The sequence below is a fragment of the Neofelis nebulosa genome, chromosome 4 (genome assembly GCF_028018385.1).
Source record: "Neofelis nebulosa isolate mNeoNeb1 chromosome 4, mNeoNeb1.pri, whole genome shotgun sequence".
Classification (NCBI taxonomy): domain Eukaryota; kingdom Metazoa; phylum Chordata; class Mammalia; order Carnivora; family Felidae; genus Neofelis; species Neofelis nebulosa.
The window spans coordinates 167291598-167359282 of record NC_080785.1 but is presented as its reverse complement, the minus strand read 5'-3'; the positions used below and the strand labels follow the sequence as shown (position 1 = coordinate 167359282).

Sequence of the window (67685 nt, the reverse complement as noted above, 5' to 3'; positions counted from 1 at the left end):
CAAGGCCTGGCACCCCCAGCTCAGGGCGGGCGCCGTGGGGCAGGGCTCGGGCCGCAGGTCCCCCGCCCCGCCCCGCCTTCCGCTCTCCCAGGCGAGGGGCTCCCCCGGGGAGAGGCGGCGCCGGTCCGGTCCGGGCGGGAGGGGCCCCGGCCGTCACCGCCGGTAGCGGTAGCGCTTGAAGTGGAACCAGAGCTGGAAGATGCCGTTGGCGAACTGGCAGCGGAAGCCGTGGCGGTGGGAGTACTCCCACTCGCGGTTGACGATCTTGAAGGCGATGTCCTCGTAGGGCGGCCCCGCGTGGAAGCGCAGGGTGGCGAAGTCCTTGTTGTCGGCGCAGGCCTCCAGGAAGTACTCGGGCGTGGAGCGCTTGTCGATGAGGTCGGGGTAGAAGATGTTGAACTTGTAGCCCTGCACGATCTTGGGCGGCGGGTTGTCGAAGTCGTAGTGCGTCTGGTTGTACTTGTTCCACTCGAAGCCCGTGTGCACGCGGTTGAAGAAGCGGGGCTTGCGCGGCCGGTACTTGTCGGCCCACAGGTAGGCCTTGCCGGTCAGCGGCATCTCCACGCTGAACTGCGCCTCGTCCTGGCCCATGCCCTCCTTGGCGCGCCGGAAGAAGATGTCCTCCGCGCTCTCGCTCGCGTCCCCTGCGGGCGGGGCCGCGTGTCAGCCGCCCCTTCCGTGCCCCGACCTGGCGGGTCCCCCTGGCACCGACGGCGTGTGTCCCCACCCCCACCCCAGCCTGAGACCGGAGGCGGGCGGGCGGGGGCCCCCCGGGGGCTCGGGGACACGTCTCCCCGCACGGCCCTCACCTGTGACCTGCAGCTGCTGCCGGGACAGCTGTAGGCGCTGCTGGTCCTCGTCGGGCTCCAGCACGTGCGCGTCCAGCGGCAGCTCGTGGGCCGTGAGCAGCCGGGGGCTGTACTTGCCCGCGTCGTAGTCGTCCAGGCTCTGCTGGATCAGGTCCTCCTCCATGAGCACAGCCTCCCCGTCCGCCTCGCCCTCCGCGGGGGCCGCCCCTTCCGCCTCCGGCTCCCCCGAGGCCCCCTCGGAGGAGGAGGGCCCGGGTGGGGTCGGGGCAGGGTCCTCAGGCTCCAGGCTGCGGAGACGGAGACGGAGACGGAGACGGAGACGGAGACGGACGGCGTCGGGCCGGGAGGTCGCGGGGGGCGGGGCCCGAGGAGGTCCCCGGCCGGCCGCGGGGTGGAGGGGGGGACCTCCGGCGACCTACCTGTGGCCCGGCGACGGGGGCTCCTGCTTGAGGATGGGGAACAGAGGCTCGCTCTCCACACCCTGCTCCTGCTTCAGCTTGTACAGCTTCTGCCGCAGCACGTCCTGGTGCCGCTCGCGGAGCCTGCAACGCCGGCCGGCGGTCACCCCCACGCCCGGGGCCCTGTCCCCCCCCCCCCCCCCCCGCCGATCTCATGACCCCCTTTCACTCAGAGAGAGGACCTGGAGCCTGGGGGAGCAGCAGCACAGCCCCCCCCCCCCCAGGCCAGGGGTGTGGAGGGTGGGGGTGGGGCGGGGCGTCTGGGTCCGGGTTTGGGACTCAAGGCCACAGACCCTGCTGGGAGGACAGAGTCCCTGAACGGGGGGAACGGGGGGTTCGGGGGACTCGTGCGCCTCGCGAGCCACCGAGCCGGGCTGAACGGCACACGGGACGCGGGGGCGGCGAGGAGAATAAACTTAGAGATGTCGCCGCACTCAGCAGCACACAGGGCCGTGTTTACACAGCGCGGCCAAACACGCTGAGAATCTGTACACGGAGGGTGCGCGGTGGGCAGAAGGCGCGCGGCGGGGGGGGTGGCGTGCAGGGAACAGCGGGCCTGGGGCCCGCGTGATGCCAGCTGACCCCCCCCCCCCCCGCGCAGGCCCCGCCCCCAGCGGGCGTGTCCAGCGGGCCGGCTCCCGCCCCCCCCCCCCCCCCCGACGTCAGTGACGGCGGCGTGACGTGACGCTGACCTGGCGCGCGCCATGTGGGCCCGAAGCTGCTGGAGCAGGCTCTCCCAGTAGCCCATGTCCAGGTTGGGGCCCCCGGCCCGGATCTTGCCCTCGATGCCCTGGAAGATGACGTGAAGCTGGCCGTACGTCTTCCCCTTGAAGACCGACTGCACGTCAGAGCTGACCGAGGCGTTGACCCCTTCTCGCCGCTCACCTGCGGGGGGGGGGGGGGGGGGGGGGGGGGCGCTCAGCGGGGGGAGGGGGCGGCGGCAGGGCTCCGACCCTTCCCTTGGCCCACACGGCTCCTCCCCTGACCCTGGCTGGACCCCGCTAACACGGAGCTGGCACCGGGCCGCGGATCCTAGTCGGGAAGACTCTGAGTGGGGCTGGGGTTGCTGGGCGGACATTTCTCAGCCTGGCATCCGGGTCTGCCAACTCCCAGCCACCACTGCGCCCCCACCCGCATTGGAAGAGTGAGGAGGGATGGATCGCCCGCCAGCCAGACTCTCAGGAGTTCAGATTTTGCATCTTGGGTAAATAGTTCACCCTCTCTGGGCCTCAGTTTCCCCTAGTAAGGAGAGCAGCTCCTTTCCCAGGCACTGCGGGAAATCCCGACACCGCCCCAGAAGGCAAGCCCGCCCCTTCTCGGTCCCATCCAGATTTAGCTGGGGACACAGGGACATGCCCCCGGCTTCAGACTGAGAAGCCCCTGAGGGCAGGGCTGGGTGCCACCCGACCCTGCCTGCAGCCTCCTTGTCGCTCCTCAAACACACTGAGCCCTGCCCCAGGGCCTTTGCACATACGTTGCTTTCCAGCAGTGACATGCTCTTCCTCATCCAGCCTGCTTCCCAGACCCCACCAGTCGAGAACCCTGTGGACCGGGAAGCCTTCCCTGGACCACCTGGTTGCTCCCCTCGGGCTGGATGCCTGATTAGTGGCTTCCCCAGGGCAGGGACCTTGCTGGGCTTCTGACTGCTGCCTCCTAGCACTGCGAGAACTCAGCGTGCAGCTTCTGGCACGTGCGGGGTGACACGTGCTCCCGGCTAAGAACCGGCTTCTGACACCACGGCCACTAGACACTGGCTCCAGCAGAGCAGACAGGCTCAAAAAGGACCCAAGTCCCTCTAGGCAACCACCGTGGGACCCCCGAGTCAGCACGTAGACACTCGTCCCCTCTGCCGACACCTGGATGGCCCCAGGCAGCCCTGTCTCAGACCATACAGAAACGGCAGGGCACCGAAGCTGCCTCCCGCCGGCAGGGCCGCACCCCGGGCACACCCGCACAGCTCACGCCCCCCACAAGTCCCGCTCTGCCACACCGCGGTGTAGAGATCGAGTCGCGGGTTCGGATGCCGCCCCAGCATCCCGCGGGGCCTGGCGGGGTCCAGGCGGGGGACGGAGGGCTCTGGGACAGCGGCTTGGGGAGAACCCACAGGGAACTGTAACGGGGCCCCCCCGCCGCAACACCCACACTGCTGCGCGCCCACGTCCAGGTAGACTTTCCCATTAAAGACGAAAGAAAAAGCCCAACTTAATTTACAAGCACAACACACGCTCTGCGCGTCTCCGGAACGATCTTGGAGATCAGGCCGAAAAGAGAAACGGAAACACAAGCGCATCTCTGAGGACACCCGGAGCCAGCTGGGACCCCAGCCAGGACAGGGGAGGAGGGACAGTGGAACGGAAGGGCCTCTGCTGTCACTGAGAGAAGGGAAGCGGCCACAGAAGGGGGTGAATCGGCAGCTGGCAAGAGACGACGGGGGACTCGGCGCAGGGGACCCCCGGCAGGGTGGCCCTCGCTCTTCCACAGCCGGTGGGTCAGGGTCTTCTGTGTCTGGGGAGCGCCCCGCCCCCGTCACCTGGCAGAGCACAGACGTGACCCGTTTCCCGAACTACACGATGTCCAAGAACTTCCCGCCCTCCCCCACAAGTTACTGGCGGATGTGTCCCACACGACGAGGGGACAAAGCACAAGAAAGGGGGACGTGGGGTAGTAAAGAGGGGCTCCAACACGAGAGAGTGAGGAGGCAGTGCGGGGTGACAGACGACGCGCACAGGGACGAGGGGGAAGGAGGCCCGGGGTCGCCGAGGGGACCCTCTGGGGGGTCTGGCTGCCTCGCCAGTTCCGCGGGAGGCCCGGGCCTGGATCTGTGCCCAGAGCCACACCTGTGGCAGTCAGGGCCCTTCCGCCCAGGGGTCTACACCCAGGGCCTCACTGCCCCCAAGGGAAATCGCTCCGCACGTTTCCCAGAGCAAAGGATTTCCTTCTTTCTCCAGAAGTTACTGCAGGATGTGCTGGCCGAGAGGGAAACAAAACAGCACTTAACATGACGAAAGACATTCCTCCTTTTCCTAAGAGGAAGCCGTCCTCCCAACCTGGGCTGAGCAACAAGGGCATTGACATGGGCCTGGGGGAGGGGTGGGGGGCAGGCACTCCAGGCCCCTGGGGGTGGAAGGGGTGGAAGAGAGAGGAGCACGGTCGGTCAGCAGCTTCTAGAACAGGGGTCTCACCCAGGGTGATCCTGTCCCCAGGGGACACCAGGTGATGTCTGGGGACATCTGTGGCTGTCACGACTGGGGGGGGCTCCTGACAATGGGGGGGGGGTGAGGGCCGCTGCTCAGTACGCCTAGGGCCCAGGACGACCCTCCCCCACCCCCCGAGGGTCACCTCCCTGGACACTGCGCGGAACCCTCTGGAGGGAAAGGAAAGCGAATTAGGAAAGAACACCAGACCCAAGAGACCGGGGCTCTAGGGGCTTCCTGGACAAGTGGACAAGCGGGGTGCCGCCCTCCCTCGAACACACCAAGCTTCTGGCAAAAACCTGAAACCGAACAAAACAGGCCCCTGCTGGCGCCACTCCCGGGAAGCCCAGCGCAGACGCCAAGCGATCTTTGAAGGAAGGGAGCCCCCGCCCTGGGCTGAGCCCCCCACCTGAGGGGGAGCCGCGGGGGCCAAGCTCCTGGGGCTCCTGCTGCAGCCCGCCGCTGCCCCCTGGTGGCTCCCGGAGAGGCCTTGAAGATCCCCGATGGGGAAACCGAGGCAGGCGGAGAGCCCGGGGCTGAGACAGCTCCCAGCCCGCCGGCGCCCAGATACGGGCCCCCCAAGAGCACGGGGGGCGCTCTCCGGTCGCGCTGCGCGGGGCTACCTGGGCCCTTGCCCGAGGCCTCCAGCTTGCGGAGCTTGGCGATCTCGTCCTCCGTGATGGTGGTCATGTCCCGCCAGAAGTCCGCGTTCTTGCCCTGCTCCAGCTCCATGTATACCTGGAGGCGGAAGGTACGGAGGGGCGGTGAGGGGCGGTGAGGCGCCGGGGGGGGGGGGGGGGGGGGGAGGGGGGGGGAGCGGGGCGGGCGGCGGGGCCGGGCGGCACCTGGATGTCCTCCAGCAGGTCCTCCATGTCGGCCACGGTGAGGCCGTTGAGGAAGGTGTAGGGCTCGTGCATCTCCACGGCCAGGTCGTCGTCCTCGGCGCTGATGTACTTGGCCAGCAGGTCGATGGGCTTGGCCCTCCCGTCCCGGATGCGGATCTTGGAGCTGCCAGGGAGCAGGGAGGTGGCGTCAGGACCCAGGAGGCCCCCCCTCACCACCCCTGAAGACGCTGCTTCGGGGGTGGGGTGGAGTGGGGGGGGTGGCTCGTGTGGGCAGGGGGTGGCGGACAAGGAGGTCTTCCTGGAAGAGGGGGCATTGGGCGGTCGGAAGACACAGGCCGGGGCCAGAGGGGCAGAGACAACCGCCTCCTTCTAGTGGAAGATCTGCTCCCCCAGGGGCAGGGGAGGGTCTGAAGCATCAGTGCCACACCCAGGGGGACGCGTGTCAGAAACGGACACTTGTCCTACCCCAGGGGAGCCCCGGAACCAGGTAGGTCCGAGCCCCAGGGGCTGGTGCAGCTGGTGGGCAGCAGGACAGAGGGGCTGGGAGCAGGCTCCTGGTGCGCACGCGCCACCGAAGCTCAGACACCTGCCGTGTGGCCTCAGGCGTTCCCCTGCCCCCAGGAACCTCGTGTCCCCCGTCTGTAAACCGGGCTGATGAGCACGTGGCCCCGCGGGCTGCAGCGTGCAGAGGGAGAGCCACGGTCGGTACCGCGAGGGGCCCGGCACCTGGCTCAGCTCGTGTGGCGCCGCGACACGGAGCAAGGATCATTCAGAGGTCTCCTCGGCACGCAACTCAATGCGGGAGACAGGAGGAGATGGGGGGGCGGGGGGGGGGCAGGGACTCCCAGGGGAGGCAGCGGGTGGAAATCCGAAGGGCGGGAGATTGCAAGCGGAGCAAAGGGCCCGTGCAAAGGCCCCGGGGCCGACGGGGCGGGGCGCACCGCAGCTTGGCCTGCTGCAGGTGGAAGTGATCCTCCTGCTCCTCCCACGTCTTGAAGTGCTCGGCCTCCTTCTCCCGCTGCAGCATCTCCAGCTCCTGCTCCCGCATGGCCTTCTCGCGCTCGCGCTCCAGCCGCAGCTGCTTTACCTGCAGGCGCATGGGGAGGGCGGGGTGCTGCAGGCGGGCCTGGCCGGGGGTCCTGTGGGGCCACGGGGGACCCTGGGGTCCGGAGTGGGACTACCGCCCGGGCCTGGCCCCGGCCCTGGACGCGGACCGGCCAGGGAAGCCTGAGGCCTCAGATGGACCCTTGGGCCGAGGAGCCTCTTTCAGCTGGAGGCACGGCAGCCAGGAGCAGCCGAGACCACTCTGGCCCCACCCTGCCCCGAAGGAGGCGTCTGAGAGCAAGGCCCAGAAGTCACGGGGCCCTCGGAGAGGTGGAAGGAGACGGCTTGTTGGAGACGCAGCCCGCACCCCTGAATCCAACCGCGTCTGAAGCCAGCCTCCCCGGGAGTTTCTGTGTCCACCCACCGGGTCGGTCCTTCACTTAAGCCAGGGCAGGCCAGCCTTAGGCCCTCGCGAGGGAAGGCCGGCCCCGTGCAGGCCGGCCAGGGGCAACCCCACCTTCTGCAGCTCCAGGCGATTGTCCTCCTGGATCCTCTTGTTCCGCTCCTTCAGCTCCTTCTCCTCCAGGTGGCCGATCCCCTTTTTTTCCAGGGCCTGGAAGGGCCAAGCACATGCCCGTTGGGCAGAGACGCCTCCGTCCCGCCTTCCCAGGCACCGCCCCGGGGTCCTCTGTGCCACCCTCTCCAAGATCCAGACGCGGATCCGGCAGGCCGAGCGGCGGCTTTGCAGGTAAGGGGATCCGGCCCCGAGGAGTGACGTGCCTGCGGCCACAGCGCCCTGACCTCCTCCGAAGACGCAGCCCCCTCAGCGTTCCCAGAACCAGCGTGACAGGACCGCTTAGAGCAGCCTCCGGCACGGGCAGCCCCTGCAGTAACGTGCAGCGGGGAGGTGGCCGCCCGCCCCGGGGGCTCCCGAGCGTCACTCACGGGAGCACCCCACCCGGGACCTGCCAGGCTGCTGCACGCAGAAGCCCAGCTGGGCCAGCTCGGGGTGCCCACGCCCTCGGCACGTCCAACGCCCGATGCGAGCGAGCAGGGGCGGGACAGCGCCGGAAAGCCCGCGTCGCCAGGAGGGGCACTGCGGTCCCCGTGCTCACAGACCCCTGGGACACCATGCCCCACAACAAACACTCCTTCCCCGTGTCCTCACCTCCTGGAGGGCGCTCGGGGCGCAGGGTCTGCAGACCCCTCGAGGACTCCGACATCACAGCTGCTGCCCTAGCCGGGTGCCAAGCCCGCACTTCCGGATGAGCGCTCCCCCACCGACCCGGCTACAAGGGCCGTTCGAGGACGCCCCTGCCCGCGCCCCCCCGACACACACCTGCGCTGCCTGGTTTGGGGCCACCCCTTGACGCCGGTGCCACCCCCTGGCCTCCCCAGCCTCAGCCTGGGCTGCCGCCTCAGGCGTTAACGGTGACCGGACTTCTCGCCCCTACGGCCACGCAGAACGGCAGCCCAGGGCACGGACGCGAAGCTGGATGGCCCAGTTCCAATCATGCTCCGTCACTCACCGCGGGAGACCTCGGGCGGCCGCAGCAGGGAGAGTCGGCTCAGGGAGAGCGCTGTGAGCAAGGCCGGGCACAGAGCACCTGCCCACTCCGCCAGCCCGTGGCCCCGGGACGGGGGGACAAGCGCTGGTGCTGCCCAAACCGTGGGCCTGCCCGGAGAGGCCTCAGAGGCTGAGCGGGGGGGCCGACCCCCCACGTGCTTATCACAGGAGGGGCCGATGGCCTCCCGTGGGGCCAACTCTCCAGGGCCGCTGCGGCTCCAAGAAACACTAGGGAAAATATCTGAGCACACGCACGTGCAAATCACACCAAGCTCGCTTATTTGACGCTCACTGAGTGCCGACCGTGAGCCAGGCTCTGGGGACAGAGCTTGCCCTGTGGAGCTCACGGCCTGGCAGGAATCACACGTTATCGATCAGACCCCGTGTTTATTTTTTTATTTTTTTTTTTTTAAATTTTTTTTCAACGTTTTTTATTTATTTTTGGGACAGAGAGAGACAGAGCATGAACGGGGGAGGGGCAGAGAGAGAGGGAGACACAGAATCGGAAACAGGCTCCGGGCTCCGAGCCATCAGCCCAGAGCCCGATGCGGGGCTCGAACTCACGGACCGCGAGATCGTGACCTGGCTGAAGTCGGACGCTTAACCAACTGAGCCACCCAGGCGCCCCTAGACCCCGTGTTTAGATGTCAGCTTTGCAACGAGACCTCTCTGGACCCGCTTATCTTATTTTTGGATGAGTGAGCGCAAATGGGGGAGGGGGCTGGGGAGGGGGAGGGAGGGAGGCAGAGAGAGAATCTCAAGCGAGCTCCACGCTCAGGGCAGAGGCCTACCTGGGGCTCGATCTCATGACTGTGAAATCATGACCTGGGTTGAAATCAGGAGTCGGGCGCTCAACCAGCTGAGGTACCCAGGTGCCTCATGGCTTGGCTTATCCCACTTTTAATGTTTATTTATTTTATGTTTGAGAGGTAGAGAGAGAGGAAGAGAGAGGAAGGGAATGCACACTCACGAGTCGGGAGAGGCAGAGGGAGAGGAAGACACAGGACAGCAGAGAGTCCGACGTGGGGCTTGAACTCACGAACTCACAAGCCGTGAGATCGTGACCTGAGCCGAAGTTAGACGCTCAACCGCCTGAGCCCCCCACGCGCCCCGGGCTGGCTGATTTCAAACTACAGCCAGGGCATCCCGACACCTGCCTGCCTTCTCTCCTCTGTGCGCTCTGCTAATCTGCTTCTCGACAGGCTCTCCCCCACGAGATGGCTGGCTCCGCGGGATCTCTCTCCTGCTCCTGACGCCCGCCAGGGCCCACACGGCCTCCAGCACCAGCGGGCGCACGGCACACGTTTGCTAGTAAAGCGCTAGGGAGGGTGAGGCCACGCCGAGAGGAAGAGCACCCATGGGGCCGAGGGGGCCGGGCAGGCCCTCAGAGGCGGGAACGGGTGAGCTGAGATCCTCAGGAAGGAGAAAGAACCAGCCAGAGAAGAGGTGGGGAGGGTCCCGGGTCGGGGAATGGCGAGCACAGACGCCCCGAGGTGGGCTGTGTGTTCAAGACAAAGGCTAGAGACGGTGCCTGGAGCGCATGCGGTGAGCGGCGGACCCCTGGCATCTGACCGTGGCCGCCTGCTCTCGCCCCCCCCAGGCCCTCCCTGCCCGCCCTCACCCCCCACGACGAATGGGTGCTGGGTTAGCGTGAAGCTGTGTCCAAAAAGATCCGTCCACTCACCAGCCTGGGAACCCGTGGAGACCTTTAAAACAGGGTCTCTGTGGGTGTAATCAGTTAAGACGAGGTCACATGGGACCTCAATCAAGGGTCTCCCAGCTGATGACTGGTGTCCTCGGAGGGAGGCAGAAAGCGGGACACAGAGGCACAGGGCGCAGAGGCGCAGCCTCCAGGGCTCGGAGGGAGGGAACGTCGTGCTCTCAGTCACAAGCGCGAGGTGGGACTGGCGGGTAAGGGACCGTGTGTAACTTTCGTCGAGAACGAGGTGTTGGCGACGGGGACCACGGAGCATCTGTAACCGGAATCCCGCCTCGGGCGAGCGACGCAAAGGCCCCAGAGGCCGGGGCTCGTGAGCGCGCGTGCGGACGGAAGACACCCCTGAGGGCAGTGCCCCACCCGGGCCGCGCGCCGGGCCCCGGACTCACCTTGTTCCAGATGAAGGTGCCCAGGAGGTTGTTGTCGCCGAAAGGGTTGTCGGTGTTGGTGTAGCCCATGTACTCCTCCCCCCAGCCCATCTTCTCCCGCTTCTTCCTCTCCTTGGCCTCCTTCTTGGCCAGCCGCCGGGCCCGCTTCTCCTCGGGGGTCTCGAAGGCCTTCATCAACTCCTCCTGCTGCTTCCGCTCCTCCCGCAGCCGCAGCCGCTCCTGCAGGCTGTGCTGGTGGCTCAGGGCCGCCGCCGCCTCCCGGGGGCTCTGGGAGCGGTCCGGGGAGGCCGAGCCGGACGCCGAGGAGCCCGGGGACCAAGAGCGCGTCCGCCGCCGGCGGGCCCACCGGCCCCGCTGCTGCTCCTGGCGCTCGTCATCGGAGTCAGACTGGGAGGACCGGCCCCGCGACCGCCAGCGTGGGGGCGGCGGACTCTGGCTCTGCCGCCTTTGCCGCCGCCACCGGTGTTCGTCCGAACCCGACCTGGGGAGGGAACCCGCAAAGGTGCGCTCGCTGCCAGTCTTTTGTTTGACAGATGTTCACCGAGCACCTGCTATGCCAGGCGCTGTTCTAGGTTCTGGGGACACAGCGGTGACCAGCAGTGCCACCACGGTCCCCGCCTTTGGGAGGCTCACGTCAACAGATAAACACGCAGCGTGACCCTAGACAGTGCTACGAGTCACAAAGAAGAGTGACTTAGCGTTAGTGGATGCAGATCTGAGGAGGCAACTGGACGATGTGGGGGAGGGGGCTACAGGGAGAAAGTGATCTGGGCAGCAGTCACAGCAAGAGCGAAGGCCCTGGGGCAGGAATTTACTCAGCGTGTTCAAGAAGCAGTGTGGAGGCCCATGTGGCTGGAGAAGAGCGTGAACACGGGGGAGTGAGGAAGGAAGTGAGGGCAGCGAGGCAGGCTGGGGCCAGATGGCACAGAAGCTCTAAGTGTAGGAACCAGAGGACCTGATGTGTCCAAGGCGACGAGAGAGAGCTTACAGGAGAAGGTGGTGTTTACACTGGTCCCGCAAGCTGGGCAAGAGGGAAGTGGAATGAAGAGCCAGGAAAAACACTGGGCAGGGGATGGAATGTGCGAGCCCTAGAGATAGATTCTTTAATGCTCGGGGCCCTTTGAATGTGTACAGCAACAACCAAATTTCTTTATTTTGTTAAATGCTCCACCTACGAAGCTCGGTGAAAAAGCCTACACCCTGGAAACCAATTTCTCGGGAGTCCCTACGTGCAGACTACGCATTCGATCCAATTTTCATAAACCACATCGACTCGAATTACAGACCTAGGATGACTGATTCTTGTAACTCAAACACCAGAAAACAGCAAACGAAAAACATGCAGGCACGACAAGGCTTCCCGCTGTACGTGAACCAGTGGGGAAAACACCAACACCAGGGACCCCAACCAGGGTCAGCAAGCTTTCTCTGTAAAGAGCCAGACGGTCTAGGACACCACTGTGCTGTCCCTACTGCGAAAGCAGCCCCGGACAGACAGGAACAAAGGGACACGGCTGGGTCCCGATACACTTTCGCTTGTGCACGCCAAAACCTGAATATATTCGGAGATCTCATGCAATTTCCACATGTCGTGAGATACTCCTTTTGACTGCTTCCTCACCATTTCAATACGTAAAAACTGGGGCGCCTGGGTGGCTCAGTCGGTTAAGCATCCGACTTCGGCTCAGGTCATGATCTCACAGTGCGTGAGTTCGAGCCCCGCATCGGGCTCTGTGCTGACAGCTCGGAGCCTGAAGCCTGCTTCCGATTCTGTGTCTCCCTCTCTTCCTGCCCCTCCCCTGCTCGCCCTTTGTCTCTCTCTCTCTCTCTCTCTCAACAATAAACATTAAAGGAAAAAAATACAATAAAAATGTAAAAACTATTCTTGGTTCACAGGCTATGGAGTCTTGGAGTCACAGGCTTGTAACTTTTTGGAATTCCTGGGTTGCAATGATCTTAGGAGACTCAAAAAAGGAAAAACCACCTTCTCAAATGTAGAGGGAAGTCAACCATGTCTGACTACAGCCACTCCGGCCATGGGGTGAACAGGCCCAAGGGACGGGAGACTGGGCATGCTGGGAAAGCCCCCATGGAGATCTTGAGGAAACTTGGGCCACAGACGGGCAGGGACTGGCCTGAACGTCACGGGTCACATCCCGGGACCTAGGTCTGGAAGTTGGTCCCTGGCACCGTTCTCGTCCCTCTATGCCGGAGGAGACTCCAGCCAAATCTGGCCAGGTGTCCCATTTCCAAAAGAAAGGGGCTGCTGGCCGCGTGGAAGCCGAGACCCAGGTCCTAGGAGTCAACCCAGTCCTGCCACCTGTCATCAGCAGCTCTTTCGTCTGACACCCACTTCCGAGAGCAAGTGCTGCCGCCCCGACTCATGAAATCCCTCTCAGACCTACCCACTTCCCCACCGAGCCTCCCACTGCCTCCTCTCTGACAGCCACCGCCGTTTGTTGCCTCAGTCCCTTTTCCACGCGAAAACCGGAGGAAGTTCCACAAAGTAAGTCAGACCCCATCGCTCTGCTCAAAAACCTCCCCATGGCTCCCTGCCTGCCTCCGAGCAACGGCCAACCCCGTCACCACGGCACACAAAACTGCACGATCCGGTCTCCTCTTACCGCTCCGACCTCGTCTCCTACTCCCCTTCCCGTCCCGCCTCGCTCGCTGCGCTCCTTCCGTTCCCTCCAACCACCAGGTGCCCTGCCTGGAACGCCGCTCGCCCCCCTTTCGCTGCCTGGTGAACTGCGACTCGTACTCGGACGTCCCCTTCTCCAGGAAGCCCTCTCTGACTAATCCGTGGGTCTCTGGCTCCCCGAGGGCGGGAGCCGGATCCCCAGCGCTGTTCACGCAGAGACCCTCACCTGCGCTCCCGGCTCTGCCGCCTCCGCCTGCGCCGTACTTCGTCGTCCCGGCGCCGGCGGTCTCGCCGCTCATGGCTCCCGCTCCGACTTCGGCTCCGACTCCCGCTCCGTTGCCTGCGGCCCCTGCGACCAGCCGACCGCGAGCGCGAGCGTGTGTCCCGACCCATCAGCTGAGACGGTGGCGGCAGAGCTGACACAAATATCCGGGGCCTGCGCCGGGGGCCTTCTTCCCCTGCGGCGCGCGCCTGGCTGCCCCGTCCGCGCCTGAGCCGGGAGATGGAAACCTATCTCGCCGCCCCATCCCGCGGGGACTCCGACTCCCCGTAACTTCCCCACTGCCCTCAAACGTGGCCCGCGTGACGGACTTCTGCCGGACTTTCGTCTCCGGGGTTGGGGGCTCGCCCTTTAGGCAGTGCTAGGGGTAGCCCCACGTGGGTCCTCGCGCCTTGGTGGGGGGCGGGGCTAGGAGCCGTGGGCGGAGCCAGAGCGAACCAGGAACTGCGAGCGGGGCGGAGCCTGGGGAGGTGGGACCAAGAACAATGGGCTCCGAGGGAAAGCGGAGCCGACGTGGGCGGGGCCCCCAGGGAGGGATCAAGAGGAGGCGTGGTCTGGGGGCGGGGCCAGGGGAGGCGAGCCACGCTAGCGAGGTGCCAAGCCGGTGCGGGCGTGAAGCTGCGAGGTCGTCGGTTGAGTCCAGACTGCTCCGGAAGGCGACGGGAGGCGACGAACTGAAACCAGGTCGGAGAATGAAGAGCCTTGAGGCTGGGCCGACACTTGAGAGCGACCATCATATTCCATCGCTCGGCTCGAAATGAATACCTATGTGTTTCAAGGGTTAAGTTAAAAAAAAAACAAACAAACTTGGATAACTCCACGAATTAACCGTCAACCCATTTTACGGACAGTAAAAACTGGGGCTCAGAGATGGAAAGTCACTTTAATAAACAGTGCCCCCACAGCCCCAACGAGGCAACATGGAGCTGGGATCCGAACTAGGTTGGGGCAGCTTTGTTCTGTGGGTGCTGGGGTGTCACAGGAGGGCTCTGAGCAGGGACAGATGGGCTGGGGGCGGGGGGCACGCTGGTGGAGTCCCTGCTGGACTCGTGAGGAGGATGGACCACAGCAGGCAGGCCTGGAAGACCCTGAAGTCCTGTTCCAAGCTCCCCCAGCCCACCCCAGAGGATGGTACTTGATATCCTAGTTGGAAGCTCTTCAAATGTTTGTCTTGGAATACTTCATGACATCATCCTAAATGCTAGCTTTGCATGCTCTGCTTGGAGCCAAGGCGCAGAGTGGGGCTGCTGGTGGGGAGGACGTTCAGAAGACCACCTCTTGATAACAAACCTGCTTTTCATGGGATGTGGACGGGGGGGCGGGGGGGGGTCTGGCCTTGTAACTTTCTTTTAATTTTTTTTTAACATTTATTTATTATTGAGAGACAGAGCATGAGCAGGGGAGGGGCAGAGAGAGAAGGAGACACAGAATCCGAAGCAGGTTCCAGGCTCCGAGCTGTCGGCACAGAGCCCGACGCGGGGCTCGAACTCACAAACCAAGAGATCGTGACCTGGGCGGAAGTCAGATGCTCAACCGACTGAGCCACCCAGGCGCCCCTGGCCGTGTAACTTTCAAAATGCACATGTATCTTTGACAGTATCTGAATACTAATCTTTGAACTGACGTGATGGTGAGCACGTTCCAGATCATCTCATCTGCACGTCTAGTTTATAAACGAGCTGTGCCGTTCTGCATCCTGATTTTAAAACTGGACTTCCAAGGTCCTGCTTACAAATGGGACCTTTCAAAGCAGTGCTTCTTGGGTTGGAAATCCTGGACAAATACTTTTGCTATAAAAGGGGTCCATGCATTACTCAACTTGAGCAAGTTTGGCAGCATGAATACAAACTCTGGGGAGTGTTTGTTCTTTTACGCTGGGCTGCACTGATGTCAGAAAATTATACAAGTTTTCTGAGTTGAACTGGAACCCCAAGCAGGCCACGGCTACGAAGGCATCTAGGTCCTGTTGTTATTTAAAACAATTTTTAAAAAATGTTTATTTATTTTTGAGGCACAGAGTGCTACGAGGGGAGGGGCACAGATGGAGACACAGAATCTGAAGGAGGCTCCTGGCTCCAAGCTATCAGCACAGAGCCGGACACGGGGCTCGAACCCACGGACTGTGAGATCATGACCTGAGCCGAAGTGGGACGCTCAACTGACCGAGCCAACCAGGCGCCCCATTCCTGTTATTTTAAATCTTACCAAGGTTTCCTTCTGCTCTCGTTCAAAGTCAGTCCTCACGTTCTCAAGCAGACCACCGGCACGCACAGAGGCAAAGAGAACGAGGGCTGATGCTTATTACCCGATTTATTAGAGAGATCTCTCCAACGTAAAAAGAAGGAGGGGTGGCGGGGATGGGGAGCGGGGGCCCAGGGCTGCATATGTTATTTGGGGCCAGCAGCGGCTGCACAGTTACAGAGGTGCCCACGGCTCTGGGTTTGAGCGAGACGGCATTCTGTGCCCGATGAGGCCGCGCTCCAGATTGTCACACACCAGACCATAGGGGCTGAGCACACGGAACCCCCTGAGAGAATTAAGACACACGAGGTTTGCAGTTTCGTTGTTTTGAAATCAGTTCGACCATAAAAACGAGATGGGGGCGGGGCAGGCGATGCAACGGAGCCACCAGAGAAAAGGCGGTGGAGGGCGTTGACCCGCAGTGCGGACCCAGGGGCTGCAGCGACAGGACCGTGGCAAGGGACCCCAACCGGAAGGGGAGTATTGCACTGAGCCAAGTGGTGGAGGGAGGGGGCGAGGCTGGACAGAGGCCAGCGAGGGCTCTCAGGAAGTTGCACCTAGACAGTCTCAGGAAATGCCTTTCTTTTGCACAGACTGCCAGCCAGCGCTCAGGCTCTCAGCTCTCAGGGACCGCAGCCATCAGAGATGAGCCAGGAGGGGAGACAGGGTGTCGCCACGAAGGAATTTAGATTCCTGTGCTGGGGGTGGGGGGGGGGTGTGACAGCTGGCTGGGTCCAGAGCCTTCCTCTGGGTGGGGGTGGGAGCTGGGAGAGGCCATGAATTTGCTACACATTATAAATAAAGTCTTGCCTTCCGGCCCCCTGCCCGGAAAATAAGCAAACCCCTCCCATCGGCACAGTCTGCAGGCCACGCTAGCATCCACGTGACAGTTCTCTGAAAAGGGACAAAGGATGCAACCAGCACAAAACAGGTCTCCAAGGGGGTCTTAGTGACCTGCACAAAAATAGAAATGTTATGATATCCAGGAGGCTTGCAAAGTTCTCTTGTATCAGCATCCCAGCAATGCCTTTGTCCTGTGATTCAGGAAAGCCCAAGGGGGCCAGCAGGGCTCCCCCGCTCCCTCCTGAAGCTCCAGGTGGCTGACGAGCCCTGGACACAGGGCGCGCTGCTCCGGGACTGTGCCTGCTGCTCTGGTCATCCCTGCAGAACTCACATCCGTGCCCAGGCACGGGCTCGGACACCGGCTTCCGGGTGACACAGTGGTCCTCGTTAGTCATCAAGGTCTGAGATGCACCTTCGGACCTCTGTCTGCCCCGCTGTCATCCCCTTGATGGGAAGGGGTAGGGATGGACCGGCGACTTGTGGCATGCAGCCAGGGCACCCGCAGACAGATGCTGGTCTGAAATCCAGGTGAGGACGCTGCCCAGGGTCTGGACAAAGGCTCCTCGGGCAAGAGGGAGAGGACATAGTTTTGCTTCTAATCTGGGACACCCACGGGCTTGTTCTGACGGGTCGTCTGAGGGCTGTCTTCCCTGGGCTGCATGCTGGCACGTCCCGGGAGCCCCTGTGCCAGCAGCTAGGGGACGGCCCCCAGCATGCAACCTGGTTCTCCAGGGAGGAGTGGACAGCAGCCAGGCCAGCAGGCTCCCTCCAGGTGCACGAAGCGAGCCGGGTGAGGGGACACGAGGGCAGACGAGGGATCCACACAGGGAACAGCAAACTATGCAGCTCCCAAGGGACTCGGAAAATCAAACTCCTGGATCAGCAGGTTCTCCACCAGGGAGGCCAGGGCTGGGAGAAATGCTTCCAGGTGAGGCTTCTGCTCCAAGCCAGCTCCCAGCTCTCCCAAGCGAGCGAGCCAGCCAGTGGGGGGCAGAGTGGGCAGGGGGAAGCCACCCCCACTGTGTCACCTTTCAAGAGGTGGGAGTGCATTTGCGTGGGGGCAGGACAGACCCTGCGATGCTGTCGGCTCCCACCGTCCCCTCTGGACATGATGGGGTCTCTGAGCCCGGAAGGGGCTGCCCCTGCTGAAGATGACAAACTAGAAAATTTTTGCTTTTCACGAAGAATTTCTTCTCTTATCATTTAACTCACAGATGCATCGCTGTCTTAAAACAAACAAACAAACAAACAAACAAACACCCATCCCAGTCCTGGGGGGCCTGGAACTGGACAGCTAGGCAGCCTGACCATGGGGGGGACCCCTGTGCCAGGACGTGATCTCCGGAAGTCCCACGGCCTGGGGCCCAACGTCGCCCTTCGCTTGGGCCCCTCTTCTGGACAGTGAGTAGGCCGTGTGGGGACCACAGGGAAGTCCACTGTCCTGAGCTCTGGAGAGAGGGGCGGCCGCCGGCCATTCCTACTCACAGGTCAGCTGGCAGGCAGGTGGTGGGAAACAGATGCAGAGATTACAGGCATCAGCGGGGTGGAGAGCCCCCGCCCCCCGGACCACCGGTCGGCCACCCCCAAGGACGGATGTCACGTGCCTGGCCACAACGCCTAGCCAGGGGGGCCTGTGGTCCCAGGCACCGGCGGGGACTCCGTGGTCCTTCCCTCCTCGGCGCCCCGTCCAAGCGGAGAGGCGGAGCCTCAGAGTGTGGGTTTCAGCCTGGGTGACCGGCCCCCCCCCAGAGGGCGCCAGGTCCCCGAAGCCAACTGGCCTCGTTCCCTCGGCGACACACATTCAAGCACAGCAAAGAACCACAAGGTGCAGTGGGGTGGTTTCTCTTCTTTTCCCATCACATCCTTTTTTTTTTTTTTTTTTTCCTTTTTTATCTTTTTCTAAAAAAGCACACGTGTGCTGCCGTCTTTGTGCAAAGAGTAAGGACCCAAAATAAATACATGATCGGACACTCAGGGAGGTTCACAGTCTCACAGGCGTAGGTAGTAGACGGGAGCTGGGGGCCGCGGCCGTCGTGGAGCGAGGTCCGGCGGGCGGGCGGGCGGCGCCTCCGGGAAGCAGCCAGGGCGGCAGCGAGCGCTCGGCTCTGGGTCGGTGACTGCATAGAAATTACTGCGAAAGGCAAGGGCGCGGGTGAGGACCCACCCCCCACCCCCGCCCTGCCGCGAGGGCCCGAGACACCGGCCCCCTCCCGCCCCGGGCCTCGGTTTCCCCGTCTGTCCCGGGGCCCGAGAGGCCCCGGGCGTGGCGGGCCGGGGCGCACTTACTGTGTCGCTCTCGCCGTCGGAGGCTGGGTGGACCTGCGCGCTATAGTGCAGCGGGGAGTACACCCAGCTCCTCTCGTCGGCGGGCTGCAGGGCGGGCGGGCGCACGTGCAGGAAGGGCGCGCAGAAGAGCAGGGTGCGAGGAGGCGCGAGAGAGGCAGGCGGGAGGAAGGAAGAAACAGAAATAAAGGAGGCGGACCCCAACGCGGACGACGGGTAGGCGGCTCAGCCCCCGCTGTCCTCTCCCCGACAGGCCCCAGCCCCACCTGGACGGCCCCCTCGGGCCGGCGGGGCCGAGCGGCGGCAGTGCGGGGAGGGCGGCAGGGCGCGGCGCGGTGCACGGGTGGGCGGGTGCAGGCAGGGCCCCGAGCAGCGGAGGGGAAGGGAGGGGCGTGGGGCGTGGCCTGTTTGTTGTCCCCTCCCCTCCTGCTCGGCCCTCCCCCCGCCCCCTCCCGCCCCCTCGTCTCCGTCCTAGCCCCGGGGGCAGCGCTCCGGCCTCAGGCCTGCCTGCTGTGCGGCCCCTGGGGCCGCCAGCTGGGGCAGGGCCCTGGGGACCCTCCGCTGGGGGTCCCGGGTGATGTGGGCAGTCGGGGGCACAGGGTGGAGGCTGTTTCCTCATGCCCCAAACGCACAGATAGCCGGGAGACACCCAGGCACGGGCCACCCAGACAGCAAGCAACACAGGCCCAGCCAGGGGGTGGGCTCTTCCGGCTGTGACGGGGAAGGGGGTCGCCATTCTGGGTCGGACTGGCGGGGAGGGCACGTGTGCCTTCAGCACCCACCCACACGTGTCCCTCCTGGGTCTGCTCCCACCACAAGAATCCTCCCCACCCCCAGCTCCCTTCTCCTTTTTCTTTCTCTTCTCTCCTGCGCCCCCCCCCCCCCCCCCATTCTTCAGTGCCTGTAGACCTACCCCCTTGCCCAGCCTCTGCTGGGAGCAGTGGGCCTGAGCACGCACCTGCCCTGGTCACGCCCCCCTGGGCGTCCACGGCCCCCTGGGCGTCCACGGCCCCCAAACCCACAGGGCCACAACCCAAAACGCCCCCAGACCTGCCCCTCCTGCGTCCGACCCCGACCACCAGCCTCGCCTCTACAAGGGGTGTCTTCTTCATGGCCTCGTGAAGGACAAGCACCAGCGTGCGGCCTCTATGCTCTCTGGGTGAGCCCGCCCCACCTTGGGGCCCCCACCTCTGCCCACCCCACTCTGCCCCTCCTCCAAGCTCTTGCCGCGGGACCTGCCCCCACAGGCCAGACCCCCCCGGTACCCGCGCGAGGCACGGCCCGCCTCGGGGCGCCTCGGCCAGCTCATTCTTGTCCCTGGCCCAGGGACACGCCCCCTGAGGGCTGGCGGATGGACTCGTGCAGGGGCACACAGGCCCTGCGGCTGCTTACTGGTCACAGCACAACAAAAGCCGCTGCCTGCCTGGAAGTCCCCGCGCGGGTTGGTGGGGGGGGGGGGGGAGCCGCCACAGATATACGACGTCAGGGTAGCTGCCCCTGTAGGGCAAGAACGTGGGACAAGAGGGTCTGTGCCTGCACTCTGCAAAGAGCCTGCCCAGGGAAGCGATGGTGGGCAGCAGGACGCAGAACGCCATGGTGACCCCACTAAACTGGGGCCAAGGACACACGGTCCCCGGTTCTGCAGGCCCTCGGGCCTGACCCACCCATCTAGCCCTCACGCTCTTCCCTCTCCTCCCAGGTGCCCCCCACTGGCTTCCGCTGTGCCCCCCACGGAGCCCGGCCTTCCCTCTCCCACCTCCCCACACCCCGGTGATTCTAGGTCAGGGTCAACCCCTCTCCAGGCAGCCTTTGCAAAGCACTCCCCTGGGGGCCCTCGGGGCCTGCTCTTAGATCATCCTAGGGGTGTTGCATCCCTGACTCACGAGGACACAGCACGGCAGGAAGGCCTGGGGAAGCGTTTTCCACCTCTCGGGTTAGCTCAGTGCCAGCGACCAGGGATGCTCACAGGCATTTGGGGCTGGGGGGTGTGAGCCTCTGAGGGGCCTCGTCTTGAGAACAGAAACTTACTTCAGATACTCAACCTGTTCTGCCTGCTTGGAGCGCTGTGTGGCTCCGGGCAGGTTACCTGGCCTCTCTGGGCCCTCATTTATTGCTCATGATGCCAATTATCAGGCCACTGCTACATGAGGTGCACATAGCGTCCCAAGCCCATTACGTAGAGGAGTGTCTCCCAGACACAGGGGCTGCCTGGGAGCCTGGACCCAGGTTTCATGTAAACCGTGGGCCCTCGTGGGCTTCCTGGGGAGCCGAGACCTTGGTCCCTCCACTGTGAAATGAGTATGGAAAGACCACCTCCTCTCTCCTGCGGCTAAGAGCCTGGCTTTGCGGTCCCTTTGCTGACCCATGTGACCACCTGCTTCCACAGGGCAGACGCCCCTTGGGGAGCCATCGGCAGCGAGGTCTGACTATGGGACAATGTCCTCTGACCTGTCCCTGACTTGGGCGGGCTGGGGAGAGGGGCAGAGGCCGCCAGGGGCTGGGGTCAGATGCAGACCCCGCCGCCACGGCCAAGTCCCCTTATCCCCGGCCGTGTGTGCCTACAGGCCCAGTGGTGACATCACCAGGGGACACGTGGCTGGTCTCGGTCAAGGTGCTTACTTCCCCAAGTCCCTTCTCAGAGGCCATGGGACAGCCGGGACCTGTGGCTCTCTGCTGCCCAGGGTGGTGGGTCGGGGGCTGGGCTCCCTGGAGGCCTGCTGTGGTCACTTACAGTCCCTGAGGAGCTCAGCGTCACGGCCCGCAGTCGGCGATGCCGGGGAGAGTAAATCCAGTACCTCCCATCGGTGAACTGGGCGGGCCGGGCGAGCGGGGGGAAGAAGCAAACAGAGGACAGGATGAGGCAACGGAATCCGGCGGGGAGGTTAGGTGGGGAGGGCGCAGGGCAGGGGCAGGGGCAGGTAAGCAGATGGCCAAGCGGGAGGTGAGTCTGGGGGTGGCAGGGTCCCGCTCTGGCCCGCTACCTTCTCCACTGCCTGCAGGGCCTGGCCGCCCACTCAGGTGACAGGACCCAGACGCGCACATCGAACACGGCCCCGGGGCCGCCTCGCACACTGATCCGCAGAATGGGACACAAACCAAGCCCCCTGGGACGGGGAGATGACGGCGGGTGTGGGGACGCACACACAGTGCACCTGTTACGACTCCAGGCCAGACAGAGGCCCCAAGACAGACAGCAGTGTGGTGTTAGCTAGGAGACAGCGGTGCGGCAGGACCCGGGGGCAGAGACGAGATCATAGGTCCGGGAGGGAGACAGGCAGGCCCCTCCACTGCACGAGGCCACCTGGCCACCCGGCACCCATCTCACCCAGGCTCCCGGCCCAGCTAACCTGTCTACCTGTGGGAGATGCAGGGCGGGAGGCGACCCCCAGCTCTGGAAGAGAGGTCCCGGGTCCCCGGGTCCCCGGGGCAAGGCCCCTTCCTGCTGCGACAGACCCCACCTCCTCCAGGAGCAGCCGAGAGTCCTCGGCCACGAGGTTGGCAGCATGAAGCACACCTGTCCCACCTGCCCCTCGCCACAGTCCCCTTACCTCCCCGAGAACAGAACCCACCTGGCCGTACCCCCCACCCCCGTCCCAGCAGGAGAAGGGCCACGCAGCCTGCAGCCCTTAGCAGCCAGCCCCGGGGCTGCCCGGGACCTACGGGGCCCTGTGGGGCTCGGAGCTCGAGGACAGGGCAGTTCCCCTGACTTGGGGTGGCCTGGCCTGGAGGGCGCGGGGCAGGGCGTTCCCACAGCACGTGAGCGTGTGGGTGTAAATGTGTGCGAAGGCACACTGGGTGTGCGAGAGTGTGCGGAGGGGAGCGCTGACCCGTGAGTGCGCGTCTGTGTCCACAGGAGTGCCTTGTGAGCGTGTGAGTGCGTCTGGTCGAGGGCCTGGCGACGTCGGGAGCTGCAGGGGACTTACAAAGTAGATGTCAGTGGCAGGCGTGTCCTCCTCATCCGAGGCCTGGCTGGCGGGCTCCGAGGCCTGGCTGGCCGTTTCTGCTTCGGCAGCAGCAGAGGCGCAGGCTGGGGAAGCCTCCACCCTGGGGACACAGGGACACGGGAGTCCTGGGGGCAGGGCTCTGGACGGCAGCCACCTGCCCCAGCCCCCGCCGCAGGGTCCTGCCTGCCTCCTCCCCTCTCATCAGCGGGGCAGCACAGACGCGAAAGACTCAGGAGGCCAAATAAAACAAAACCTCCCCATCACTGCTGAGGCCCAGGAGATAATCGGCCCTCCCGCGAACGGGTGAGCACACACCAGTGGGCGGGCAGGTCCCGGCGTCACCATCACTCCCCGTGCGACCCTGAGGGTCCTTTCCCGTCCGAGCCTCAGTTTCCCCATCTGTGGAGGAGGGACGCCGGGCACCCACCATGGTGGGTCAGAACCTCTTTCTCCTCTTCACCGAGCACTTCCTCTGGGCCAGGCCCTTTCAGGAACCTTGCCTGAATTCACCCAGCGACCCTCCACTGGGGAGGGGACTGCCACCCTCCTGAGTTACAGACAGGAAACTGAGTTTCCAGATGGAAAGTGAGGCATGTCCTAAGCCGAGTGACCGGGGATGGATTCCATCTCCTGAGCAGAATGACAGGCTCTGAGATGGGGGAGCACCTCTACCCTTGGAGGGATGGGCTGTTTTGGGGGCAAAGACCGAAAGACGCGTTATGCTGTTAAGGGCAAAAAAACCACGGGCAGCAGAAACCGCTGTGTGTGCACACACGGGTCTGTGCGTGTGAAATAAATTCTAATTTTTTTTTACTGTTTATTTATTTTTTAAGGTTTATTTATTTTGAGAGAGAGAGAAAGAGAGCGAGAGAGCGCGACATCAAATGTGAGAAGGGGGAGGGGCAGAGAATCCCAGGCAGGCTCCGAGCCATCCGAGCAGAGCCCGATGTGGGGCTTGATCTCACGAACCAAGAGATCACGGCTTGAGCTGAGATCAAGATACAGCTGCTCAACCGACTGAGCCACCCGGGCGCCCCTCAAAATAAACCCTGGATGGCAAAGTGCAGCCTGGGAATGTGTGTCTGTGAGAGTGAAGTGAGGTCTCTCGAAACGCAATGGAAATTTTAAAAAGCACATAAAGCAGAAATCGTGGCAAAAGCAAGAAAAATTTGATCAAGATGCCAATTATAGGACCAAGCACACCAAAGAGGAGAAACCAGGATGTGACGCAACTGAATGCCATCGATCGATACATCAGACAGAGCGGCCTCAGAACTTTCCATCCCTTCACAGAGAACACACGTTGTTCACACACGTCCACTGACCTTGAACAATGAATCCTGTGGGGCACCTGGCTGGCTCAGTGGGTTGAGCCTCCGACTTCGGCTCAGGTCATGATCTCACAGTTCGTGAGTTCCAACCCCACATCGGAGCCTCTGCTCTCAGCGCAGAGCCCATCTCGGATCCTCTGTCCCCCTCTCTCTCTGCCCTTCCCCCGCTTGCATTGTCTCTCCCTCTCCCTCAAAATAAACAAACATTTAAAAATCGAAATCTGTATTGGAGCAGACAGGCTAAATGTGTTTAAAATATACGTGGATTTTCTAGTCTGCTTCCTTCAACTTAAAGCTAAGATTAAGTACTGAAAATGTAAACAAAACAGTCTTCAAATACTCCAAAGTTGGGAGACACTCCTAAATAAACCTTGCAGCAGGGTCTCCATGGACGTGGGGGCAGATGGTTCTCTGGGGGCGTGCGGGGCAGGGCACGATTCTGGCCACAGGTGTCCCCAGACACCAGCCCCATGTCCTCTGGGGGCCAAGAGCCACTGCCTCGGGTCAGAGAGGGCGTGAGAAGCGAAATGACACGCTTCGGCGGGCCAGTATAGAAGAGCCGCTTCTCGCTGAGCCCACGGACGGCGGCATCAGCGCCGGGTGGCCCACGCGCGGCCGGGAGCGCCTCCTTGTCAGAGACACACGGGAGCCTGAACCCCCGTCCGCGCCGGAGGAGCAGGAACGCGCACGGAAACAAACCAGGAGTCCGTGAATCGGGCACACGACACGATGGGGGAAGCGGGCTGAGCCCAGAAGGCTCCCTGGGGAGCCGGGGCCCCACTCCTGCCAGCTCGGGGCTCCAGGCTGGGGACCCCAGGGGCTGAGAAAGAATCCCAGGACTGGCGCACAGCCGGCGGCTCTGCCGGAGACCCGAGGCCCCGGAGGAGCCCCTGCGCGGATCGCCCACTTCCCGCTGCCCGCGCCGCCCCTTCCAGGGCCCCATTCCGGGCCCCAGAACGCGGACTCCATTACCCAGCCTGCCTCGGGGGGCCAGCTGGCCACGTGGCCACGCTCAACCAATGGGATCAGAGCAGAAGCCGAGAACAGAGTCGGGCAACGGGACGGAGGCCGGCCCGCTGGCTGGTGACTCACCCCGCGTCTTCCTCCTTGGGGACCACGATCTCCACGCTGCACGCGGACTCCACCTGCACCGTGACCTGCTGCAGGTCCTCCTCCACGTGTGTCTCCTCTTGGGACCTGGAGGCAGTGGGAAGCTGCACCTCACGCTCTCTCACCGGAACTCTGCCCCCCGGGGGTGGGGGGTGGGGGTGGGGGTGTGGGTGGGGATGGGGGTGCACCAGGCAAGCTCCAGGCCGGTGGATCTCCAGTCCTGGTGGGAAGCTGGGAGCCTCCGTGGGGTGCTCCCTCTGGGTGCCACCTGACCAGCGCCCTGAGCTGGCCCAGCTCACCCCTGAGGTCTGCAAGGGGGCAGGGACTGACCGTGAGTGACCCCAGTACCAGCAGGGGAATAATGTGTGAATGGTGGCCTGGATCCTGCCCACCCTCCCGGGGGTAGCTGGGCCCTGGCCTGGAGGTGGGGTGGTGCCGGGGGGGGGGGGGGGTGTTCAACGATCCAGGCCCTTGATGTAGACGCGTCAGAACATTCCGGCAGCCAGGAATGGGACAATGTCTCCGCAGAACAACACCAGAGAGCAAAAAGGTTGTGGAGGCTGGAGGGGCAGCTGGACAGAGGGAAACGCTTTCCACCGAAAGTGCTTTATGCCATAACTTTCTTTCCAACTGGCAGGAATATTTAACCCCCAAACTAAGGAAGGCAAGCCCTACAGGTCACGTTTTAAGATTCAGCAAGAGAAACCACCCAAGTGCCCCCGGGGGGGGGGGGGGGGTAGGGCAGGCGAAGCCCTGTGAGGTGGAAGAGAAGCAACGGGGGGCTTCGCGTGCTCACAGCCGGCCTTGACCTGTAAGTGTGCACAGCAAGGGGCCTGCGGTGGCACAGGCCTCTGCTTGTGTCAAGACAAAGGCAGAAACAGGCCGTGTGTACGTCTTCTCATAAGCTCATAATGTAGTTCCAGAAAGAGACAAAAAACCAAAAGACCCGTCCAGGGGTTGCCCCCATGGAAGGGAACGGGCATGGGGCAGGGGGGGCATTCACTACATTCTCTTTTGTACCCCTTAGAAGAAAAATTAATAAAATTAAAAGATCAACAGGCAGGTGCAGGGAAGGGAGTGGGAGGGTGGAAAGAATTACAAAGTGACTCAAGATTCTGTGCCGTTCTAGGCCCTAACTTAAATCCGCGCCCAGGCAAGTGGGTCAGGGAGGCGGGGCTCTGGGCAGGAAGGCAGACGGGGTGCGAGGGGGAGGGGAGGAGAGAGGAAAGGCCTTGCGGGGAGACCGTGGGGCCAGGTGGGGAGAAGCTGGGGTCTCATCTCACCGGCCATCCTGTCCGGAAGACTGTGTGCGCCGCCTGCAGAGAGACGCAAGCAGGTGGAAACTGTGGCGGTGGCGGAGGCCGCCCGCCCCACCCGGTACGGGATGTGGCCACGCCCCCGCCTCGCGGAGGGAGACGCCCCCGGCCCCTCACCGGTACCGTGGCTGCTCTGAGGTCTCCGAGGGAGATCGCTCTGGGATGGAGAGGGACGTGGAAGACAGGGTTGTGGCGATGGAGGCGGTGGTGGCCTCCTCAAAAGATGGCGGCGTGCAGGGCAGGAGGTCGGGCCGGCCTGTGGGGAGGAGGCTGTGGGCACCTGCAGGAGCCGGGCCCCCAGGGCAAACCTTCCGGGCCTCTGGCTCCACCTGTGGCTCGGCTCACCTTCTGCACCCATGCCCCACCCCCACCTGCCACCCAACACCACGTCCTGCTGGCCAGCTTTAAGAGGGCAAATGCATTCCAATTTACCCCTGGCACAACAGCTTCCGGCAGCCCACCCGTCCTGGAGGCCCACAGGTCCTGCTCCACCTGCCCCCCTCCTCGCTCACTCTGCTGCGACCACACAGGCCTCTCACTGTTCCTCCAACGCGCCAGGCCTACTACTGCCCCGGGGCCTTTGCACATGCAGTCTCTCCCTTGATGCTATTCCCCCAGACCCTCCCGGTCTGGCATCTTTAACCTGGAAACTGGGAGGGACCTTCCAAAACACCATGCCCAACCCCATCAAGTGCTTCATCCCTCTGGGTGTCTGCATGCCTGGTGATGGGGTGGGTCACCTCTCCCTCCGCAGCACTCCCCAGAGGGCTGTAGATCTCAGACTGGGATAGGGGCGGGGTGACTGTGACCCAGGCCCTTCCCATCCAAGTACCAGCTTCAGGGAACCTTTCCTCACACTGGGGTGCTCCCTGTGTCCCCTCCCCTCTCGGCCCCCCAGGGACGTCGTCTTTCCCCAGCAGCCCCCTGATCTCTCCTGTCACCGAGGCGCCCGCTCCCCAGCCTGCCCGGTCACCTTCGTCCTCCAGCGTGGGGTAGCTGCGGGCCCCCCGGAGGTCATACTGGGCATCTTCCCGCTCGCTGGGGATCTGGCTGGCCGAGAAGGCGGCCGTGGGCCCCAGGGGCTTGACAGCCAATGACGCACCACGGCCCTTCTTGGACGGGGAGGACTTCAGGGCTGTGGAGAGAGGCGCACTGGCGCTCAGGGGCTGCCTGGGAGCCCCCGACAACCCTGAGGCAGGGGCCCCCAGCCCCCATCCCTCCTTTGCGTGGAAGCCTGCTCGCCACCCCCTCGAGGCCCGCTGCCTGCACACACGGCCCCCGCTGCCCGGCCTCCAGCTCGGCCCTCAAGCCTGGGCAACGAGCCGCTGTCTTTGTGGAGAAAACCCTGCCCTGCTTTCTACCCGGCTCTGCCTCGGGAGGCACCAGGAGGCCCCCTTGTCGCAGCCCGCCCTGGCTGTGGCCTCCACTTTCAGACAGGAAACAGAAGGCCTTGGGGCGTGCAGGGCTCAGAACCAAGGGCCTGGTCCAACCCAGGACAAGTGGCCTGTGGAATGCGGCTCAGCCCACCGGCCCCCGTCACCGTGTCCTCCCCGTCCCTGCTGCGAGCTCTGGCCCCGGGACGGCCGACACAAACCCCAGCACACAGTACGTGCTCAATTCGCCTTGTGAACAGCCCTCCGGTACCTGGAGGCTGGTGAGCCCCCCGGACCACAGTGAGAATGACGCCCCAGGAGAGGTTCCAAGGCGTGGCACGCGGACGCCGATGAACAACCCACTCTCAGGAGACAATCCCACTGCTGTCAATTTCAAGCTCCCGGCTAGATGTCACTGAACGTAGCGTTGCGTTGGCTCGACGAGCCGGCTCCAGGGGACCAAGCTGGGTCACGGCCCACACAGGCCTGGCCCAGGCCGGGAGAGCAGGTAGGCGCTGGGCACTTACCACCTACCGTGTGCCAGGCCCCAGGCTAGACACTGGGGACACAGAGCGACCAAGGCTGACGAGAACGCTGCCTTCTGGGGACACAGGGAGCGGGGGGCAGATGGCGGACAGACACACGGGGAGAAAGGCCCCTTCTGGGATGTGTGCCGGGATCTGGGACTCGAGGCCCAACAGACACCCAGGGGGCAAGAGCCGCCTCTGTCCTGCGTCCTCCTCGACAATGCCGGGTCCCGGCTGCTGACTGGCCGCCTCCGCGTCCACCAAGGTGGTTTCCTCGGTGACGGCACGAGGCTGCAAGTGGTCCCCCTCAACGTGCACCGGTGCAGGGTCAAGCCCAGCTGCTGCATGTGTACAGATGGGGAAACTGAGGCACAGAGCAGGGCATCGCTTGCTGGAGGTCACCCCGGCAGGAGGCGGTGCAGCCAGGACTCGAGCTCAGACGGTGGGCCCCAGGCCCTGCGCTGGGCCCCGAGAGGGTGGGGCCCTGACTCTCCCGTTCGCTGGACCGAGTCCCTGACCGAGGCCCGAGGATGGCCGAGTAGCGGGAGGTGACCCTGTGGGCTCGCTCGGCTCTTGGCCGCCCTGCCTCCCGTCTCTGCACCCCGGGGGCCCTCCTGCCCAAAGTGCCTGGGAGGCTCACAGGAGTTCTTCCGGAAGACCGTGTTGCTCATGAACTTGAAGAAGCGCTCTGCGTAGAAGCTGGGCCGGTGGACAGAGACGGTGTCCTGGGAAGAGAAACGAGGGCCCGAGGGCAGAAGGGCGTGAGTGCCGTGGTCCCAGCAGGAGCTCCCCGGGTCCCACAGGACAGCCCAGGGCACAGGCGGGCGGCGGGGCAGAGCCGCCCACGTGGGGAGGGGACTGGATCCCCAGCACGGGGCTTCCTGGACGGACCTGGGGATCAGGTGGCGGTGGCAGAGGGCAGGGTGGGAGGGAGACTCCGCCATCATAAACCCGTCTGTATTTCTAGTCCTTTGAACCATGGGAAGCAACAGCTACTCAAAGAGGTAGACGAATGAACGTCGAAACACGGAAACCAGAGCAATTCTCTGAGAGCGAGTCTCAACAAAGGACGGCTGGACGCCTGTTTTGTAAGTGACGGTTGGTGGCGCACGGCCACGCCTGAGGTGGGGACAGGTGGCCGCTGGTGTCCCTCGGTCCCAGCGCTCGTGTGGGGTGATGCCGGGCTCCCCTCTGAGCTTGTCTCCTTGTCTGCGCGACAGGGAGGCTAGAGGCTGCCACTCTCGCCGGATACGACGGCACCCCCCCCCCCCGGGGGTGACGACCACAGGTGCCCCCAGACAGGGCCCGGGTCCTCCTCCTGCTGTAACGTAACAGAACCCACAGGGGACTCACGGCCTCCAGGGTGCAAGCTACACGTCCCATCCTCGCTGCAGCGAGGTGTGACCGCAGGACCGCTCTCTTCTGAGAGGTGGTGGGGGAGACGAGGCAGTGACAGCCTCCGCCCTCTCCTCTGCCTGGAGTGCCCTGTGGGGGGCCAGCCGCGTGGGCCACGCCCAGGACTGTGCAGCGCCAGGCAGAGGCAGCCGGCCCTGGACTCCACGGGCCACCCCACCTGCCCCAGACTGGTCACGCCTGTACGGCTACGCTGGCCACCGTTTGGGCCCCAAACCCAAGCAGCCTCGGTAGGGCTTGCGGTGTTTCCGGTTGCCATGGCTTCGTGACGCCATGAGAGGGTTCCTGCCACCTGGCCCTTCTTGGTGCACCTTCTGGAAGCTCCCATCTGGACCGTCCAAACACTCTCTGAGGGGTGTTGGGGGCCGGCTGGGGTTCTGGATTTTACAGACCGCACGCACGCAGACAGCCCTTAGCATTTCAGTAAGAATCGGTCTGAAGGGAGCCACGGGAGGACAGGCATGCATCGAGGCCCCAGCCAGCTCGTCAGCCCAACCGGACCGGGGCGCTAGGGCTGCTGTGACAGCTGCACCCTCTTTGGTCCCCAACAGCTGGCCTGCCCCGTGGGTGTGGCCAGTGCCCGAGCCCCCTCCGTCTTGCGCGTTTCCAGACCGCTCTTTGCCTAGCCGGCCCCTGACTCTCCCGGTCAGGCGGTCTTTGGGAATCCTCCCAGCTCAGCTTGGGCGTCCTCTCCTCCAAGAAGCCCTTCCGTGCCCCTCACAGTGGCTCAGGCCCCACTGCCGGACGGCCTACAGCTAGCTGCCTGCCCTCTCCCGTCTTGACCCGGACCCCTTGGCCTGTGACTGCCGGGGCACACAGCCGCCCCCACGGGACACTGGCTCCGGGAAGGGAGGCCCGCGTTTCTCTGCTCTGGAGCACCTGCGCCTGGCCCCGGGAGACCAGCATGTCTGTGGACTGACGCGTGAAGGCACAATGCTCACCCCGTCATGGACAAGAGCCTTCCAGGTGTGTTCCAGCTTCTTGATGAACCTGCAGAGAAAACGAGTGAACCAAAGTGGTCCTCTAGTGGGGCGGTCCCGTCCCCAGGGGACACTGGGCCATGTCTGGGGACTGGGTGTGCTCCTGGCACCGAGTGGGTGGGAGGGCCCTGGCCCAGAGGAACTGAGACGCCTCAGCCAGAGGCCACCTCCCTCTTCGGCGCCCTCTGTTCCCCTCCCCGCCTGCTGGTGGCTCCTACCGCTGCTACTCTTAGAGAGGAAGTGAAAAGGCCGTGGTGCTTGGCCCTCGGTGGGGGCCATATGGCAGCACCCCCAGAGTACGGCCTTCCTCTCTCATGGCCCAGGCTGAGCCCGGGTCCTCTCTGCTGGAATCAGTGGCCTGCACTGTGGCTCTAACTAGATCCCTCCACACCTGGGCTGGGGAGAACGTTGCCTCCTCCAGGCAGCCTTCCTGGACACCCCCTAGTCTATAGGGTAGGGGAAGGGTCCTCTTCTCAGCACCCACCCCCGCGGGACACCCCTGCCCCAGGATAGGCTTGTGGCTGCCTGACACACGCTGGCCCACCCTCCTTGCCCCCACTCAAGAGCCTCCGCAGAAACCCCGGTCTGACACCTCCAAAGTTTCCCGGGGCGCCTGCGTGGCTCAGCTGGTTAAGCGCCCCACTCTTGACTTCAGCTCAGGTCACGATCTCACGGTTGGTGAGTTCGAGCCCCGAGTTAGGCTCTGTGCCGACAGCCTGGAGCCTGTTTGGGATTTTCTCTCTGCCTCTTCCCTGCTCACTCTATCTCTCAACATTAATAAGTAAACATTAAAGGTCTCCACTCCTGCTCTGAACCCAGAGAGATGTCCCCATGGAAGACATCTGCCCCTGAGTAGGAAAACAAAAGGCTGCGAATACTAGTGTTTGACGGGCAGGAGCCCAGTTTCCTATTTAGGAAAAAAATCACCCAAGCCCACCCAGTGGGCTTCCTGAGGGGGTGGACATGGGAAACAGGGACCGCCACGCCCAGGGTCCCCTCTGTCCTGTCGGGAATGTGCATAATGAACGCATTCCGCTCTCAGGATGGAAAACTAAGACTAAGAAATGCTCGTCACCAAGACCTCATGCGGGTCAAGGCATGGGTAACGAGGTGGCCCACACCCCAGCTTTTAAACCGCAGGTGAGGCTGGGGTATCTGTTCCTTCGGCTCTGCCGCACTTGAGACCCCACGACATGGGGCCCCAGCCACGAGCATTTACTTCTGCCCATCGTAGGAGCTGTCCCGAGATGCTGTGCTCTGCGGCCACGGGCGCTTCTGTCCTGCGCACTTTAGCCCGGCACCTGGCACGCGGTCGGCGCTCAGCAGACAGGGCTGGACCGGCGGGCGACACCCCACCCACCCCGCATGCCCCACGCCAGCCCCAACCCTGAAGGTGGAGTCACCCAGTCGGGGACCGAATGCCTCCCTCGAGGCCTCAGGGGCCGGCAGCCAATCAGGAGCCTTCCCGGGGCCGAGGAGGCTCTGTCTGCGGGCAGCAGGTGCACCGCTTCCGTGGGCAAGTGAGGGGGGCAGGGGGCACCCACCTGTACGACTGCAGAATGTCAATGATGCCAATATGCAGCAAAAGGCGCTCCCCTCGGCCGTTCACGGCGGGAATCCCGCCCATCCTGGGGAGAGAGGGCGGGAGCGCGGTCAACACCCCACAGGGCCACACCGCTGCGGGCAGGGGCGGGGGGACAGGAGCGCCATCAACACCCCACGGAGCCACACCGCTGGCGGGGGCGGGGTGGGGGGCCCAGAGCCCGGCCTGGGAGAAGCCGAAGGAGCCAGAGCCCATGCGCTCCTGTAGGCGGCAGCTTGGCTGGGGCCGAGCTGCCGTCAGACACGCGAGGCTGGAGGCTGGAGGCTGGAGGCTGGCGGCTGGCGAGGGGTCTGGCCCCCCCACACCCGTGCGCACGCGCACGCTCACCCCGGGCGGGGCCCCCAGCGCTTCTGGGTCCCGTCTGGGGAGTTAGTCGCTTCACTCAGCCCCAGGCCCACACGTGCCCGGCCCGGCATGGTTAGTGAGGCCACACGACGCAGCGACTGTCCTCAAGTCCCCATGAGCCCAGACCCGCCAGGCCTGGGGCCCTGCAGGCTCCGCGCACCGCACTCCACGCACTGCCCAGCTCACCTGCGCACCCCGCCATCCCGCCAGGCCTGGCACAGACCCTACAAACGCCAACACAGTGGAGGTCGGGCCAAGCCACCAGACCTCTGCAGGTGTCGCCTCGCCTGGTCAGGGCGTCAGGGCTCCTCCCCCGTCCTCCCCAGCTGTGAGCCCCCGTCTCCCTCGCGGACGCTGGGGGGTTATGCCCCCCTCCTCCAGGGCCCCCGTGCTGGTTCCCGGCACGCTCAGTCTCGACACCCTGTCTACAGAAGCTGTTCCCACCGGGGTACTGTCCTCCTCAAGCACTCGACGATGTCTGGAGACGTCTGAGGCCCTCACGACTGGGGTGTCCTGGCATGGGGGGGGGGTGCCCTGCCACAGGGTGGGGGGCAGGGATGCTGCTCCAGCCCTATAGCACTCAGGACGCCCCAGAGAACGACCCGGCCCAGCGTGCACAGTGCCGGGGGCGGGGCGGACACCCCACGAGTCTGTCTCGGGCAGGGGGCACGGCCCTCTCTGAGACTGTGACCTCGGCCTCCACCACAGGCGCCTGTTCTCCCCGGGGCTCCGGGTTCGGCCCCCTGCTGTAGATGTTGCCTCGTCCCCAGCACTCAACACCCCTACAGCTCTGCTTCAGATGGCGGCGCTTTAACCCACTCTGGGGTCCGGCAGGGGGAGGGGGCATCTGTGTTTCCCGCACGGATGGCCACGGGCCTCAGTCCGCGGACAGACTGAGCCGCAGCGCCCCGGTCATCACCCGGCCGGGGGGCTGTGCGTCCACCTGTGACCCTCGCGGGGCCTGGCGGGCAGACTTCGCTGCTCCGATTCACAAACCAGGAACCAGCCACACGCGGGCTTCTGGACGCGCGCCTGCTCCTCGTCTCTTGCCCTCGCGGCCAACTTTCCCTGCCCGCCTCACACCCGAGGGCCCCACGGCCCCGGGTCACCTACGTGTCGTCCGACTCGATGGCCTCCCCGCGCGCGGCCCCGCCCTGGATGGACTCCATGGCCGTGGAGTAGAGGGCCTTCTGGCCCAGCGGCCGCTTCTCGTCCGCGGTGCTCTGGGCGCCCTCGGCCTGCCGCTCCCGCTCCTGCTGGTCGATGTTGTGCACGCCCAGGAGCAGGCTGTAGTCCATGATCTTGAAGCTCTCCAGCACCTGCCGGGGGTGGGGTCGACAGGTCACGCTCCCGGTGCCCGGCCCCCCACAACCCCAAGCTGCATCGGGGTCTGCGCCCACTCGGCCCCCACAGCCTCGCAGGGGGCCTGTCCGGACCCCCATTTCACGGATGGCCAGGAGACCAAGGGGTCAGGGGCAAGGGGGCAGGCCACGTGGCAGGCAATGGGACCCGAGGCGTGGCATCCACACAGGGGCCAGGGTGTTTCCTTCCTCCTGACAGAGTCCAGCCGCGCCGCACCCAAGGCCCGCTCCTGGCCCCCAGGGCTCGGGGACACCTGGGCTCAGGGAAGCCCGAGGTCCTGAGACGTCTGGGGGGTCCTCGGGCAAGGTCGTGCAAAGTTTTCCAAGAGGCCTAGGAGCCAGGGGTGGTGGGCCTGGGGGCCTTGGGTTTCGAGCCTGCTCCCCGAGACTAGATGAGATCTCTAGTCCAGGGGAGCAGGCTCGAAACCCCCCAGGTCACACGGGGTGGAGGAGACCACGAGGACAAGCAGGGGCAAGGGGGTCCGTGGGCCTGAGGCTCACGCTGCACTCGCTTCCGCCAGCGTCCCCGTTTCACAGACGGGACAACTGAGGCCCAGAGAGGCGAGGGACCCTGAACTGTCCCCCCCCCCGCCTCGCACTCTGCTCTGGGCTCCTCCCCTGCACGGGGGGGGGGGGGGGGGGAGGTGGGCATGGCGGCCTCACCAGGCAGTCCCGTTGCAACGTCTTGACAAGGGCGGAGAAGGTGTCTGCGTCGAGCAGGAGCCCCTCGGGCATGTCCTGGATGAAGTCCAGGTCCTTGTAGGTGGGAATGCTCTTCTCCTTCTCCTTCTTGCTGGCCCGCCGCTTGTACGTGGAGCCCTTGAGGTCGAACTTGAGGTGCATCTTGACAACGCGCGGCAGGATGTTGTTCATGACCACCACGCGGATGTTCTTGCCGCCCGACTGCACGCAGTACAGCCCGTAAAACTTGGGCAGCAGCGTCCGCGGGTTCTGGTTGAGGTTCTGGGAGGCGGAGGAGGAGGACAGGGCTGGAGGACAGTCGCCAGGGCCGCCGTCACCGGCACACTCTGTGCAGGGCCACCTCCAGGAAGCCCTCCCTGACCAGCCCCCCCCCACCTGGGCCAGCCCCGCACTCTGCCCTCCCAGCGATCTGACGTTAGCCAGGTTCCAGCAGATGAGATCCTCTGGGTGTCAGGGGCTGGCTCCCCCACCTCCCCAGCCTGGGGTGACACGGGGTCACGGCTTCCAGGCACAGTCCAGGACAAGGGTTGGCAAACTCTGAATACGGGACCAAGTCCAACTACCCGCTCGTTCTCACGTGGCCAGCGGTTAAGCTATGAATGGCTTTATGTTGTTAAAAAAGTTGGGGAGAAAAAAGGAAAGTAGCATTCTGTGACGTGTGAAAACGACATGAACTTGACATTTCAGTGTCAGTAAAGGAAGTTATCCAGGCACGTGGAGCCTGTCCACTCACTCGGGGTCCATGGGGCTTCCCTGCGGTGACAGCAGGGCTGAGCTATGGAGGTAGGTGCTGCCTGGGTCACAAAGCCCCAACATTTACCGGACGGTTCTTTACAGGAAGCTTGCCGACCCTTGACCGTGGGGGCCAGGGGCCCCCTGAGCATCATGCGCTATGAATGAGACGCCCCGGGGGGAGAGGGCCCACAATCCGAACAGAGCTGCCCAGAAAGGCCTATCCGCACCCCTGCCAGGTGCCTGGTCATGACCCTTGCCCACTCCTGCTTCCACTCCCACCCAGGGATCTGAGCCGCCCTTTCAGGCTGTGAGTCACACAGGGAATGGGAAGTGCCCCGGCAGCTGGTCCTTTGTGACATGCCAGCTGGTGGTCCGGCCTCCCTCCCCCACGCCTGAGTCACCAGCTACCAAGACACAGGCCTCGATTTCTGGGCTCCGTGACTCAGGGGTGTCGGTGGGGAGAAGGGATGGGGAGTGAAGGCTGGGCCCGCCCCCGCCCCCACCCCCACCATCCCCGGGGGAAGGCCATGAGGGTTTAGATGGCAAGTCCTGCTTGCCGAGTGTTGAGGCACCACGTGGTGGTGCTGGGGGGGTGGGGGGGGGGGGGTTGTGAAGGCGAGGCTCAGGAAGACTTCCCATGGCCTGCCCAAAAGGGGTCTCCTGGACCCCATCTGCCCAAATTCCTTAGCCTCAGAGCCCTTTGCTGCTATTGAACTTGCTCCCAACAGGAAAGGAGCTGGGGGCGGGGCGGGGTTGCAGGGCGGGGCTCCTCACCATGTAGGGGTGGGGACGGGGCGGAGCTGCGGGGAAGGGGGGGGCCATCAACATAGGGGGCGGGGTCCCTCACCCTGTAGGAGCCAGGGGCGGGGCAAAAAGTGGGGCGGGGCTGCAGGGCGGGGCTCCTCACTGTGTAGGGGCAGGGGAGGGGCGGAGGTGGGTCGGGCCGCAGGGCGGGGCTCCTCGGCAAGTAGGGGTGGGGGGGCGGGGGGGCGGGGCTGCAGGGCGGGGCTTCTCACCATGTAGGGGGCGGGGCGGAGCCCCTCGCCAGGTAGGGGGAAGGGGCGGGGCTGCAGGGCGGGGCTCCTCGGCAGGTAGGGGGTGGGGGGGCGGGGCTCCTCACCATGTAGTAGCCGGGTAACAGCTTCTGAAGGAACTCGGCCTCCTTGTGCATCACCGTCTTGATGATGAACTCGTCGTCACTGGTGACGTAGAACAGGGAGCCGCTGGCGCCGGGGTTGGACAGCTCGATCAGTGGCTCGTTGCACAGCGAGTACTGGGGGGGCAGTGAGTGGGCAGGTGGGTCGCTGACACCCCACACGCCCAGCGTCTAGCGGACAGCTCTGGAACAGGTCACTGTCAGCCTCCTTTCACAGATGAAGAAATACGCTCAGAGAGGGAAACTGACACGCCTGAGGCCACACAGCAAGGAATTGAACCCCGGGCTAATCTGCAGCCTGGGTGCCGATCTCCTAGGGCACGGTCCCTCTCCTGTTAGTAACAGACACCCAGTCGTGCTGGGTTGTGCACCCATGTGGCCTAGACTCACTGCCCAACCTTCCCCGCAGCTAGGTGAGGCCACAACAGTCAACTCTGGTCAACGAGCCTGTAGAAGCTTCTGAATCCCTAATCAGGTGACAAACGCTGGTGCCGCTCCCTCCTTCCCATCCACTTCCCACCTGGAAAGCTGATGTGACACCTGGAACCCCAGCAGCCGTGCTGGACCACAAGACAACCTTTGGTACGGATGCCACGCACAAGAACAGCTGAGAGGGGAGCCTGTGTCTCTGGCGAGCATCCCCAACCACGGCCCCCAGCACACCCTTCTCTTCCCCATCTTCTCTTCCCTGGACATCGGCTTTCTTCCGTGCTTGCTGTCCATCAGCCGCACACGCCCTCCCCACCAACAAACAGTAAACTCTGTGGACCCAGGGATTTTTAAGCATTTTGCTCACAGAGGGTCCCCAGCACCCATGACAGAGCCCAGCATAGAGCAGGTGGCTGGTCTGTTAAGAAGCCAAGGAAAGTGAGGCCCTGCAGGCTGCTGCCCCTGGGCCTTTTCAGCTAATGAGCCACCGAGGTGTTTTTTGGGATTAAGGCTGTTTGGGTTGGGTTTCTGTCCCCTGCACTCCCGAACTCCTGACTGAGTGTCGCTGGTATATGACAGGGACGAGGCCACAGCATGCTCCCCCCTGGGCCACAGGGTAAATGCCGAGGGAACACTTACTGCATCGCTGGGTGTTAAGGACCCTAACCCGATGCCCCAGCAGTCAGCACGCCCTGGCTGGACAAAGACCCTGGGAAGATCGGACGCCCCCACCCGCTGCCTGGCCACGGCCGAGCCCAGGACGAGCCGTGGTCCAGCAAGCCGTGGTGCTGTGCAAACTCTGGGCTGTGGCCCGGTGTCCCCGGCACCGGGCGGTTAGTCGGGGGCCGGCTGTGGGTGGGATGGGCACACACCAGAGGCATGACCCCCCCAGGGACCACGGGCACCATCCTGGAAGAAAGAGGGGTCCGAGGCCACAGCTGTTGCCCCTACACCTGCGACCTAGTGCCGACCACGAGGACAACAGCCCCACCTCTAACTGCTAGTGCGCTCGTGCTGTCGGGTAACCTCGGGGGGGCGGGGGCGAGAGGTCTCCCCTGTCCTTGCCTCAGGGGAGCGGAGCCAACAGCCAGGCCGCTCAGGGGGAATGTGCTGGCAGTCCCCAACGTGGTGACCGGCGCCGAAACGGGCACCAGGCTGGAGCAGGGCTGACGCAAGCCTGTTAATAAGACAGGACGTGCGGATGCCCGGAAGCCGGGCCAGGACAGGCTGCCCGGCCATCTGGACTGTGGGGGCGACGGTGCGGGGAGCCGCGTGGGGGCCCGGCCCAGGGCTGTCGGCGGAGGGGAGCAGAGTCAGCGGGCCTCCCAGCTGTGCTGGCCGCAGACAGCAAGGAGGCAGCTCAGGGAGGCGGTGGGTCGTGCGGGGGGAGACAGGTCCAGTTTGCAGCCAGCGCGGCCCTCTGTCCGTCCTGCTCCGCCCACGGCCACGAGGCCCCCGCACCCTCGGAAACAGAGGCCCAGGCCCAGGCTGCCCGTGCTCTCCCTCCTCACCCCCACCTCCCCCCACCCTGCCCTGGAAGGACAGCAGCGAGGGGCATCCTGGGCCTCGGGAGCCCGCCAGGAACAGGGAAACCCCAAGGCCTTACAGCTGGCCCCAGCTGGCAGGAGAGGAGGAGAGGAGGAGAGATGAGCGCCGAAGGGGACTGCGCGGCTTTGCACAAAAGAAGTCTGTGAGCAGAGAACGGTCTGGAAGCAATGCCGGCAGCCGCTGCCCTCAGGGAGCGGCCTGGGGGGCAGCATACAGGGCTCAGGCCTCACGGGGTCCTGGCTGCAGAGGAGGCAGCGGTGACACAGGCAGACTTCCCAGCCAAGAGACCACCGGCCACCGGGACAGGGTCACGGGCAGACGACCCCAGGCGTGCCCCCTCTCCCCTCAGTGCCCAGGGTGGGCGCCCATGGCCCGAGGCCGACCGTCTGCAGCCCCCGCCCCCACACGTGTCCCCCGCCTCCCCCGGCCGCTGCCCTGCTGTCCTGAGCCGAAGTCAACACCGGGTCAGCCCAGGGCTCTCACAGTGATGGTGGGCGAGCCCCCACAAAACTCAGGACCACGGCGGTCGCCACACAAGTCTCTGGAGCCGAGGTGATGCCCACGGCCCACAGGGACCCGGCCGGGAAGAGAGAGGAACTGAGGGACCAGAGCTGATAAATGGGGGCAGTGATGCTGTCTGGGTGCACCATCCAGCCGTGTCCGAGCTCCCCACCCCCGCCGCGGGAGGGCCTCTCGGATCCAGGGGCCCTGGCCACCCTGTCGCTGCAAACAGGGCAGGTCTTGAAGAGGACCGAGGACACCTGCTGAGCACCCACTCAAGGCCGAGACAGGCCCTCGGCCGTCGCCCTGTGTCCACTCCGCCGCCAGGACCAGCTTGGGTCCGCTCCCCACCAGCACACACTGAGGCCGCATCACCACTGCCACGGCGAGCGCCACAGGTGTCCCCTTTCCCTCCCGAGGCCTAAAACCGAGGTCACCCAGGTCACCTCTACTACCGAACCACCAGGCTGGCTTCACTCCGAGGAGGCTGCGGGACCAAAGGGAACGTCGTTAGGGGCTGCGGTGGAGGCCGGAGGGGGAACACGACACGGATGCTGTGGTCAGAGGACCAGGCCTTGGCCCTGGCAAGGGGCACCGTGACTTCTGGGCGCCCGGACGTGCCCACGGCCGGAGCAAATGCTGCTCTCTCTGCAGGGACACGGCCGCGGCTGAGGGCACAGCTTTCCCGCAGACTAAGAGCCCAGGGGAGAGTGAGGCCAAGTACCTCCCGACACGCAGGGAGACGAGTCACCGCAGGTGAGAGCCAGCAGGCCCACAGGCCGAGCCCCAGAGACAGCGGACGGTGGAAGGATCACACAGAGTATATCCAACGGTCACGGACACGCTCTTGCCCAGGGAGTAAGGCTTCCCGAACACAAAGTCGCAAAGCGGTGACCGGGCAAACTCGAAACAGACCCGCCAGACCTTCCCCAAGTGCGGACTGACCCACCCAGGTGACGAGCCCCGTGTGCAGGCGAGATGTAACTTTCAAGCGTCCTGATCGTTCACTGTGAGATCAAAGGGTAGGGCCTAGGTTCTGATTTTTCTAAATGTTCATTCATTTGTTTTGAGAGACAGAGACAGAGAGCAGCGGAAGAGCAGAGAGAGAGGGAGAGAGAGAGGATCCCAAGCAGGTTCAGTGCGCTTAAGCATGGAGCCCGACATGGGGCTGGAACCCATGAACCATGAGATCGTGACCTGAGCCGAGATCAAGAGTCGACGCTTAACCAACTGAACCCCCAGACGCTCCAAGATTATTCTAATTTGATAGAGACTAAGGGGACGCTCTGAACTGGTCCCCACGACCCACCTCCTCCCGAAGGGAGGCGTGACCTGTGACGCGCCTCTAGCCCACAGACGCGGCAGGGGGGGCAGGACACTCCTGTCGCTCACGCTCTGACCGAGGGGCCCACAGGGATGGCACGGAAGCCCCGGCCGGTGGGCGAGGAGGGGGTCCCGCCGATGTCACCGTGGCGCTGGAAGCAGACCCTCCCCCAGTCCGGTGCCCCACGAGGCTCTAGCCCCAGCCCACCCTCCAGCGCAACCCTGAGCAAAGAAGCTGGCTGAGTTGCACCCGAAGCCCTGACCCACAGCAACCACAAGGGACAGACAGGTGGCGCTGTGGGCCGCCGGTCTGGCACAGCCTGTTACGCAGCCGCCGCCGCCGACTGACGCTCTTACCAAGTAATCGTCCGGTCGGATCCCGAAGAGCTCCCGGAAGTAGCGGAAGGCGACAGGCGCGTACGTCTTGAACCTGAAGTCCTGGAAGTGGTGGGCGGGGGTGAGGTTGCTGCCTTCGCTGTGGAGCAAGGAGGGAGGGGGCCTGTGAGGGACGGCGGCCTCGTGGGTGCCTCCCCGACTCCCCGGTGGCGCGGACGTCCCAGGCCTGGGCGGCGCCCTGGCCGCTGAGCTCCAAGGCCTTCTCCAGACGGCCAACTCAGGCGGTGGCATGGGACTCCCCAGGGGACAGAGGGCTATGTCCCCAAATCCATTCCCAGTGCTGGCTGGGCACATGGCCGCCCGGAGGAAGCCCACTGCCCAGCCTCTCCTGCAGCTAGCTCTGGTCATGTGACCGTGATCGGCCAATGGGCTATGAGCGGAGCAGAAACCATCATTTCTTGGTGCTGCCCTGCCTGGGGAGGGGCATGTGCTCTCTCCCTTCTGCTACTGGAATGCAGACGTGATGGCAGGATCTCGGGCAGCTACCTGAAACCCCTGGCTGCAAAAGCTGCACACAAGGACGGCGGAACGGCTGGAAAAACACGGGACCCCAACACCGGGGAGCTGCCTGATGGCCCTGGATTGCCTGTCAGTATTTTCCACGGGAGAGAAAAGTGAACTTTATGTTTTCTTCTCCTGTTTCTTAAAATCACTGTTGTACTGCAGCCCTCTGATTCGGCAGCAAACTAACATCACGACCGGTACAGGGTCAGGCCTGCAAGCCAAGAAGGTGCCAGGAGAGGCCCGTGCTGTTTCCAGCAGAGAAGGGAGCTCAGAGAACAGCAAGGCCGTTTGCATCCCAACAGTGTCTGTGTGCTGGGTGAGCTGCTACGGGCATCGGGGCCAGTCTCCACGGCGCGGGGCCCGGGCCCACCTGGGGAAGAAGATGCTCTCCACGACATAGAAGTCCTGCATGAGCACGTCACGCTCTGGCTTGGAGCTCAGGTTGCCCACGGTGTAGCCGATGCCCAGCTGGATGGCCCCCTTCAGGGTGGAGGACGTGGTCTGTGGGGAAACCCAGCTGGATCAAGACCCTCGGCCGCCAGGGCGGGGAGGCAAAACGAGAAGCCCCTCGGGGCAGCAGGACGAGCCAGATGTCCAGCTCGCAGCTTGACCCTGGCACCCATCACGCAAGGGGCCCCGGGGTACCTGCCCACTACTTGTCCCAGACCCGCTGGCCTCTGGGCTGTCGTGCAGCTCACACAACCCCACGGCGAGGTGGCCTGGCTGGGACTCCAATATCACCTCATGCAGCCCTGAGGCCTGTTTTCCATCCAGGTTCTAGAAGGTTCCAAGTTCTCAAAACTGTCCCGATTCGGCAGGGTTCTATCTACTGCCAGGATTTCCTTTTTGGAAATTTGCATTTACAGAGTGACATCATCCAAACTTCATCTCCGTGAACCCGGGTTCCTGCTACCTACTCTCCCAGTGACGTGCACGGTCACGCTGCGTGAGCGGCCCCGCCGCTCCGTGCCTCGGTTTCCCCAGCCACGGTGGGGCATGTCGGGGCCGCCCCGCATTACGTCGCCCAGGCTGCCTGGGCTGGAGGCCACCCACACTTGAGGAGGAGGGGGTGGGGGTGACAGCTCAGCCCCGCTTTCCAAGGGAAGGAAGGAGAACCGCATTTCCCCTTTTCCGGATGAGCCAGCAGGGCCAGAGCGGCTGGGGACTCGCCCAGGGTCGCAGGCGGCTCCTGTACCCGGGCGGGTGGTGGTGCAGCTGTGGGCACATTGCCCGATGCTTGTGATGGCGACAGCAGGCAAGGACCTCGCTGGGACGGAGGGGCCCGCACCGAGGGGATCTGCCCGCAGCCACACGTGGGCACAGAGCCCGCCCGGCCCTGTGTGGGGGCCCCGGATGGCTGGAAGCCCTTCTCCACTTTGCCCCACCCCAACCAGCCGAGGGCAGAGGAGGAACCTTCTTGTAGGTCGTTTCACCAGATGCGTCCACGCCCCGATGACCCAACTTCTTCCCGTGGCCGGGGCCCAGCTGTCCAGTCATCGACGGGGCCTGGAGAGGAGGAAGCAGGAAGCATTAAACATCAGCCAGGAGGCGCCGCTGGGGCCGGAGTGTTCTGGAAATCCTGACCAGAGTCAGGGCTGAGTCACTGGCTGGCAAGCCACATGGGGCAGAGTCTGGTGTGGGCGGGCTCCAGGGCAGAGCAGGTGCCCCGTCACCCACTGGGGCCACACGGTCCATCTCTGCACATCCAGAGGGGCCCGGGCCCAGACCGGACTTCCGGTTCCTCAGGAGCAGAACCCTAACCTCAGGGACTCCGTGGCCCTGCTGACGGGGGCGGGGGGAGGGCTTGGGTTGTCCCCTGTGGGGCGTCCCATGCACTGTGAGCAGTGAGCATCCTGACTGCGTCCTGACAGCCACAGATGTCTCCAGACATCACACAGCGTCCCTTAGGGCCGAGACATCTGGGCTGGAATGACCATGAAACAGGGCGAGGTCCCACTGGCCCGGGACCTGTGTGGGGACAGCCACCAGCACTGATGTGCGGCCCCGCAGGGGAGAATGGTGGAGGGGCGGTGGGGGCCGTCCGGTCACGGACATTTAAGAAACATCTACTGTGTACCTGCACCACCCAAACAGCCCGTGAAAGCCTCTGGCCTCCAGCTGGGGGCACTCACATCAGCCCAGCCCCCACTGCCCCACGGGGGTTCAGGCAGCCCCCCAGCTGCCCTCGCTCCTCAGCAGGCCCCGGCGTGTTCCGCATACTGGCCACCAGGGGGCGGGCTCTCCCCAGAGATCGGTGGCACGGCCCCTGCTCGGCACCCCTCGCTGACTCCCCACTGCCCTGTGGCCAGACAGCCTCCAGGAGAGCCCTCCTGACAAGGGCCCCACGTGACGGGTGGCAACCGGGGGGACACAGGTGCCTGGGGCCAGGAAGCTAGCGCCGGTACAGGGACGCCACGCCTGGGCTGCTGCTGGAATGCGGGGCTCACAGACTCGCTCCCACAGGCCGCTTTCAGGACCAGGGACAGTGCTGACCCCCCACGGTGCAAGGCGCGGGCGCCGAGCAGCCGCCCCGGCAGGAGCAGGAGCTCTCTCTGGATCCCGAACGGAAGACGGAAGACGGAAGACGTGGGCGGGCGTGTGGGGACAACGGATGCTACACCAGCGGTGCCGCATCTGACTGGACCCCCCTCCTCCTGGGAGCTCCTCAGGGACCCGCCCTTGCCCGGCTCGCCTCCCACCCCTCTGGACCCTCAGTCTCCGTCCCTCTGTCCCTCACTGTCCAGGCCGGGTCCTCGCTCTTCCTTCCCCAGCGGCTCCCCTCCCTGAAAGTCAAGATGCCGGCAGGACCGAGGGACTCTCACTGCCTGCCACCTGCCAGAGCGTGGGGCCCGGGGAGGTGCAGCCAGCTGCCCCAGGCCGCACAGCAGGCCCCGGGGCTGGTCGGTCTTCGGAGAAGTGGGTCAGGAAGGGCACAGGACACTCACCTCCGACGGGGCCATCTTCTTCTGGGCCAAGCCTGCAGGAGAGAAGAGAGAGGCTTCAGCCCGGAGACGGGGGCGGCCCTCCACCCCACCGTGTCACCACCCTGCCTTCCCCGCACACAGGTGTCTCCGACCTCACTCCGCTCCCTGCACCCCTACGGAGGGAGAGTACCCTGGCTGGGAAACGGGTGCGGACGCCAACCCACCACTGACCCCAAAGACGTTAAGTCCCTGGCAGCAAAGGGCTGCCAAACTGACAACTGTGGCCTTCCCCTGCCGGCGGAAGCAGGGCTCAACCAGATCCAACGTCCTCGGGCCACAGAGAAATCACGTGACCGGCTGGGTCGGTGGGAAGGGGCCAGGCGGCCAGGGCTGGAGTGACGGCTCCCTGGCCCCTGTTCACACTGTCCCCGGGAAAGAGGTGCTCACCGTGGAGAGAGGCTCACGGTGAGGGAGCAGGCAGTTTTTGTCCCTAGCACCCTGCCCTCCAATCCTGGCTCCCTGTGGGGAGGCCAACCACTGACCTCTCTGAGCCCTGGTGTCCTCACCTGCAAAGCAGGCTTCTGCTGAGGATTATCTGTTCAAACGAGTGTGGACCGCAGACATACCCTTGCCTCCTGCAGATGAGGCGGGCTTTGCAGGTGGGAGGAAGCCAAGGCTGGTGAGGTCTGAGGTCGGGGAGACCCGGGGTCCCTGGGCCCAGCGTCCCCACGAGATCCTCATGAGAGCGAGGCAGAGAGACGGGCAGACCCCATGCTGCTGGCTGGGGGTGGGGGGGGGAGGGGGCCGCGGGCCAGGATGTGGCACCTCCGGAAGGCGGAAAAGGCAGGATAGGGGTCTCCCTGGGGCTTTGGGGGGAACCGGCCCTGCCCATGCCTGGGCTTGGTCCCCGTGACACCCATCTTAGACTCATGACCTCCAGAGTGTGGTTTTAGATCAGGCCGTGTGATTTGTTTACCGCAACAGAAACTCACGTGCTGGGTGTCTACGTGTCAGGCTGGTGGGAAGGCAAGTGGTGACCAGGATAGTGGAGGGCCTTGGCTTGGGTGATGCGTGAGGAGTCAGGCCAGCAAGGGAGGACTTGCGCTTTTCCCCACAGGAAGGTGGGAGCCCTGGAGGGCCGTGGGCAGAGGGAGGGGATCCGACTTGGGTGCTCGTGGGCGCCCTCTGGCGGCCACTACGGGGAGGACGGACTGGGGGATGGGGTCGGGGGGAACTGAGCTGGTCCTTCAGGAGTGGATGGGCTGGACCGGGTCGGGGAGGCAGAGGGGAGGTGGGCAGATTCTGGACAGGTCTCAAGTTGGGACAGACAGGCTACCCTCACTGGAGGCAAAGCGAAAAGCAGGGAATCCAGAATGACTAAGGACTATGACTAAAGCCATTAACGGAAGGAATGAGCAGCCTCGGCCAACATGAGGGACAAGGCAGGAGCAGGTGTGGGGACAGTCGGGGGCAGCGTGGCCAAGCTGAGTGTGAGACGCCCGGAGCCTCCGGCACAGAGACTCCAGGATCAGCCGGACCCCGAGTCTGGAGCTCAGGGGAGGTCGGGCTAGAGACAGGACCGTGGATGTGGTGGGGCTGAGACGGGGTTCCAGTCCCGAAGAGCGGACAAGGCTGCGGACTGGGGAGTGACTGTCAAAGGGAATGGGGTTGCCTTTAGCAGGATAAGAATGTTCTAGAATCAGTGGTGACAGTGGCACGACATTGGGAATACACGAAAAACTAAACCGTGTTCTTCAAAGCGTGAATTTTATGCTATGAATTACACTTATTGAGAAAAGGAAACACTGAATGTGGGGCAGGCCTGGGCGGGCGGGGTGGGTGCCCAGTGTCCTCTTTCAGCCACCAGCACCACCCCAGTGCCACCACTGCCCCGTGCGTCAGTCAGCCAGGTGTCGGAGATGGTCCAGGCAGGGAAACTGAGGCTGGGTGGGCAACCGGCCGATGCCATGGGCACGGCAGAGAACACCCCAGCCAGGAGGTCAAAGCCGACACACGGAGGCTGGCTCACCTGCCCGAGGCCCCAGGTGCCCACCCACAGACCTTCCAACCTGGGTGCCCAGGCCCCGGGCACGAACGTGGGCCCATCCCGAGGCTCAGCTAGAGGCAAGCGGGTCGCAGAAGGTGCTAGAAAGCTGACGTGATATTTCTGCTGGCTGCCCAACAGAACAATTCATGGTGTTATGTGTGGGCTGTGGGGGGAGGAAGAGGAGAGAAGGCAAGAAGCTGGCGGTGGACCAGGACAGAACATTCTGGACTTCGCCCTCTGCAGCTCCCAGGCCGAGCAGGCCCAACACCGAGGTCCCGGCCTCCACCCCCGCCCCCCATGACGCCGCCTGCTCCCGAGTCCTCCCGGCTCGCTCCTCAGGCTCCTCAGCGGGTCGGGGGCCGGCCTGGCCGCTCACAGCCCTGCACGCCCTCCTGCCCAGCCACGTCCACACCCGCCTCCTCCCGCAGGAAGCCCCGCCGTGGTCCGTCTGCTCCACCCCCCACCACAGCACCGTGCCTGTGAGGACCCCCCCCACCCCCTGCTGCTCAAAACCCTCAAAAACCGTGGCCCCCCGGCCCTAGAGGGCCTTCCCTTCCTGCTCACAGCGAGTCCACTGCTGGAGGTCACGGCCCTGCCCTGTGCTGCCACCACCAGCCAGGCCGGCTGGGACGGCAGAGGCCACACCACGATGTCGCTCCTCCCAGCCCAAGACGTGACCCACTCTCTTCTGAACGAGCCACCCAATTTTTGAGGAAATTAAGTTTTAAAAATAGCCTGGGGAGGGGGAGAGCACGCCTGCCCCCGGGACACAGCCGTGCCAGCCTCTGGGCAGGGGGGAGGGGGCAGGGGACGCGCGCAGGGCTGAGGCTGGGCTCTCCTGCGGCCCACCGCTGTGTGGCCTCAGGCGAGCCCCTCCACCTCTCTGAGCACCTTTCCTGTGGTCTCGCTGAGCCTCCGTGGGTGCCCGAAGCTAGGGCTCCAGAGCTGGGCCCCCTCTCCCCAGCCCGCCGCCCAGCCCTACCACAGGACCCTGCCACAGGCCGCACGGATCGCTTCAGTGCAGGTGACCTCACAGCCACCCCGGGGCTCCGGAGGGAGGAGGTGAGCTCCTCACGCCCTCAGGGGCTTCCCTCTGAGCCTGCTTCTCAGCCCCTAAAGCAGGCCAAAGCCCAGGCAGAGCCCCTCCTCCCGGCCTGCAGGACCCACCTCCTATCAGCTGTTCCCTGCTCCACGGGCTGGCCTCAGGGCCCTTGCCCTGGATGGTCCCCCTACCCCCACCCCAGTTACCACCGCCCCATCCTGCACACCCTGTCCTTTCCCTCCAGGCAACAATGACATCAATGTATGTCCTCTTCATGGGGGCTGGAGGCGTCCTCCTTCAGGGCTGGGCCTGTGCGTTGACTGACCCATGACGGGTGGACAGACACCCTCTCCTCTCCCCTCTGCCCGCGTCTCAGCTTCGGGGGAGCCTCGTCTCCACGTCTGTTGGACGTGGAAACGAAAAGCTCGGGAAGGACTGTGGGCCCCCAAGACCCAGGGAGGAGCCTCGCCGTCTGTCTTTCAGCACAATCACCCACCTGTGCCTTTAAAATCCACCCAAATCTGCCCACTGTCCCTGGCCCACAGCTCCAGGACCGCCGCAGCCCCTCCACCCTGGTCCCCCGTCTGTCCTCCACACAGCCCAGTCTCCCCACGGAGGCCACCAGAGGGCGCCCGTGAGCACCTGAGTCAGGTCCCGCCCTCCCGTGCCCACAGCCCTCCAGGACTCCTACCTCCCTGGGGGAAAAGTCCAAGTCCTCCCCTGGGTCCCCAAGGCCCTGCACGAAGGTGCCCTCCCCCCCTCCCCGGTCCTCCCTCCCTCGGCCCTCCGCCTCTCCCTCTCTCCCCCTCACTCTGCTCCAGCCACATGGGCCTCCTCGCCCTTTCTCCATCATGACAGGCAGGTCCTGCCCCAGGGCCTTTGCACCGGTTGGGCTCCCCCCCTCACCTGAAACACCGTTCCCAAGACCCTTGCTGGGTTTGCTCCCTTGTTTCATCTGAGACCTGGCTCAAACGTCACCCCCTCTGAAGTGTCCCCCAACCACCTTGCCGAAAACAGTCCCTCTGAGGTCACTCTCCTCATCTCCGTGGCTTTCTTGGTCTTCCAGGCACCCAGCAGCTCCTGGGGCTCATGTGTTATGTCTCCCCCACTACAGAGAGACCAGGTCTGCTCAGTCACCCCCTGACGGACACCGTCAGAGCTGCGTGTGGAGTCAGCGCTGGAGAGGGCAGCAGGGGGACACGAGGCCTCCAGGGCGGGGCCGCTTCCCAGATCAGGGCTGCATGTGCCCAGGCCGGGTGCCGGCTCCCCGTGACTCAGGGCGAACGGGAAGGCGCGAGGACAAGGCAGCGGGGCCAGCAGCCCCGAGAAGCCAGGAAGTGGGGCTGAGGCCCAGCCTCACACACTTCCCTGATCGGCCGGAGCGACTCGGTGGCCCTGGGCCTCCCGCTGTGCGGCCGCCTCAGCAGCAGGGCCCTGCGGGCAGCCTGCGGGGACGCTGGGAACCTCTGCAGGGGGGGTGGCAATCCCAACCCTCAGCCCCCCCCGCCGGCCGAGCCACACTTGAGAGTCCTCTCTCCAAACCGAAAGGGCCGCGGCTGAGCGGAGAGGGCCGGCTCTTTGCAGCCACGTGATGCTCCGAGTGGTGCGGTGCAAGGGAGAAACCCTATGGCGTGGGGAAGGGTGGAAGCTTCTGGTTCTGCCCTCTGGGAACCCCGAGCCCCGAGGTCCCGGCGGGAGTCCCCGCCACACTGGAGACCGCACCGGGGAGGTAGGCGGCCCCCAGCCGAGGTGCGGGACCAGGGTGCAGGTGCCCGCCGACCCCGGGCGAGACCCCAGAGCCGCGAGCACACACGCACTTGTTCGCTCAGGCTCGAAGCTCCGGGCGGCCTGTTACACAGCGACAGCTGACTGAAGCAGGGACCACGGTACGAGCCGAGAGCCACCACGGCGGTGGGGACGCTGGCCGGTGCAGCAAGACAAGAAAAAAGAAAAGGAACGGAGGTTGGAGAGAAAAGATTTCAGAAAACCCAAGAAGTAAATGCAGCAGGGGCGCCTGGGCCGCTCAGCCAGCTGAGCAGCTTTTTTTTTTTTTTTTTTTAACATTTATTTATTTTTGAGAGACAGACAGAGACAGCGTGAGCAGGGGAGGGGCAGAGAGAGAGAGCGAGGGAGACACAGAATCCGAAGAAGGCTCCAGGCTCCGAGCTGTCGGCACAGAGCCCCGACGCGGGGCTCGAACTCGTGAACTGCAAGGCCATGGCCTGAGCCAAAGTCGGCCGCTCAACCGACTGAGCCCCCCGGGGGCCCCACGGCCGACTCTTGGTTTTGGCTCAGGTCATGATCTCGCGGGTCTGCGGGTTCGAGCCCCACGTGGGGCGGGGATTTCTCTCTCTCTCCCTCTCCCTCTGCCCCTCCCTGGCTCGTACACTCACTCCCGCTCTCAAAATAAATAAACAAACATGAAAAAAAAAATTTTTAAGAGAAGAACTAAACACAGCAGAGCAGGCGGCCGGCAGCTACCCAAGGTCACAGTGCTCCCAGCCGAGGAGAACTGGCGTCTGGGGGTCTCTGCCCTCTGCGCCCACCCCCTGCTCCTCATACGCCTGCCTCGCCTGGTTCCACGCCTGGGTGAGTTTTTACCTCTTCGGTAGCTGGCCCTTTCCAATCAGCAGACGCGGGGAAGACCCCCGTCCTCCAGGGGTGCTACAAACCCCGAGCAGGGAGGGGACGTGGGGAAGGGGTGGACGGGGGCATGGCGGGGGGGGGGGGGGGGGGGGGGCGGGGAGTATGTGAACTAAACGCAGCAGAAGGTCAAGGGGGGGGATCCAAGCACTGTCCGCTGCTTTCAACTTTTCAGTACGGTTGAAAATTTTGCTTTTTAACGTCTGTTTATTTTGAGAGAGGTGGGGAGGGGCGGAGGGAGGGAGGGAGGGAGCGAGGGGGAATCCCAAGCAGGCTCCACTCTGTCAGCGCAGAGCCTGACGTGGGGCCCCAACGAAACCAAAGGTCTGACCCTCCACATGCTGAGCCCCCCCCCCACCCAGGCGCCCCTCAGTTGACAATTTTCTGAATGCGGGTCAAAGGTCAACCTGGCCCTGTGCTGCCGGGTGTTTTCAGGCTTTGGAGAAGCTCGCGTTTGGGGGGGATCGGCCCCAGGAGTGGGCGTGGTCACACAGGTGACACTACGGAGGCTGCGGTTTCACAGGCACTCGCTCAACACACCTTTGCGGCCGGCACGGTCCCACCTCGGGGCCTTAGCCCGCGGCCTTGAAGGCTCCCTCCCTGCACCTTCACGCTGCCGGCACTCAGATGGTCTCGGCCTCCCCTGACGCCCCACCTAGAGCAGTCCCTTCCCACCCCACCCCTGCCCACCCTCTACCACGCCCCCGGCTCACTGATTTCGGGCCACACGTCACTGAAGGGACCTGTTCCTTCCCAGTAGACCAGAGGCCACAGCGGGCTTGCCAGTGCTGCGTCCAGTCCCGGCACGTGGGAAGCTCATCCCGGCTCTCACCCCGACAGCCGACAGCCAGGGGGACAAAAGTCCCCATCGCGCCAGGAACCATCGGGGCCTCAGCAGGGGCAGGACTCAGGCAAAGGCTGAAACTTCAAACTAGGGGGCAAGTCTCAAACGAAGGCTTCGGGACTAAGAAAGCCCCTTTCTGCCTCGCGGATAGTTTTTTCCTCTCACGATTTTGCATTTACCACCCCGAACCACCCGGAAGGGTGCATGGTGGCAGGTAAGGAATTACCGATTGTCCTGATTCCCAGCTTCCCGAAGAGCATTCTGTCCACCACTCGCTCGCTCGCTCGCGCGTTCCAAACTCTGGGAGTGTTCCTTAGTGACAAAAGATCCGAGGCGCCCAGAAAAGACACCAACGCACCGGGCGCCTGGGCGGCTCAGCCTCGGCCGAGGGTCCCGCTCTCGGTTCCGGCGCAGGTCATGATCTCCCGGTTCGTGGGATCAAATCCCGGGTAGGGCTCTGTGCTGACAGCGCACAGCCTGCACGGGATCCTCTCTCCCCTCTCTCTGCCGCCCCCCTGCTGCTCTCTCTTTATTTTTCATGTGTAAAAATGAACATTAAAAAATAACAAAATATTTCCTGATAAAAATAGCTTAACCACACTCTCCTGTCTACTTCTTTTGCTTGCAACGCCCCAGCGCTGGGCTGGCGCCCCAAAAGCCGCACCCCCCACCCCCTAACACTCCCGGGAGACGACCCACTTTACAGCCGGGGAGACTGAGGCCCAGAGGTCTCAGAGGCAAGTTCAAGGTAGCTCAGCGGCAGGGGCTCCCGAGTCTCTGCAGACGCGCTCTGGCCGCAAGGGCTGGCGGTCGGGTCTGCTCAAGGCAGCCCAAGCCGGCCCGCCCTCGCGGCAACCAGAAGCTTCCTCCCCTTGGGTGGCTTTCCCTGACCCCGCGCGCAGAGCGGCTGCTCCTGAAGCCGAACGCTGCTCCCACGCACCCGGCCCGGTGTCCCGCAGCCGTCCGGTCACCTGTGTGAGCCCCACCGCCACGCCGGCCCCTGGGCCCAAGGGCAGAGCCCCCGCCCGGCCCGGAAGCAGAGCTCCACACGACAACGCCCGCTTGCTGCCAGCTCCCGCTCTGCCCTAGGCGCGGGCGCTCCCGGCCAGGGGCTCTCTCCACCAGCACCAGCTTCTGTCTGGTCCCCGGCCCTCGGGGGACACTGCCCGAGGTCGCCCACACCATCAGAGGCGCAGAGGGCGACAGCTCGTCTTCCACGGATTCGGACACTGGGGCCCCGGGCTCGCCATCCCCAGACCCGGCGCCCCCACAGTCGCCTGCCCGCGCCCACTGCCCAGCCTGTGGGCTGCTGTCTGGTCCTCCACCGTTCGGGCTCCTTCAGGCCCTGGGCCCTGGGCCACCTCCCACCTCCCCTCTGCTCCGCGACCGCCCTCCCCTCCCCTCCCCTCCCCGGAGCCTGTCCCGGGGCCTAGTGGTTGTGGGTGTGGCCTCTCCTGGCAGCCTCTCCCTCGGAAACCCACGGAAACCCACGGAAACCCACGCCACAGCGCCGCCTTCAGGGGTCTCCTGGCTCCTCCCAGAGCCCCGCAGGGCAGGCCACTTCTCCCTGTGTCCCTCCGTGACTCCCCCCCCCCCCCACCAGCTCCCAGGCACGGGGCATCAGCTGAGAAACCCTGGAGGGCTGCATGGAGGAGGCTGAGAGCAAGCACCGGCTGGAGCCCCGGGGGAAGAGAGAGGGGAATGTGGCTCTCACAGGTTCCCTGAGCTGGACATCTGCTGCAGGGCGGAAGGCCCGGCAAGGCCACGGGCCCATGGGGCTTCCCCGCTGGCCTATCCTATGCCTCTCGTCTCTCTTCTTCAGAGGGGGAAACTGAGGCTCAAGGAAGTGGTGTTAGGATGTTTTGTGTTGAGGCAGAAGCCTAACTCACACAGTGTGTGGAGAGGGATTATTTGTTAACACAACTCAGGGGCCAGTCAACTGTGCCCTGCAGACCAGACCCGCCTACCGTCTGCTTTGTAAGTAAAGTTTTATTGGCACAAAGCCACACCCACTCATTTACAAATCTCTGCCGTGGCTTTTGTGCTCCCGCGGCAGAATCGACCCCTTACGAGAGAGACCACCCGGCCCTTCGCGGGAGGAGCCTGCCGAGCCCCGACATAACTGAAGATGACCTTCAAGTCTGGCGGCACCTGGGGGCCCTGAGGACTCGGTCTCCCCACCGGCCAGTGCTGCTGCCCTCCCTGCGGGCCCCCACCCACCCCCAAGTAGGCGCCTGACTGTCCTGCAGGTCACCTGCCGAGGCCTGGGTCCCCACCCCGGAGCCAGCGGCACCCTGCCGAGGTGTGGGGGATCGGGGCTCCTCGAGGGGACACCGGGAGACCGATGCTGGACCCTCAACCACAGACCTCCACTCGGGAAGGGCCAGCCGATGGGCGAGATCCGCAGACGGAAGGGCAGGAGCACAGCCGCGGAGAGAGCCTCCCCCCACCTCCCCCCACCCACCAGCAGGTGCCCAGTGAAGGATCACGCGCTGTCTCAGGACCAACGTGTGAGGTTTCTTGGCCCAGTTTTCTTCCCAGATATATTTTTACTCCCCGGAAGCCAGGGCTGGGCTGCAGATTCTGCACTTGAATTCTAAAATACCAAGAGCCACTGAGGCAGCCCAGGGCTGCTCGGCCAGAGGCCCCCTTGGCCTCTAGGCTAGAGGCCTCTTGCTCCCGTCACTCGTGGCAGGTGCCCACCGACCAGGAGACAGGCGGACGGTGGGAAGCCAGGCCGGGCACTCTCGCGAATGCCAGTAATTCCCTCCCCGGTGGGGGCCAGCCTCCCCGACAGGGCAGGTCTGGGCGTCCAGAATCCCAGGGGGCCGGAGGCCGAGCCAGGTGGGCACCAGGCCCCCGACGCCCGGCCGGGCTCCGGGATTGCCACGGGACCTCCCGCACCTCGAGGGTCACTCTGCGTGAGGCCCGTGAGGGCCACGACTGCCCCATTCTACGGGTGACAGAGGGAGGCTCTGAAGCCACGCGAGCTGCCCGCTGGGCGGCCTGCCTTCAGGATGGCCCCCGGCCGGCCTGGTCCCCGGGTAGCCACAGCTTCTGCCGTGGCCGGTGGGCGTGACCGGCGGGGTACGGCCGGAGTGCGGGCCCGCGACCCCTGACCAGGTCAGACGCAGCCGCCTTCGCTCGCTCTCGGGCCGCTCGGCCGGGGAGAAGCGGCCGCCGAGCGGTGAGGACACACAAGTGGCCCTGGGAACGGAGGCCGTCTGCCGGCAGCCACCTGCGACAACAGCTTGAGACCGGCTCCTCCAGCCCCGTTCGAGCCCTCGGATGGGGCAGGAGGCTCGACTGCGACCTCGTCAGGGACGCTGTGCCAGAACCGCCCCGCCCAGCCACCCTCGGACTCCTGACCCACAGACACCGGGAGGTAGTAAGTGTGCGCTGTTGTTTAAAGCCGCCACATTTCGGGGTCTGTGTTCACAGCAACAGCTGTGACACACTGGGGGTTCCCACGTGGCCCCTGAGAGTACAGAGAAGGACAGCGGGTGGGGGGCGTCTAGACGGATGGCCTCCCTGCCCTCCCCTCCCCCTTGCCTCCCCTCACTCCCTGCACTCCTGCCACGCGACCTCCTTGCCTTTCCTCACATGCACCAGGCACAGTCCTGCCCCAGGGCCCTTGCACTCGCTTCTCTCCCTAGGATACTCTTCCCCATTTCACCGTTCAGGCCTGGATCGTCTCCTCCTCAGCGAGACCTTCCTGCACACCTGGCTGAAGCCGGCTCCCTGACCCGTTCTCCACCTCCATCATAACTCCTACCCCTGGTCACTTTAAACCTCCTATTTAACCTGTGGGCCCTCCAGTGACTGCTCCCTTCGAGGCCAGGAGCCCCGTGAGGGCAGCACCCGCTACGGCCCAGGGAGGCACGTGCCCACACTTCGCAGTGCCTCCAGCACCGGGACCCGCTCCCTTCTCCCCGGTGGTGACCGCGGGAGTCACGACAAGGTCCGGGGCCAGGGCACTAGGGGCTTGGCTCAGGAGGCAAGTGTTGGAGGAGGAGCCACGGGGCACGGCCTGCTCAGTGTCTCTAACCACTGAGCCACCGACTCCAACACTCCAGTGGCCCCAGCGACCGGCTAGAAAGCAGCAGGCACGTGGGCACAGCAACAAAGAGCTGAGGCCCGCTGGGTCTGAACCACCCCCCCGATGCACCCAACAGCCCGGTGAGGTGGGTGCCAGGGCCCCGAGAAGCCAGGCCAGCTGCCTGAGGTTCCCCGGGAAAAAGTGGGCACAGATGCCCGTGATTCCGGGTGGCCGGGCTCCAGCCCGAGCCACAGGCACACGGGGGGAAGGGGACGGGAAGAGCCAGCCATGCTCGAGGGGGCAGGGCCTCCCAGGACGAAGGAAGAGCGGGTACAAAGGCCCTGGGGCAGGGATGTGCCTGCAGAGTTGGGGAATCAGCACAGAGGCCCAAGTGGCTGGAACAGAGTAAGGAGAGGAGAGTGCAGAGATGTGACGGACCTTGCTGCTCCTGTCACCCTGGGGACCCACACGTGGTTGGTGAACCTTAGGGTCCGTCTCCAGGCCTTCCCAGCCTGGCGGCTTCCTGGAGGCAAGCCTGGGATCCATCTTGGCCCCTGCTATGACTGGAGGCCAGGCCAGGGCTGGAGGCTGATCTGGGGGCTTGAACGAATACCCACGCCACCCCCGCTGCTCCTGTCACCGGGGCAAAGGCCTCGCCCACCTGGTTCTGGCCTCTGCCTGGGCTCCTTCTGGGCTCCACCAGCTATGGGCTTGCCTCTGAGCCCAGCATACAGTGAGCGCTCAATAACGAGCTGGGTGACTAGCGCGTGTATAATGGGGTATCGAACAGCGTGTGAGAGAACACACTGGCTCTGAGTTACACCGTCAGGAAGTAAGAGCCAAACCAAGCTTAATGCATTAAAATGGAAAATGCGGGAAAGTGCGGGGGGTGCCTGGGTGGGTCGGGTGAAGCATCATCTGACTTTGGCTCAGGTCGTGGTCTCCTGGTTTGTGAGTTTGAGCCCCACATCGGGGTCACTGCTGTCAGCACAGAGCCCGGAGCCTCTTTCGGATCCTCTGTCCCCCTCTCTGCCCCTCCCCCACTCGCACACGCGCGCGCTCTCTCTCCCTCTCAAAAATAAACAAACGTTTAAAAAAACGTAAAATGCAGAACAGAGTTGGAAGATTCACGTTTCCCCATTTCAAAACGGGCTGCAAAGCCTCGGTAATCAAGGCAATGTGGTCCGGGCGCAGATAGACGGGGACGCCCGTCTGGACGCCCCGGAATGGCCCAGGATACATCGGTGGGAATCCAGAACTAAACATGCACATTCCCGGCCGGCGGCTCTGGGACAACTGGGTTTCCACACACGAGGAGGGACGTCGGGCCCTACCTCACACCGTATGCACTCGGAACACGAGACGCAGCAGAAATCTAAGCCCACAGAGCGGATGGAACCAGAAAGCTCTGGGAAGAAAAGTAAATCATCGCGTTGAGTCAGGCCGTGGTTTCTTGGACGTGACCGCTTTAGTCCAAGCCACCAAAGGAAACATGAGCTGGACTTCCTCAAAATGAAAACGTCTGCTCTGCAGGGCGCCCGGCCAGCTCAAGTCAGCGCAGTGTGCGACTCCGGATCTCGGGGTTGTGAGCTTGAGCCCCGTGTGGGGCACAGAGATCACTAAAAAAATAAACTTAAAAATAACGTTTGCACTTCAAAGGCCACCACCAAGAAAGCGGGGAGGCAACCGACAGAATGGGAGAAGGTATCTGCCAATCACAGGTCTGATGAGGGAATTGTATCTAGCATATATAAAGAGCACTTACAATTCAACAATAAAACGAACCCAAACGAAAAATGAGCAAAGGATCTCAACACGCACTTCTCCGCAGGAGGACGTACAGATGGCCAGCAAGCCCAGGAACACGTGCTCCGCGTCACTGATCATCAGGAAACACAAATCAAAACCCCAGCAAGACACCACTTCACGCCCACGAGGACGGCTAGAATCAAGCAGACACACGGTGACAAGTAACGTCCAGGACATGGAGAAGTCAGAACCCTCACACACAGCTGGTGGGACTGGAGAGTGAGGCTGTCATCCATACGTTATGGACACTTCCCGTAACCAAAAGTGGGAACAACCCAGATGTCCATCAACAGATGATCGCCATCCATTTCACGGAACGTCACTCGGCCCCGAACGGGAGCGAGTCGCCGACACGCGCTGCCCCACGGACGGACCCTGAACACAGGACCCAGCGAGGGAAACCAAGGGTGAGGGCATCCTAAGGCGGAGAGAGCACATGCCAAGGCCCTGTGGGAACAGGACAGGATGCTCTGGGGGAACAGAAAGCCAGGGTCTGGGGTGGCTGGAGGGGAAGGTGCGCCTGGGGGAGCTGAGAATGGAGCCGGGGGTGGGAACGGTCTCGGGGGGGGGGGGGGGGGGGGGCAGAGCCCGGACCACCGGCCGACCCCTCCTCCCCCAGGCTGACACCCACTCCCACGCGTTCTGCCCCCTCCTGCATCCCCACCCGATCTCGATCTCACTGCACAAAGCGAATGTTCCCGGAGTGGTAAACAGGAAGCCTTGCAAAGGATGGGGGGAGGGTGGCCATGAATCCAGAACTCGGCAGGCCTTAGGCCGGCGGACGGCTTTCCAAAGCTCCGGCTTTCAAAAGAAAGAGAAAGAAGGTTCCAGAACTTTCACCACTCTTGCCAGAAACGCGGCTGCGCACACGGCCATGCCAGGCACAGGCCTCCCACCAAAGTCCAGGCCGGAGGCCTGAGGGGACCAGGTGGGCTTCCCGAGGGAGCCGAGAGCGGGGGCGAGGCTCACTCACAGCTGCTCAGGCAGAAGGTTCCGGTGCTGGGGTTGGGCCCGGGAGACCAGCCGCTCCCAGGTCTCCAAGTGTGACCCCGGATCCTAGTGAGGGATCAAAGATCGCCATCCAGGACAACTCTGGACGCACTGGCACAGCGTGGATCCTGACTGTGGACTCTGCTCGGATGTCACACTTCCTGAACTTGATCTCTGCACTTAGCGGAGGGGGAGTCTGTCCGCAGGGTACAGAGCTGCTCACCATTCCGATTGCGCATCTGCAGACCCACCCCCCGGCTGCCGCAGCCCCCGATCGGTACTCGGGAGCCCTTCCCGGTCACCTGGAGACGCACGCGGGGCACCGAAAACTGTCCCCTCCCGTGCACGCGTCCAGCCGGGCATAGTCTGCTCCCTCTCTCCCCTCTTGTGCTGTAGACGGGGGCCCTTTCTGTGGGCTACCGAGAGGCGGGTTTTACGTTTTTGTGCCGTTTGCTGGTGGTTTTCACCGTTCACAGCGGCCCCCAGGCTCAGAGCTGCGGTGGTCGGGTGTTCCTGAGCCCAGAGGACGGTGACGCGCCTTAGAAAGTGCGTTAGACACGCTCCCGTCCGGCAGGAGTTGGCGCTGCTCGTCACGAGGTCGCTGCTAACGACGCACCGGTATGTATCTGACAAGGGTCTTTACGCAGAAGCACACACAGCACGAGGTTGCACACGGACGTGATCTGGTGATGAAAACGTCGGGACCAGAGGCTCGCGGGGACCTGCGTGTTTCCCAGGAGCCGCACCTCAGTATTCCCAAACTCCACAGAACTGTGAATAATGAGAACCCACCTCTGTACTTAAGGACGAAGGGGCTTCCAACTGACTCTCAAAGGACCCGCAAAATCGCACACAGGCGCTAACACCCATTCAGAGAGATGTGTCGGCAGCGAATCTCAGCTGAGAGCCTCGGGGTGTTGCCACAGTATCTTGCAACTTTTCTGCAGGCTTGAACGTTTTCAAAATACGACGTTAAAAAAAAAAAAAATTAAAGGGACGTGCGAATGCAGAAAACCACCTGGAATGACTGACGGTTGGTTACCTCCTCCTAGAAACAGAGAGGGCAAGACAGAAGTCCTCCCTGTCTCCTGACCACAGGGCAGGCTGCTGCTTTTTGAAGGAAACGTGTTATTACTCGTAGTTACAGGCTCGCCTGCTGCAAGAAGACAGGCAGATGAGCGGGACAGAATAGAAAGTCCAGAAATAGACCAGCCGCATGCAGGAATCTGGGATGTAATAAAGGGGGCATCTCAAATCGGTGAGGCAAGCAGATTTTCCAGAAACCGTTGGGGCAACCCCGAGCCCCCTGGAAAACCGTGGAACGATGAAATCCTCATACACCTTACGCGGGGGCACATCCCAAATACAGCAGGACTTTAAATGCTCAGAAAAAGGTGAAACTACCTTAGTACTAGAAGAATTAGAACCTCAGGACGGAGAACACGTTTCCATCCGTGACATCAAACTGAGAAACCGTCAAGGAGAGATGGATAAACTTGACCACATAAATACCAAGATACCCGCCCGATATCAACTATCATCATAAGAGAAAATGGGGGAGGACTACTTACGCCTGTGTCACGCATTAAAAAAAAAAAAACAGCAAAAAACTTTCACGATATATAAAGAGCTCCCACAAATCAATAAGAAAAAGACTGGTAGCCCAATCGAATACGGGAAAGACACAGCTCCGTGGTTCCCATAAAACAGAGAGAGTTCCAAGATGTGCGTTCTTCAACGTGGGAAAAGGGGTGAGCGATGAAAAGCGGTCTGGCCCAAGCGCACCCCCAGAGCGTCCTTCATACACAAATGCCCAAACGGCACCCCACTCCTTAAACCTTCAGCGGCAACCCCACGCATCCAGAACAAAGGCCAAGAGACGTGTGCGTGGCACACGTACGAGACAGAAAGCAGTTGTGACAAAACACCGGGGGTTCCTTTTTCCAACCGAAGTCACAGGCTAGGTCCCCAAAATGCCTTCACTCAGTCTGGCTCAAGCACTCAGGGCGCCCTGGGCTGGACCCCGAGCCCTCCAGCGTGGCTCAGTGGGGCAGCAGGTGCAGGGCCCTGTGGCTAATCCACCAGGCCAGTAATCCCCACGGTGGGCAGTCCGCGGCTCCAGGCCCTGCTGGCCAGCTGGCGGCAGCAGGCAATCCCCAGGGGGGTCTCAACCTGCCCGGTCACGAGTGGTGACACGTGTCAGTCGCAGCGGCAGGCAGCGCGAGCAGGAAGGCCTGGGAGCCCGAGACCCCCCTGGAGCCTGGGCCTCCCCGGCGATAAATGCCGATGTCGCGTCGCTGTCTGTCGTTCAACGAGCACCACCCCGGGGGCCTCGGGCCTCTCCCGACGCCTGTCCCCAGTGCCCTCATCTTGAGAGGAGCTGGGCTGGGGGGGCAGGGACTTCACTTGCTCAGAGGCACAGCTGTCTGCGGCCAAGGCAGCGTGAGACCCAGCCCAAGACCCCGGCTTCCCCGCCCAGGGTCCGTGGGACTCCACCTGCCTTGCCTGCCCCACCCCCATCAGTACGACCCTGCCAGAACCTGCTCCTTCTCAGGCCTTCCCCACCGCCCCCCCACCCCCCCACCCCCCCGCACCAGCTCCAGGGCACAGACGAATCCCTTCTGGCTTCTTCGGCTCCCTCACCCCCCTCACCCCCCATGGCCTCCACCCAGGCTCCCAGCACAACTCGGCACCACTCATCTGGCACCTGTCCCGGGAGGCTCCTTCCCGACCAACTAGCCAGAGTGCTGCGCCAGGGCCCCCCAACGGCCCCACGTGACTGGCCTGGCCCATTTCGGCCCCCCCCACGACAAGAACTTTGTTTCCGTGGCTCAAATGAGTCAAGCTCATTCCTACCTCAGGGCCTTTGCACAGGCCAGTCCCTCTGCCCGCTAACCCCTCTCCCGTGGCTGCTTTTCTCACTTAGGCCACTCCTCCCCGCCCACCCCGGCCGCAACTTGCCCCACGCCGGACACCGGTTTCTTTCCCCTCCGCGGGCTCACCACGGACCCGCACGCACTCATTCAGGGCATGGCAGCATTTTCCACAAGGCGCAAGACCGCGGGCATTTCTGACCCTGCGGGCCAGAAGGTCTGTAGCACAAAAGCCGTCACAGACAGCGTGTGAGTGGGCGGGCACGGCTGCGTGCGAAGAAAACCCGCCCGGCCAAAACCGGTGCTGGGTGGGACTCGGCCCAGAAGGCAGTCTGCTGACGACGGGTCCTCTCGGTTCGCTTGCCCGCCGTCATCCTGACCCCCGCCGATCTGAGAGCCCGCGACAGCAGGGAGGGAGCCCCCGGCTCACTGCACCTAGAGCCCGCAGCAGGTGCTTGGCCGATGTTTAATAAGCATCGTTCAAGGGCTAAGGAGTAAGTAAGCGACCGCCCGCGCTGGGTTCTGCGCGGGAGGGGCATGCAGCACGGGGGCCTCTGCCACCCACGCATCCATCTGAGGAGGGAAAGTCCCCGCGCCCACATGGACTTGCCCACGCGCCTGGTGCCCTTCTAAGGGCTTCTAAGGGAGTCAATCCGCTTGATTCGGCCCTAGGAGAAAGGGACAGTCATCGCACCCGTCTCACAGATGGAGACGCGGAGGCCGAGTGTCCCTGGCTGGTAAAGGATGCAGCTGGGATGTGAACCAAGGGGTCTGGCTCCCAGGCCTCTTTCCACGGAGGGGACCAGACCGTCAGAGGTGAAAGCGTCACATCGCCAGGAAGCGTCCAGGGCAGAATTCCAACTGGGAGATTCCAGCCGACTCGCCACAAGGGGATAAGGGACCACTCACCCACAACCACAGAGGAGGCCTCTGGCGACAATGCCCCAGCCCAGCCCTGTGGGCCCTGTGTGCCGTCGTCTCTCTCTCCTTCAGGCCTCCCTCCGTCAGGGGAGGCTTCACTGAGGAGACATTTGAGCAAAACCTTGAAAAAACTAAGGAAGCAAACGACACAGATATAAAGGACAAACGGCACAACGTGTGCAAAGGCCCTGGGGCAGGGGCAGGACCAGGCCTAGGAGGAACAGCAAGGACCAGGCCCAGGTGGCTGGAGCAGAGTGGGCAAGGGGAAGACGAGGGGAGGGGAGGGAGGGGATGGGGCAGGTCGTGCAGGGCCTTGGGGGCCTCAGGGAGGACTTGGGCTTTTACCCCTAGGGAGGTGGGAGCCCTAAAGGGCTGTGGGCAGAGGCGAGCAGGACCTAAGTCAGTTTTTAACAGGAGCCTTCTGGAATGAGCTGTAGGGTGCATGGGAAGAGACGAGGGACGAAGCCAGTGACGGATGATGGGGCCAGACCAGGACTGGCAGAGAAGGAAGAAGTAGGCAGATTCTGGGTCCATTTTGAGGACAAAACCAGCATAATCTGCCACCAGATTAGATGTGGGAGGGGGCTGGCGAGGGGGGGGGTGCTGGGAACGAAGCCAACTGTTCTGTGCTCTCACGCAAGCAGGAAGGATAGGAGGGAAGTGGCTCGGAACAGCAGACCGCAGCACGGGCCAAGAGCCCACAGGCAGATCACGGGCCCCGTGAATGCATCCAAACCCCCAAAACCAGCGGAGAACCCCATCGGGCCCTTTCTGGACCAGGCCTTGGGAGCAAGGAGCGGGGCATGTACAGTAACCGGATTCTAACCCCGAGATGCCATTTCCCCTCCATCAGATTGGCCCACATCACCGAGGCTGCTAACATTCAGAGCTGGCAACGCTGGCCACAGTCTCTCTCCGCCCCTGCCAGACCTTTCTGGAAAGCCAACAGGCTTCAGATAATAATTCTCAATCTGCTCGCCATGACCCAGCCATTCCAGAACAGGGACTTCAACCGCCAGGAGGTAGTCAGAGGGCCACAGTCAGGGGCCACGTTCAAAGACGTTCCCCACGGCACTGCTTCTCACAGCAGAAGGTGGACGCCAGGGGCAGCCAGAATGGCCCTCAGCAGCAGGCGGGCGGGCGGACTCGTTAAGGGCTGGTGCCTAAAACGGGCTGTCCCTGCCGGTCACCGGGCACTCTCGACGTGCCGACGCATGCTAACTCCGGTAAGGCTCACAGCCAGCCCCAAGTAGGTGTAGGTATCACCCCGTTTTACAGACGGGGACACCGGGGCCCAGAGAAGTCAAGGCACTCGTTATTCAAGGCCACACCGCAATCGGGTGGAGGCCGGGCAGTATGTCTGGGGCGCGCGCCCCCTGAACCACGCACGGGATCCCTCCTTCCGAAGGAAATAAAAGTTGATACCCACATGGGGGGAAACCCACGGTACCGCGGATAAACAGCAAACCACGTTACGGAACAGCAGGTGTGGTGCAGTGGTTTCTCGTCCAGGGCGACTGTGTCTCCAGGGGACACGGGAGCCGTGTGTGGACGCTTAGGGTCGTCACAACCCGCGAGATCCCGGCACTGAATGGGCGGGGCCGGGGATCCTGCGCAACACCCCACGGCGCCCAGGACGGGGCCTCCAAAACAGAATTCTCCGGCCCAAACGTCAATAGGGCCGAGGCGACGACCCCTGGTGTGGTATGGAACCATCTTGGCACAAAGACGCTTGGGGACTTCTCTAATCCCTGAGCAGGAGGGAACCTGTGGAGACTTAACTGCCCAAACTTAGGACTCACATCAGGAGAAACGGGCCCGGAAGGGAAGGAGCAGCTTGTAATTTTAAAGCGAGGGAAGTAAACGATTTGCTGGGGGAGTCAGATTTCTGCGCATTTTGGTGACAGGCAGTCACGGCTGACCCCTTATCTTCCTGGCCCCCACGCTCAGACCCAGCCACCGCTGGGGCCTGGGGCTTTATCTGCCCCCCAGTGGCTCACGGAGCCCCTGATAAAATAAACGTCTGCTATGCGGCTTTCTTGTGGTCACTGAGTCTTGGGCTGTTTTGTCTCTGACCAGCGCAGGCCAGAGGGCTGATAGCGGAGGTCAGGGGTTTGATAACGGAGCGCGCTGGGTCCCCGAACCGCGTCTAGGGCTAACCAGGCCAGGGCACCAGTCCCCGCCCAGACCAAGGGCGAGGCAACAGGATGGTCGGATGAAGCGGGTCTTCCACCAAGGGCTTCCAGAACCAGGGGGACGCTCACTGGCCCTGGCGCTCTCTCTCCAGACTCCCCCCACCCCCCGCCGCACACAGCAGACCCCGCCTGCCAAGGAAGCTTCAGGAGGCCTGGGGGAGAAGGAAGACGGGTGCCCATGTGGGTGTCTGCAGGGCCTCTGCTGGTGAGGGCTGCCTGAGGAGGATCCTGCGGATCCGGAAACTTCTGTCTGGAGGCTTGAGAATGCCACCCAGAGGGAGCCTTGCAGGAGCGGGGGCCATTCCTCTGGGCAGCAGTTAGGGAACAGCAGGTGGGGGGAGCCCATGGGCCGCACCAGGCCACCGGGCTCCCCCCACCTGCTGTTCTGAAGACGGAGGGAGGAGGCAGGGGCCCTACACACCAGGAGCCGCCCCCCAGCGTCCAGGTAGAAGGCTGGGGCGGGGGCTATTTCTCCCCCCCCCCCCCACTTGCCTGCAGAGCCGCAGCACTGAAGGCATTTTGAGAAGCCACGTCCTTAGCCCCCTCCTGTGATAAGGAGGTAAACTGAGGCCCAGAAAGGCAATGAATGGCCACTGCACCGGAGACCGGGGCTGGTGACTCCCACGAAGAGAAATGAGATAGTCAGCAGGCCCAGATGGCCTCGAAGACCCCCCACGTCCACGCGGGCAGCGCCTGCCCTTCACCACCGATAAGCCGTGCCCATAGGGGTGACTGCCAGTGGAAGGAAGGGGCGATCCCCCAAGCGGATGCCAGCAAGGTGCCCCCCCCCCCCAACAGTGTGTCCAGGAAGGGGGAGGGGGCACATCTGGGACAGTGTCACCTCCCTGCCATGCCCACCTAGGAGACCTGGCCCCTCACCGTCACGGAGGTACTCCACCATCCCACACGCCGACAGGCCTGGGTGGGATGCCGTCCCCAGGCGCCCCCCGGCAGGGGGCGGCGCACCCACCCACAGCGTGGTCTCACCGCCCCCCCCTCCAGACGGGAGGACCCGTCTTCCCCGCGCGCCTCCGGAGGGGGCTGCTGCCCCCACGGCCTCCCAGAACGGGGCCCCGCACCCACCCCCGCGGTCCCCCCACCCCCACCCCCCGGCATCCCGGGGAAGGGCGGCGCCGCCCCGAGCCCCCCAGGCGGGGCGCTCCATCCTCCCCCGGGCCCCGCGTCCCATCCCCCCCCCCCCGCGAGCGCCCCCGAGTGGAACGTTCCGGCTTCGCCGCCGCGGGTCCCGCCGCCCCTCCGGCGCTCGGGCGGGTCCACTGGGCCCCGGCGGGGGGAGGCCAGGCGGGTCCACTCGGGGAGCGAGGAAGGACGGAGGTCCGGGACCGTTACCTGCCGCCGCCCCGCTCTCCGAGGCCCAGGACGCCTCCGAGGTCACGGCCCCCGCCTCGGCGCTCTCCGCCTCGTCCGGCACCTCCAGCTCCATGGCCGCGCGCGCGGACCGGCCGGCGGCTGCACCCGAGCTGCGGCCGCCGCCGCCGAACAACAACCGCCGCCGGCCGGAGGGCGGAGGGAGGGGGCCGGGCCCAGGGAGCGGGGGGCGGGCCCGGAGGCGGGGCCGGCGTGCGCCGTGACGCAGCGCGCGCGCCGCCAATCGGGGCTCGGGGGTGGGCCCGCGTGCGTCTCCGCGCCTCGAGCGCCCCCAAGCGCCCGGGGGGTGGAAGGGCAGCGGCTTGCCCTCGGCTTAATCCTATTGCCCTAATCCTCTCGCAGGGAATAAACACGAGTCATGTCCACGGTTAATCAAGTATCCACCGTCATATTGCAGGTGACACTGACTTATGGCATACGCTTTGTCCTAAGTAGGAATTCTAATGGCATAATAAGTGAGTTTGATTTGTGTTACATGCACAGTGTATAAATGATGCGGTATTGGGGCGCCTGGGTGGCGCAGTCGGTTGAGCGTCCGACTTCAGCCAGGTCACGATCTCGCGGTCCGTGAGTTCGAGCCCCGCGTCAGGCTCTGGGCTGATGGCTCGGAGCCTGGAGCCTGTTTCGGATTCTGTGTCTCCCTCTCTCTCTGCCCCTCCCCCGTTCATGCTCTGTCTCTCTCTGTCCCAAAAATAAATAAAAAAAAAAACGTTGAAAAAAAAAAAAATTTAAATGATGCGGTATTGAGATAGACATACTAATACCATTGCTAAACGAAGTACGACATTATTATGATGTATGTAGTGTCAACATATAACATGCGAGTATCATATATAACGTATGACATCACGTACAACATAATGGGAAGTAAGTTATAAGTGACAACATGATCAAAAGCCAGGCTGGGCGCTAAAGCCTCTGCCTACGATGCGTAGTTAGGGACCTATTTGTTTACTTTTTGGTTTGTTTCTTTTTACTGCTAATACGTTCCCAGTACCTAACATAGAACAGAACACCTAGAATAAAATACATATTTGGTAGTATTGATCAACCAGATGGGAACTGTTATCATTTCCGTTTTACGCACCAGAAAACAGGAGCTCAGAAAGCTGAAGCCACTTGCTTGGAATCACAAAGAATCATTACCACGCTGCGCCTCAGTGTATGAAGAATGACGAGGGGCGCCTGGGCGGCTCCATCGGTTGGGCGTCTGACTTCCGCTCGGGTCATGATCTCGCAGCTTGTGGGCTCAAGCCCCGAGTCGGGCTCTGTGCTGACAGCTGGGAGCCTGGAGCCTCTTCAGAGTCTGTGTCTTTCTCTCTCTCTCTGCCCCTCCCCCGCTCACACTCTGTCTCTCAAAAGTAAATAAACATTAAAACAAACAAACAAAAAGAATAATTGTGTTCACTCCGTCATTAAAGTTTAATGGTGAATTTATTAATGACATGGCTAGGAGGTTACTAATTCTGAGGTCACGATTCGGGGGATAATAAATGTTGGTATTATTAGGTTTATTCGTGACTAATAATTTCTGCCGGGGGGATAGTGGGGGGAGTCTGGGCGCCCAGCTAGTGGATGTTTCCACCCAAGCCTGTCTGACTCCGGAGACAGTGTGGGGTGCTTGGCAATGAGATGATAGGGAATCAGGAAAATGGAGCAGGCCACAGTCACACCTGGAGGTTACAAAGATGTTTCTGAAATGTTCTCCATCAAAACAAGGACACAAGTCAAGAAAGGGAAGGGATGGAGAACAGAATTCAGGATGTGGCAAAAGGAATCCCCAGTTTAGCTGGCTGTGCGCCCTTAGAAGACAGCCAACCCGTAGTGGACTGGAAAGGCTCAAGGGAATCGGAAGGTGAAGGATAAACACGATGTGTCCATCCACACGTTGGAATATTATCCAGCCTTGGAAAAGAAGGCAATCTGATACCTGCTGCAATATGGACGGACCCGGAGGTCCCTGTGCGCGGTGACAGAAGCCAGACACAGAAGGACACGTCCCGCGTGACCCCACTCCCAGGGGGTCCCCAGAGGAGTCCCGTCCGTCCACAGAGACAGAGAGCGGATGGTGGGAGCCAGGGGTGGGGCAGGGGGCGGGGAGTCCGTGCTTCCTGCGGACAGAGGCTCAGTCTGGGGAGATGGAAAGTTCTGGAGACGGGTGGTGGGGGCGGGTGCACGACAGCGTGAGCGTGCCTGATGCCAGTGCACTGAGAGACGGTTGAGGTGGCACATTTTACGTTATGTGCATTTTACCATCGTTTAGAACCAAAAAAAAAAAAAAAAAAAAAAAGCTCCAGGAAGAGCTCTTTGGACACACGCCCTAGACAGATCTCCTGAATCATCTTGAATCTGTTTTGAAAGAAGACGAGAGCAGGGGTTCTCGGACCAGCAGCGTCGGCATCAGCATCACCTGGGAGCTCGTTAGACGTTCCCAGGGCATCAGGCTTCCTGTATCCAACACACCCACCACCCGCGGGACCTATAATCCGGGTTTCAAGGACCCCCCCCCCCACGCCCCCACCCTGACACTCCAGGCGATTCAGATGCCTGAGTTTGAACACCACTGCTTCAGACACGTGGAGCAGGGCCGGGGGTCGGGCCAACGATAAGGATCAGGACGAAGAAGCAAATTAAAAAAAAAAAAAAAAAAAAAAAAAAAATCAACTCTCAGGTTGATTCTGAATCTCTCCTGGAAGGAAGTCAACACTAAAACTGAAAACACCGAGAAGTGGCAAAACAGGTCTTCTCTAGACACGCGGAAGTGTATGTCAGTCGGTTGAAAGTCGGCGGGGCCCTCTGGGAAGGGGGAGATTGTGGGGGTGGCAATGGTACCGCTAAGTTTAGCGAATCCAAATGAGAATTTGACCCTTCGGAGTGCGCGTGTTAAGCGCGCGCGTTCCTGAAAACACACGAAAATAATAAATAATAAATAAAACACCCCCAAACTAGTGTTGCTGTGGGAGGCAGGAGAGCTTGGGCAGGGAAGGGGGAGGAGGGGCGAGGGTCTGTGGGGGGATGGGGGGGGACGCAGCTTCTGACCCTCCTCCTTCCTCCTCTCACA

The 67685-nt window shown here is 63.4% G+C and overlaps 2 protein-coding genes and 2 long non-coding RNA genes across 12 annotated transcripts; all 4 read right to left on the bottom strand.

Moving 5' to 3' along the window:
- Window positions 1-127: 127 nt before the first annotated feature.
- CACTIN (cactin, spliceosome C complex subunit) lies at window positions 128-13102 on the bottom strand. Of its 2 annotated transcripts, XM_058728958.1 has the most exons (11): window positions 12891-13102; window positions 11012-11044; window positions 10024-10504; window positions 6868-6963; window positions 6248-6393; window positions 5307-5469; window positions 5085-5199; window positions 1960-2152; window positions 1229-1351; window positions 810-1096; window positions 128-644 (listed from the first exon to the last, which is right to left on the bottom strand). In XM_058728958.1, exons 1-11 carry the CDS (start codon window positions 13055-13057, stop codon window positions 154-156), a joined length of 2295 nt encoding a protein of 764 aa, XP_058584941.1. In that variant the 5' UTR covers window positions 13058-13102; the 3' UTR covers window positions 128-153. The 2 variants fall into 2 exon arrangements, with proteins under 2 accessions (XP_058584941.1, XP_058584942.1); XM_058728959.1 differs by lacking the exon at window positions 11012-11044 and having other exon boundaries at window positions 12891-13101.
- Window positions 13103-15236: 2134 nt separating this feature from the next.
- PIP5K1C (phosphatidylinositol-4-phosphate 5-kinase type 1 gamma) lies at window positions 15237-64777 on the bottom strand. 7 transcript variants are annotated; one of them, XM_058728961.1, is made up of 19 exons: window positions 64586-64777; window positions 43854-43885; window positions 42322-42414; window positions 41279-41409; window positions 40366-40483; window positions 36172-36324; window positions 34278-34577; window positions 33367-33572; window positions 31850-31933; window positions 30267-30315; window positions 28553-28637; window positions 26986-27147; window positions 26136-26292; window positions 25980-26012; window positions 24679-24783; window positions 22235-22355; window positions 21043-21120; window positions 18315-18398; window positions 15237-18159 (listed from the first exon to the last, which is right to left on the bottom strand). In XM_058728961.1, exons 1-19 carry the CDS (start codon window positions 64677-64679, stop codon window positions 18157-18159), a joined length of 2088 nt encoding a protein of 695 aa, XP_058584944.1. In that variant the 5' UTR covers window positions 64680-64777; the 3' UTR covers window positions 15237-18156. The 7 variants fall into 7 exon arrangements, with proteins under 7 accessions (XP_058584944.1, XP_058584943.1, XP_058584945.1 ...); XM_058728960.1 differs by having other exon boundaries at window positions 26130-26292; window positions 64586-64776; XM_058728962.1 differs by having other exon boundaries at window positions 26130-26268; window positions 64586-64775.
- Window positions 55561-56786, bottom strand: LOC131511149 (uncharacterized). The gene is made up of 2 exons (XR_009261355.1): window positions 56269-56786; window positions 55561-55855 (listed from the first exon to the last, which is right to left on the bottom strand). It is a non-coding gene; the product is annotated as an uncharacterized LOC131511149 (long non-coding RNA).
- Window positions 56873-59755, bottom strand: LOC131511145 (uncharacterized). 2 transcript variants are annotated; one of them, XR_009261350.1, is made up of 3 exons: window positions 58039-59755; window positions 57230-57929; window positions 56873-57057 (listed from the first exon to the last, which is right to left on the bottom strand). It is a non-coding gene; the product is annotated as an uncharacterized LOC131511145 (long non-coding RNA). The 2 variants fall into 2 exon arrangements; XR_009261351.1 differs by having other exon boundaries at window positions 56873-57387; window positions 57549-57929.
- Window positions 64778-67685: the final 2908 nt, after the last annotated feature.

Coding starts and splice junctions, on each gene's coding strand:
- CACTIN (XM_058728958.1), bottom strand. CDS start 13,057: ATGGGTCGGGACACACGCTCGCGCTCGCGGTCGGCTGGTCGCAGGGGC. Junction 2,153..5,084: donor GGCCTCGGGCAAGGGCCCAG/GTAGCCCCGCGC, acceptor CCCCCCCCGCAG/GTGAGCGGCGAGAAGGGGTC. Junction 645..809: donor GCAGCAGCTGCAGGTCACAG/GTGAGGGCCGTG, acceptor CCCCGCCCGCAG/GGGACGCGAGCGAGAGCGCG.
- PIP5K1C (XM_058728960.1), bottom strand. CDS start 64,679: ATGGAGCTGGAGGTGCCGGACGAGGCGGAGAGCGCCGAGGCGGGGGCC. Junction 27,148..28,552: donor GGTCTTCCGGAAGAACTCCT/GTGAGCCTCCCA, acceptor CTCTCTCCACAG/CCCTGAAGTCCTCCCCGTCC. Junction 22,356..24,678: donor CCCAAGGAGGAAGACGCGGG/GTGAGTCACCAG, acceptor CTGTGTCCCCAG/GGTGGAGGCTTCCCCAGCCT.